The sequence below is a fragment of the Anastrepha ludens genome, chromosome 2 (assembly GCF_028408465.1).
Source record: "Anastrepha ludens isolate Willacy chromosome 2, idAnaLude1.1, whole genome shotgun sequence".
NCBI classification, from domain to species: Eukaryota; Metazoa; Arthropoda; class Insecta; order Diptera; family Tephritidae; genus Anastrepha; species Anastrepha ludens.
In genome coordinates, this window is record NC_071498.1 from 180,548,747 (window position 1) to 180,620,350 (window position 71,604).

At 38.4% G+C, this 71,604-nt stretch overlaps 6 protein-coding genes across 6 annotated transcripts; 3 read left to right on the top strand and 3 right to left on the bottom strand.

Annotated features, from left to right (window-relative positions):
* Positions 1-377: 377 nt before the first annotated feature.
* LOC128855980 (electron transfer flavoprotein subunit beta) lies at positions 378-1,563 on the top strand. Its single transcript, XM_054091290.1, has 2 exons — positions 378-547; positions 718-1,563. Exons 1-2 carry the CDS (start codon positions 497-499, stop codon positions 1,426-1,428), a joined length of 762 nt encoding a protein of 253 aa, XP_053947265.1. The 5' UTR covers positions 378-496; the 3' UTR covers positions 1,429-1,563.
* A 512-nt stretch (positions 1,564-2,075) lies between these two features.
* Positions 2,076-3,852, bottom strand: LOC128855979 (caspase). Its single transcript, XM_054091289.1, has one exon. The coding sequence runs from the start codon at positions 3,568-3,570 to the stop codon at positions 2,593-2,595; it is 978 nt and encodes a 325-aa protein (XP_053947264.1). The 5' UTR covers positions 3,571-3,852; the 3' UTR covers positions 2,076-2,592.
* A 6,066-nt stretch (positions 3,853-9,918) lies between these two features.
* LOC128860755 (luciferin sulfotransferase) lies at positions 9,919-11,235 on the bottom strand. The gene is made up of 3 exons (XM_054098483.1): positions 10,826-11,235; positions 10,637-10,751; positions 9,919-10,564 (listed from the first exon to the last, which is right to left on the bottom strand). Exons 1-3 carry the CDS (start codon positions 11,158-11,160, stop codon positions 10,019-10,021), a joined length of 996 nt encoding a protein of 331 aa, XP_053954458.1. The 5' UTR covers positions 11,161-11,235; the 3' UTR covers positions 9,919-10,018.
* A 10,638-nt stretch (positions 11,236-21,873) lies between these two features.
* On the top strand, positions 21,874-31,898 carry LOC128855981 (uncharacterized). Its single transcript, XM_054091292.1, has 5 exons — positions 21,874-23,467; positions 23,542-23,690; positions 28,095-28,374; positions 31,102-31,356; positions 31,584-31,898. The coding sequence occupies exons 1-5, from the start codon at positions 22,616-22,618 to the stop codon at positions 31,662-31,664; spliced, it is 1,617 nt and encodes a 538-aa protein (XP_053947267.1). The 5' UTR covers positions 21,874-22,615; the 3' UTR covers positions 31,665-31,898.
* Positions 31,899-34,740: 2,842 nt separating this feature from the next.
* Positions 34,741-40,164, bottom strand: LOC128855983 (ADP-ribosylation factor-like protein 3). Its single transcript, XM_054091294.1, has 5 exons — positions 40,074-40,164; positions 35,770-35,898; positions 35,540-35,671; positions 35,205-35,441; positions 34,741-35,098 (listed from the first exon to the last, which is right to left on the bottom strand). Exons 1-5 carry the CDS (start codon positions 40,074-40,076, stop codon positions 35,060-35,062), a joined length of 540 nt encoding a protein of 179 aa, XP_053947269.1. The 5' UTR covers positions 40,077-40,164; the 3' UTR covers positions 34,741-35,059.
* Positions 40,165-40,196: 32 nt separating this feature from the next.
* LOC128855982 (RCC1 domain-containing protein 1) lies at positions 40,197-44,762 on the top strand. Its single transcript, XM_054091293.1, has 5 exons — positions 40,197-40,416; positions 40,484-40,642; positions 40,715-41,249; positions 41,312-41,387; positions 41,445-44,762. The coding sequence occupies exons 2-5, from the start codon at positions 40,561-40,563 to the stop codon at positions 41,916-41,918; spliced, it is 1,167 nt and encodes a 388-aa protein (XP_053947268.1). The 5' UTR covers positions 40,197-40,416; positions 40,484-40,560; the 3' UTR covers positions 41,919-44,762.
* The last annotated feature ends 26,842 nt before the right edge of the window (positions 44,763-71,604 follow it).

The following is a 71,604-nucleotide window of genomic DNA, read 5'->3' on the forward strand; positions in this document are numbered from 1 at the left end:
AAAACCAATCCGCTTTCAAACGTGGCGCAAACGTTCAGAAAATCGTCCACTTCGGTATCACTGCTTCGGTATTGGGCGCTTAGTTCTTGCTGTTGTCACTTTTTGAGTAATCGACTATTTTGAGCACAAAACATCGGATAGTAACAAAAACTCAATTATCGAGTTTTCAAAATATGAAATCAACGATATAAACATAATGTAGGAATGGTTGCTGAAGTCGTTTATCTGATTCGACTATCACTAACCACTTGGAATTTTTATAAAGGTCTTATAAGATTACTACTAAAAATGTGATTTAGAAAATTAAACAAATTATAACAATCGATAGACTTTGCTAGAAATAGCATTTGTTTCGCTGGCAATACCATTGAGCGCTCAACCTTTGGACCTGTCACTTTTTGTTATCTTGTTTTTGTAGACTAGATCGTGAAAAGTTTATTGAATAAATTAATTCTCTCAAGTGCCTATTTTGAGTTTTATAATCAACGATTAAAATATGGCTCGAGTCCTGGTTGGTGTTAAGCGTGTTATCGACTATGCCGTGAAGGTACATAAACCAAAATAAATCAATTTCTTCCTCAATGAGATCTGTTTTCTTAGCCCTTATCATCTGATTTGTTGCGTTTTGCGTAATCAGCAGCGCAGCAACTGGGCTAAGATGTATTCTGTTCACTTCGAATTTTGATGGCCATTATTTTCATAAAATGTTTTTTTTAGGTTCGTGTAAAGCCCGACAAGTCTGGTGTGGTCACCGAGGGAGTTAAACATTCAATGAATCCTTTCGACGAAATCGCCGTAGAAGAGGCTATCAAAATGAAGGAAAAGAAAATCGCCACTGAAGTCATAGCAGTTTCAGTGGGACCTACACAATCTCAGGAAGTAATACGTACAGCCTTGGCAATGGGTGCCGATCGTGGCGTGCATGTTGAAGTGTCGGGCAAAGATTACGACTTATTGCAACCAATTCACGTCTCCAAAATTCTAGCGAAATTAGCCTTAGATGAAAAAGCCGATTTGGTAATCTTAGGCAAGCAAGCCATCGACGATGATAGCAATCAGACAGCGCAAATGACCGCCGCCATCTTAGATTGGCCGCAAGGAACATTTTGTAATAAAGTCGAAAAAAGTGATGCTGGATTGACTATCACGCGGGAAATCGACGGTGGTCTAGAGACAATAAAGACTAAGGTGCCAGCAGTGCTGAGCGCTGATTTGCGCTTGAATACACCACGTTACGCCACGTTGCCAAATATCATGAAAGCAAAGAAAAAGCCATTGAAGAAAACTACACCCAAAGACTTGGGAATCGATACAACACCACGCATCGAAATCGTCTCCGTTGAGGAACCACCTGTACGCCAGGCAGGCGCTGTGGTGCCTGATGTAGATGCGCTTGTCGGCAAGTTGAAGGAAGGCGGTCACGTCTAAACACGAATTAAATTAATCCAATGAAAGTCAAAAAGTGCATTTACAAAAGATATTCTGAATTTTTTTAACCAAACTTTATTTTTTATTCCTAAAATTTATGGAAAATTAAAAAACAAAAAACGTCCAAACCTCTAATTTGCTATATGTGCTTGTGTTGCTGAATTTGTGTATAATCAATTGGCAGTAGATAATAAATACATATACATATATATTTAGATAGAAAATGGAACAGCTAATTAAATCTTTTAATTGACTTTGCGATTCGTGACTTTACTGGTATATGTAAGTTTAAGCATTGACTAATACTATTCTAACTTGTTCCCACGACAGTCGGTTCTCCGTAACCGGAACGACCCGTATTTATATCCGGCCAATGACTGTCACTTCAGCAGCATTCCCCGTATATGTAAGGGGAATGTTTATGCTGCTACAACAAAAACTATTCTAACTCATGAAATTAGTGTATGTACAAAACTGTTTGATTTTGCACAAATTTGGTATTGGTGACTTATTTAATTCAATATCATTGTCATCCAATTACGTTAGAAACGACAGAATACTGCATCTTCCCCATAAAAGGCATTATTTCGAGGTCAGGGTCTTTAAGCAAAGCATTTAAGGAATTTTCTATGTAAAAAAACCGAGTGTTGATGTTAAAAAATGCGTTTATTTGTAATGGGACTTACAAATATAGTACATGGCAGACTTTCTCATATGTATGTAGATACGCATATGGGGATAAAACTTGACTACAAAAGTAGAAATGCAAAATTTGGACATTATACGTCATACAAGTATAAAAATATCTAAACTACTTCTATCAGCACTTAAAAGGTGCTTACTATATGCAATACTTAGTTCCGTTTGAAACGACACCCAAATTATTGATTTAGGGGACGGAGAATACAAGGAGAAATTGACATGAGCATATAGTAGCACTTAAATGCATGTTCGTTTATAATCTTCATGAAGGTTAATTATACTAAAAGAATAAATTGATGAAAAATACCAAATGCCCAATAGCAATTAAATATAAAATTTGAATATCACTTAAGACTAAAATCTGAAGTGACGTCGAAATTACTTATAAGTTCTCGTTCGCTGGATTTGTTCGTTGACATAATATATATGTATATAAATAGATTTATAGAAGAACTATTGCATTTAACGCAATGCTGTTTTATCACTGAAACGCAAAATTCGCGTTAACATTGTGGTAATGCATGGAATTTGCTTTTGCTGATGCATTTCTGGATTGTCTGGAGTGCAAGACTCGAAGTCAACTGCAACACGTTGGCACACGAACGTTAATAATGTTAGTATATCTAGGCGTTTACCATTGGCTGCCAACTCGGCACATAGTGACTGCATAAACCAGGAGCCGCGAGTCGTATTGCGCCACGAGTAGAATCCTGGTATAGTTGAGTAAGCAATCAAGAAATCAGCATGCAACGGGATTTTATAGCTCATGGACGACTCCCCGTCGGTTTCGGTACGGCTTGCCCGCTTCATAGTCACACCTGGATCGAGTCGATCACCTTGGCAGGCCTGTATGAAGAAGAGTTTGGGTTTGCCTCCCAAGCTAGGGCAGTGCTGCGGTGTAAAGTAAGCCCATATTTGATCCAATTTGTATTGCACATCCTTTGCGTAAATATAGCCAAGTTCACCATGTGAGAGTATAGCAACCAAAATGCAATCGTTGTCCCTATGATCTTGTTGTGCAGCCCATTCTATATGTTGCTTCAACTGTTTTAAGCTGCAGTCTTTGAATACTTTCACATCGAAGTCCAGCTGCTTGAGCACGCGCGACAAATTGTCACAGTCGACATTGGTGCCTGCGCGAGACTTCAACGTGGGTACCTCGAAATTTTCGTGATTGAAAACAAGTGCCATTCCACGATTCTTATGACGCATATTATATTCCGCTGCGTGTCGATCAGTGACCATGCGGGCGGTGTAGCTGTGGTAACTGCTGCCATAACCATTTGCAAGCTGTCCTATAGCGCCACTGCCCGAAGCACCACTACCGCCACTAGCGCCAGCATAATAGCCGCTGCTACTCGAAGGTGAAGGCGCACCAAGCGAACCGAAAGCGTCAGTTATATCGTTTGTTGTACCCACTTGATCCTCAGATATGTTCATTGTTGCGAAATGATTTGCTGCACCGTGTCTAATGATACAATAAAGGACTTGGTGTTGAGTATGCCGAAATACGCGCTGTTTTGAGGATCTCACAGAAGATGAGTCACTTTATACTGATGTACTTGGTTTGCACTTTGTTTAACTAAAAAAAACACCGAGTTTTTACGTCCAATCGTTTGTGATGTCCGTTGTGTTTTGATGCTTTTTGCTTGCGCGTTGATCCATTCAAACGCTTGCATTTTCCTTTTGTTTGCCACCTTTCAAGCCGTGCGACGCAGGGTTGCATGCATGATGCAGAAACGTTAAGGCGAACGCTACGAGTTCAATAAATATGCCGATGTTTGGATTGACGAAAAAAAATTCGATGTTGAAGGATCTCGCTGGGCTGTCCATATAACCTACATTTTTGTGCTGTTTGGTTTAATGGCCACAAATGGAACAGGAGAAATCAAAAAGTTCGTCTGACAAAATTCGTCATAAATAGAATTATTTTTAATTTTGCGTTTGCCACAGGTCAACAATGTCACCTGTCAGTGGATGTGTAAGTAAATCTTCTTCAGTCCGACGAATTTCACTCCGTTCCCACGTTAGTGGTTCTATCAGACTTTCACTCCAGCAGCATTCCCTAAGTATTTATAAGGAGCATATATCATATATGTTGCACCAACAACAATAATAATAATACAGCAATGAAATTCGCTCAGTGATTTGGTTCGCTTTGTACTTTAAGAGCTTTGAAAACTTAAAACATAACCTGGTATATTTGGGTTATATGAAGTAATGTAGCGAAATGTAATTTTGATGAAAAGGTGCCAGTAGAAATGTTACGCTATAAGTGCAGTGTGTATCAATAGTAAGGATGATAGATTTACCAGGTTTAGCCAATAACTATGGGAAAAACAAAATTGTGAGAGGAACTTCGTTTGTCACGTCACAGGGTATTCGCTAGCCGAATTATGTAGACCATAGATGACTAGATGTGAAACTCTTTTTCTCGTGAGAGCGCTGAAAAATGCTTATTTATGTACATATTTCATACGGATTGTGCTTATTTTTAGTATATGTTGGGGGTTACGAGTGATATAAGGCTATTGGGCAACCGCACACTAAATACTAACCTCAATGGTGGTATGGAAACTAAAAATTCCAGACCTTTGGTTCAAAAATACCCAATTCATGTTTCTACCGGTGTGGCAATATTGGAAAATGTTATAAAAAATTCACATTTTTCAGCGCTCTCACGAGAAAAAGAGTTTCACATCTAGTCATCTATGATCTATGGTTCAGACGGCAACGAAGCGAGGTTGTGTTGATTTTTTTCGTATATCACCCACCAGCACAATCGTAGTTTTTTCGTAAACAAACCGCTTCGTGACCCCAGTTACGCCAGCTCCTCAGCTGATTCTGTAAATTCGGTAAAAGCCGGATAACGGTCTGTTATTGGCCACATCTCCTCAATTCTTTGCACCATGTATAAGTAGTGTGTGAATCACGATGTAAAGAAAGAGGAAAACATATCCGTAATCTACAACCAAAATTGAGTTTACGTATCTCGATTTACAATGGGTCAATTTAGTGCCCTAATTGTTATCAAACTTTACGTGAATGAGCCATGAGTGAGGAATGAATAGGGTATGTTTTAATAAAATATTATAAAGTGCATATCGAACTGAATTTTAACAATCAAAAACCGGCTAAGTCGAAAATCATACTTTCCAGAAAAAAAACTTCAAGTAGCAAAAAATATAATTTTTTTTTTAAATCAATATATTTTTATCAATAACTTAAAAACAAATTATATGCGAAGGAGGTAGGATTTCCAACTAAATCTAGAGCCTTGTTGGTAAAAAGGTAGCACGTAAAACTGAGACCTTTCATAAATCATCTTAATCGGTTATTAAATGTGACCACTGAGATAACTTGGTAGAGTACTTAAGGGGGCCCCCAAACAGTTTAATAAAGTGGTTCTGTACAATTAAGTGGTTGTGTACAGTTAGGTGGCTTTGATCACTTCGAGACATACAAACATTGAACAGACTTTAAGATTAGGTTATGGCTGTGTGCTTCTAAATTTTAGTACCTAAACTGGCATTCCCCTGGAGGTTTACAGCTTCAAGTTAGGTAAAAAGCAGCTAAACGTGTGACAACCTAAATGTTTTCTTTTTAAATTTGAATTTGTTTGCTTTTATTGAATGTGCATATAAATATGAAAGCAAAACGGTGAATAATATTATAGTGGCTTTGGTAATTTTTTGCAATATACTAAATTTTGTGTCATTGCTCTTCGATTATTATAAAAACTGCTAAAAAATCATTCCACACGTAACGCCCGCTGCATAGCCATTTCCCAGTGGTTTCGGAGTTTTCTCTATTTGGGTAATAATTTAACGAACTCGTTCACAGCTATAATTTTTCTTAGCTCTACCCAAGGCTCACTAAATAGGTAACAACAGTAGAGCAATGCATTTTGTGCTTGTTTTAGGTCTCTAGAATGTCAAAACCTATAATCAAAAATTGACAGTTCAGAGTACTTGTCCAATTTATTCAGGAATGACCTGACAACGCAAATATTCAAATAAAGTTAAGGGTATTTTAGAAAAACTGCGTACTAAGCACATCACAGGCTCGAGTATTTATATGAGCAAACTAAACCAAATGTATTCGGTATAAAGCTTTTTACATAGGTGGGCACACTGCATTATAAATTTACTGCATTACAAATAGCAGTAAGCAGTAAAATTTTACTGATTACTGAAAAAAATTTGCATTACCAGTACACTTTTACTGATTACTGAAAAAAATTGCAGTAAAAATATTTTTTTACTGATTACTGAAAAAAAATTGCAGTAAAAATATTTTTTTACTGATTACTGAAAAAAATTACAGTAAAAATATTTTTTTACTGATTACTGAAAAAAATTACAGTAAAAATATTTTTTTACTGATTACTGAAAAAAATTGCAGTAAAAATATTTTTTTACTGATTACTGAAAAAAATTGCAGTAAAAATATTTTTTTACTGATTACTGAAAAAATTGCAGTAAAATTACTGATAATATAATTTGATTTGCATTATCAGTATAATATTTACTGTTTATGGGAAGTCAAAATGTAATACACTCTCATCACGAAATTCAATCATTTATGTAAAATATATATATCAGATACACGTATTTATTCCCAGTCAATATATTGAATTAATGATTTACAATGATTTAGGATCTATAAATGAACATGACAGTGATGAGGAAACTTACACTGACTCCGATTCAGATGACTCGACAATTGTTTCAGGTCCTCAATTTCGATCTGTAACTCCACGTCTGTCGAAACATTTTCCTTGTGCGAGCCACACTCTAAATCTTTTGGCTTCAACCGATTTCAACAAAATTATGAATTCTTCAAGTCAGGATATAAAAGATATTCACAAAAGATCTTTCCAAAGGCAAAACATCCTTCAATTTAATTGAAATTTTTTATATTTACATATTTTCTTACTGCACAGATGCACACAACTTTGGAATAAATGCAATAGACCGAAATCTGCAGAAATAGTTAATGGAGTGATGAATGCGAATTTAATAACTCCATGCATAACAAGGTGGAACTCGCTTTATGATTCCGTAAATAAGTTATTGGAGCACAAAACCAATTTAGCGGAATTGTGTTTCCGTTTAAAAATTCCTACCATTCTCAGTGGTGAGCTTGAGTACTTAGAGGAATACGTAAAGCTTATGAGACCTATTGCAGAAGCAATCGACTTCCTTCAGGGTGAAAAGACCATGTATTTTGGTTATTTCATACCCACTATAGTGTCCTTAAGAATAAAAATGCGTCGTTTGGAGCCTAAAAGTTTTAAGTATTTAACCGAAAGTAGCAAAAAAATGCATGAAGCTTTGCTTAAAAGATTTGAAAAGTACTTCCTGATTCAGCCTGACGCTTGGGATGCTGTTATTGCCGCTATTTCTGTCCCTGATATTAAGTTGCGATTTGTGAAAGCTCTTTTAGAAACAGCTAAAACGCAAACAGAAGAGGAAGTTAAAAAAATGTTCAACATGTATGTGGTCAAGTATGGAAAAGTAGCCTGTGCCAAAACTCGTATTCTACCTCAACCCCCTCAAAAAACATTTTTTGACTTCGGGGATGAAAGTAATGGTAAACTTTTTACACTTGGTTTTCAATTAAATATTTGTTTTATGCATATATTTACTTAAATAGATATAAGCATACAATGTGGTTCCACTGACTCGGAAAATTATCTTCAAGAAACGCTCTTATACCTGGCCGAACGAGAAGAAACAACAAGTTGCCTAAATAAATATCAGGCTATTAAAAACGTATTTTTAAAATATAATACCCCGTTACCGTCATCTGCACCTGTAGAACGGTTGTTTTCATTCGCTGGAATTGTAAATCAGTCTAGAAGGCAAAAACTCAGCGATGCAAATTTTGAAATGCTTGTGTTAAGAAAGGCTAATAGCTAATAGCAAATCAACAGTATTTTTACTGCATTTTTTTCAGTAATCAGTAAAAAAATATTTTTACTGCAATTTTTTTCAGTAATCAGTAAAAAAATATTTTTACTGAAATTTTTTTCAGTAATCAGTAAAAAAATATTTTTACTGCAATTTTTTTTCAGTAATCAGTAAAAAAATATTTTTACTGCAATTTTTTTCAGTAATCAGTAAAAGTGTACTGGTAATGCAAATTTTTTTCAGTAATCAGTAAAAGTTTACTGGTAATGAAAATTAAATTGCAATATCAGTAAAATATTATATTTACTGCATTCTTACTGTTACTGCAAAGTGCCCACCTATGGCTTTTTACGACTCAAGTCCTGCCGGTCAAGCTGTTTTGGGCCCCAAAGGAAAAAGTTGGTTGAAAGTAAATGGAAAAAACTTGCACAACCATCTTAAGTTCACGCGTTGAGCATTATAAAGTTTACAGGCTTCAAAATAACAGAATATGGCATTTCTTCGGTTTTATCGCTCGATTTCTCCGCAAGAGGAAGCGGCCGACCGCGGTAATAGCGCAGACATACCAAATTTAGCGAAGTCCTCAACCATCTGTGCGATCTTTCTGGCAGAAAAATGTGAAACACAGATGGCGCTCCAAAGCAGTAAGAAGCCGTTGTTACTAAGCAACGACAGGTGGGCATTCTCACTATTTAAGACTTGTAGCGGCATCTACCCTGTCAGAAATCAAAATAGATTAACGAGGCTGTATGCTCCCGAGAGGAGTGAACAAGGAACAAAAAATAACAATGAAAGCAGTGTCGATGAAAGCGATAACAAAAATACCGCATACCAATTTCAAAACACTCAAAAATATTGTAACGCTTTTCAAATAAAAAAAATTAATAAAAAAAAGTTAAACTTTTTTGGTTTTTAAATTTTATGGACTAATAAACGAAAAATCAGTTTCAAGGATAACGTCGGTTGCGTGTTGGGAAAGACTGGAGCTTTTTTTATTTAGAGGCTCATTTGACTTTGTACTTATGCAGAGTAACTGACGTTAAGGTCGTTGTTCCAATAATAGTTGGTTTTACGCTGCCGGAACGACCCGAATTTATAACCGGCCAACGACTGTTACTGTAGTAGCGTACCCTAAATATTTAAAGGGAATGTTTATGCTGTTCTAGACTAGAACGTATAAGAAACGAGGAGATAAGAACACGGACAGCGGTTACCGACGTTGTAAATTCATAAGAGCCAGACGAGGAACATGGAACGAACATGTGACACGAGCCCCTAGCAATCGGTTGATAAATATAGCTCGAGGTGGGATACCAGAAGGAAGAATACGACCAAGAAGACCACCAAAACGGTGGGCAGAAAGTTGGATATCTACCTCAGCAGAAAATCAATCACAACAATGATATGAGATTTATGCATTATATTGTACAGGAATGTAAGGAGGATAAGTTATCGAAGCTAATCACTTGGAGCCATTAACCAGCTCATAGCGATTTTTAAGAAATCTGCTGGTTTACTGACGTAATACGGGATATGGCAGCTCTTTGGTTACAACAGAGGCCACCGAAAAATGAGATTGTGTTGGTGATATACGAAGAAATCAGCGTAACCACTAAGCACGCTACTTCGTTGTCGTCAGAAGAACGACTGATTGAAAGAGAGTAGGATTAAATTACCACAGAAATTTAAATGAACGTCAATTTAAACTTTACAGTAAATATTTTTTTAATTTTTTCCGCCATTTGCAAATTTGACCAATGTCGCTAAAGTGAAGAGGATTGACATTAATTAGTTCACATTATCATGAGTTCACTGTAATTATATTACATATATATATTATATTTTATTTATATAATATTATATTATATTTTTCTCCTTGTAAATAGATGTACATACATATGTACGTACTAGAAGCAAATATATGTAAATTTATATAAGTATTAACGCATTTATTGCACACAATTCCACTTAAGTTACTGATACTCAAAAACCAGCTCACTCCCCTTGCAATTTCTCTCAATCCACTCATCGAACCGCTTTGTTGCATCCGTTGAAAAATAATTTCGCCAATCGCCGATTTCACCCTTCCGAATGAATTTACTTCTCTCGCCATTATTAACATTTTCGGTATTATTGTTTTGCCCATCGGCGACATTCTTCAACAAAGGCTCCAAATTCACTGCAGGATTCATCTGCATTTTATCAAATTTCAAATGTTCACAAATCCGTGTCAAATCCTCGTCGGTGAGTTGATAGTCGATATCGAGAAATTCAGCACAACGGCGCACAATTTTTGGCAAATCGCGTTTCATATCCTCGTACTTCAAAAATAAGATATTGGGCTCATTTCGGCGATGCCAGAAGGGTAAGACATGATTCCAATAGGAGCCCATGGGCGAACGTTCATCCAGAAAGAGGTCTAGGAAGTCGTCGAAGGGCCCTTTCAAACCATGCACCAACTTACAGTAGTAGTAGAAGGAGACGCACAGGTCCTTGGGATTGCGCGCGGTGTAAATGATCTGAAAGAGAGAAGAGTGTGTTTATCGTTAAAAGCGGGTTGATTATTCTAGTTTAAATTTCCCACCACTTACTTTCGGTTTGACAGTTTCAAATCCACGCGGCAGTAAATCCAATGTAAGATGCGAACGACCAAATCGTGGACGTGGCATATCGCGCACGACATTAACGGTATTACCAATTGAGTTGCTATAAAATTTGCAAAAATAAAAAAAAAATTATGTGCACTATAAATTCTTCTAGCGGCACGCGCTTCTACTTACGTGACCCATTCATGATGATCTTCGCTGAACAACGCTGACAGCTCAATCAATGGCGAACGTAACTGCTGCATCTGCTTTGCGCCCTCGAAATCCAATTTATTGCCGAGTAACCAAATCATTTCCTGTGCCCACGTTGAGCCAGTACGCGGATATGAGATCATCCACACATCGTCCTCATAGATGGGCAAATCGCGTATCGACTCCGAAATGTTCATGAATTTCCGTGGCACCACCACATGACCGGGCAGCACCTCAATGAAGCACTCCTTCTTCGGAAAGAGCGCATCGATGCGCATGGCAATGTCTTTATCCAACTCTTTGAATGTTAGTTGCATCGTGCGTATTTGTTTTTGCAAGCAGTGTAGGCTGTGTCACATCCGTTGGCGTTGAAGTCTCACGCGCAACTGTTGCAAATGCATTTCGAAACGGGAGAAATCGTAACGATTGCCGTGATGTTGCAGTTCATGGCAGGTAGGAGGTGACGATGCGGAACATTTGCAGGCACAAGTGTGTAATTATGTTTTGGAGGAAATCTGTGGAAATGGCAGTGAAAGCAAAAGCATTTTGCGAAAGACACTGGCTTTTCAATTAAATTGTTCGCAGTTACGCCGGGAGCTAGTGCCATTGGATTCACCATAAACCGGTTAAATTGCAGGTGATCGCAAGTAAATCTGCATGTGTTGGTATACTTTGAATGTACGCGTACGTATGTAGGGACATCCACAAATGAAAATTTGCTAAAAATCAGAAATCTTTGTCCACGAATGCGTTTTATACCTCGCACCAGTAGCTTTAAAAACTGGCCTCCTTCCTGCTCAAGTAAATGGCAGTCATTGATGAATTGAAGCAATTAAAGCGGTTCATAACCTGAGGTTAATAGGACAATTATTCCTTACCCTCCTGTAAAAGCGTTAGAGTATCCAAATTTAGAAAATAATTCAGCATTAACATTACGCGACTGTATTCAAACTAACTATTCCAATAGCGGGCATGGAGTGGCGCCAAGAATGATAGTTTACAAGATTGCGGATATTAAAATGGAAAAAAGAGCGTAAGCTTGCTGTGACGTAGGTATAGATGAAGCGAGTGAGAGAACTACATTGTAAAGATTTGAAACTAAAAAAAAGTAAGGTTAGACTAATGCCTTAGTTAATCGATGCATTCTTCTCTTATTAACCCACGTCGAAAATTGTGTAAAATATTGTAATTGGCACGAAAATATTCAGGTTTGAATTCCACTTTTTTGCCGAGATGACCGCCATTTGGAAGTGTCCGGAATCGAATATCTGGGCATGATACACCAAATGATATAGAAAGTTATTTCTAACAGCGGTCACCCATCGGCAGGCACTGACAAACCTCCGAGTGTATATCTGTCATGAAAAATTCTCCTCATAAAAAAACATCTGCCGATCGTTGGCAGCTTAAAACTGTAGGTCCCTCCATTTGTGGAACAGTATCAGGACGTATACCCGCACATAGGAGCAGGAACGCGGCCAAATATTCAATAAAGAATGCACGCTTTGGCGCCTGACAAAACTAGAAGTACCTAAGGCCAGATTGATGAAAAGTAATGAGCCTTATTTTTTTAAGCAGTTTTATTAAACCTTTTGGCTTATACAACTAATATTCTTCAAAATAGGACCCTTGGGCGTCAATACACCGCTGGTAGCGGTCCTTCCACTGCAGGAAACATTTTTTAAACTCATCCGAAGGAATCGCGTTCAATTCGGCTGTCACAGTTTTTTGGATTGCCTCGATGGAGTCGAAACGCCTCCCCTTCAGCTTTCTTTTCAGGCGCGGGAACAAGAAGAAGTCCAGAGGGGACAGGTCTGGGCTGTAGGGAGGGTGGGGAAGCACCGGACCCCCATCTTGGCCAATTCAGAGGTGCAGAGGAAGGCGGTGTGCGCCGGCGTATTGTCGTGATGCAGGGTCCAATTGTTGACGAGGTTGGTCCGAGCCCGGGCGACGCGCTTTTTCAGCGGAAGGAGCACTTCTTTGTAAAATGCCGCGTTTACAGTGTTTCCTGGAGGTACAAACTCCTTGTGGATGATGTCTCGACAGTCGAAAAAGATGATCAGCATGGTTTTGACCTTGGATTTCGACATGCGCGCCTTCTTGGGTCGTGGCGACTGGCTCGTGTGCCACTGAGCACTGGACAGAGATTGGTCCGCGTAAGCCTCCTTAAGTAGCCCAATGGTTTCGGTACTCATTTTGTTTAGCTTTACGCAAAATTTTATCGAGTAACGTTGTTCCAACGATCGCAGCATTTTCGCCACTGCAAAATCCTAACACACTTTTAAAACAGCTATCACGTGCGGAGTGATGTTGACTGCACCGCTGTTGCCAGCGAACTGGGACCAGTTTCTAGTGGAAGGGGAAGGTCCAACGATCATTTTCCCCCACCAGCCGATTCGGTTGATCGCTTGGCAGATGCTCCGCGCGGGAAGGCTCATTACTTTACAAACAAACCCTGTATTTATTTTAGCATTTTTACCTTGTTAGCGGTACCATCTATCGGCATAGAGACGACCTGCAGCACTAAACAATCGCTCACTAGCTCCTTGATCAAGGAGCAGATGGATATTTAAAAGGAATTTTTCTTTCCACATAAAACGTAGGCTACCAGTGTTCAAAAAATGTTACAAAAGCTAAAGCTTATACAATTTTTCAGCAATGCAAATTTAAGGAAATATATTGTCGAAGTTCTGCTTTTTTGTGACGAAGTAGAACCAAAATTGAGCTGAACTTTTTGGCGGAATATGGGTGAAATTGAAGTCGAGGTTCGTTCGTTCTCTAATAATAACTAAGCAAATAAAAGTCAAATATTCAGTTTTTTAAGAAAAATTTCGATTCTAATAAGAGCGTTTTTGCCTATCTTAAACAGCTATATACGCATTTGGCAGCACAAATAAGTATATTACGACACCAATGAAGGAAATGTATTTTTTTAAATTTCGGATGTTATACAAAAAAAAACGTATATGAGGCTGCTTCAGGCTTCGGTTTTGTTTCGATTGACGAAGTTGCGTTTATCTAAAATATACAGGGTGCGTCATCTTTTATGTCTGTATGAAAACATTGAATAACTTTGAAAAAAAAAAAAAACTAATTTGTATAAGTGAGATAGTTTTATTTGGTTTGGTTATTTACAATTTGTTAAAAATATTTTTTGAATACAATCTCAAACAAGTGGGCCCCTTTATTAGCAATCACAAAGAGCGATCTTTTGTCTGCGGTTGTCATCATTTGTCAAGCACTTCGGGTTTTATAGCGTCGATTTCGGCACAAATGTTTGCCTTAAGCTGATCAATAGTTTGCGGCTTGTTGGCGTAAACCTTACTTTTCATGGTTAAGTCAGGTGATCTGTGGGGCCAGTCGATGTCGCCTCTTTTTGACACTACACGTCCCGGGAGTTTTCGTTGCAGAAATTGAATTGATGCATTCGCAGTGTGACATGGTGCACCGTCTTGTGAAACCAGTAACCGTCTAAACCTTTCTCACGAATTTGCGGGCAGACATAATGAGCCAACATTCATCGATATCGGTTTCTATCGACCGTTTCGTTTTCTCGGTAAAATATGGTCCAATGATGGTTTTGGCGCAAATGCCGGCCCAAACAGGTACTTTCCGGTCATGCAATGGCGTTTCATGGATTTCGTGTGGATTCTCAGTTCCCCAAATGCGGTAATTTTGTTTATTCACGATGCCAGAAAGGTTGAAATTTTCCTCGTCAGTTATTAAAATTTGCTTCCAAAAATTGGGTTCAGTGTCAACCATTCGAGCGACTGTGAATGGTCTGTCGGCAATATTCTTTGTGTCAATTGCACTTTATACGGAAACAAATTTAAATCATCCTTTAAAGTGCGCCGCATTGTGGTTTCACTGACGTCAAAATGCTGAGCGTGACGACGATACGCCACAGTTGGCTCTTGACGATCTCCTACTGCCCCGTGTCGTGCGTATGGATGAAGAAGCTCCAGCAAAGAAGGTGTTCGAGGGCGAAGTTCAAGGGAGCCGACGCAGAGGAAGACCATTGCTCCCGTGGAAAGACCAGGTGGGCAGTATTGGTGTACAGAATTGGAGAAGGCGCGCGCGGAGCAGAGGCGCCTGGAGAGAGCTAGTGAGGTCGGCCGTAACTCGGTAACGGGTTGTTATGGCCACCTAGGTAATTAAGTAAACGACGAATAGTATTGTCAGACGGTGCCTGTTTGCCGCAATACTTTCTGCGATATGCGCGTTGAGTTAGAACAATAGAACGACAATTTTCGATGTAAAGCGTCACTATTCAGCGCGTTGTTCCGGTGTAAAGCGATCCGTGGGAGAAATTGTACTGACGTATCGAACACATGTAAGTTGAAGTCGATCGGTTGACAAAGTTATTCAGCGCTTACATACCGACATAAAAGATGGCGCACCCTGTATTATTAAAGAGAATAAGCCCGAAATGAGTGATTTTTGCGTTGAAGCGCGAGATCAAATAATAAAATTAAAAAAAGAGGGAAATGCTCTGAGTTCCATCGCTAAAACTGTTGCCCGTCCTAAGCCAATCTCTGTTGATACAAAGTCATCAGCAAGCAAACCTAGAATTGGTCGTCCGCTTACAATTTCTCAAATAGTTAAACGGTACATTAAAAGTATTGTGGACAACAACCCTAGAAATTCGGAATACATTGGAAATCGGCCACAATATTAATGTTCATGCCGAAGCAGTACAATGAAGTATTTTGAGAGAAAACGGATATAATAGCCAAGAGCCGAAAAAACCATTTCTGAGCGAAATTGACAAAAAGAGACTTCTCGAATTTGCATTACAGTGTGCTGACAAATCGACTGATTTTTGGACGAATGTGTTGTTTATTGATAGAGTAAATTCAATTTACTGCTGATGAAGAGGTGCTACCAAAAATCGCATCCCGACTGAGAAGCATGGCGGAGGATTGGTGATGGCACCAGGCTGTACCTTATGATCAGAAAGTACTGGAAATGTTTAAATAAAACAAAACAGAACTAAATTTCAGGCAAATTTATTTTATCCCCTTCAAAATACGACATGTCTGAAGTAACATACTTGTGTCAACGTTTAATCCAGGCCTCCGAGCACCCCTGGTAGGCCGGCGAAGGGATAGTCTTCAGCCGCGTCTTTGATCTCCTCTATCGACTGAAATCTCCTTCCACGAAGTGGTAACTTCACCTTGGGAAACAAAAAGAAGTCGCACGGGGTCATATTGGGTGAATACGGTGCTTGCACAATGGTATTTACTTGGTGTTTGGTCAAATATTCCAACACAATTTGGGCTCGGTGCGATGGCGCGTTGTCATCATGCAAAATCCAAGAACTCTTTGCCCACATTTCTGGCCGTTTGCGACGTACAGCATCTCTCAAACGCTTAAAAACGGATAAATAGTGACAGATGTGTGTCTTACAGTCCTACCAACATAAGAAAAAATATGTACCGGTTCCCACGTGCGCGGTTCGTTTAAATTAAACATTGCCGGTACTTTTTCATCATAGGGTATGTCAAGAAGCGAGTCGGTAAGTTGCAGTTTGTGGAAACAACTTTAAACCGATTTGTTTCTTTAAACATTTTCAAAAATAATTTGGCTCTGAGTGGCGGATAGTATTTCCAACAAGACAACGACCCGAAGTACAAATCCCATATATTCCATATGGTATATTTCAAAACAACTCCGCTCCCAGCCTCAACCCAATAAAATATTTATGAGACGAATTAGAATACCGGATTCGCAAAAAAGGGAGCTGATATGAAGTGCAAACAAACAAAAAAACAGTTTTTTTCATGTAAAATCGGTTAAGGCAGTAGCAGAGGCACATGGAAACCAAAAAAGCTAGATACTAAAACTAAACGATTTGCATTATTATAATTATATTTGAGTAATATTTTTATAGAGTACGTTTTGAATAACCTGAAAATACTTAATATTAAGTTTTCTGAAGCCAAATCAGAATTGAATAGAATATTTCATCTTAGAAAACTTGGAAAGAGGAATACCCACGGATAATAGATTACCTTCAGCACGCTGAAAGACGAAATAGAGCAAGTAACTTCAGCTGTTACGTCACCGGGTACGCGGCATCAGAATTCTGTCCGCTCATTTCACGTATTCACACACTCGCCCAATTGATATTGGCCACACCTTCTGAATTTTTTTCTCCATGCGGAATATCTTTACGAAATCTTTGCTATTCAGGTGATTCGGAAATTTGGTTTGCACGGTTGTCTCAAAAGTATGTAAGTGTGTGCTTGGCTACCTTTCACCAATTTTTGATTCTTTTCTCATTGCGTATGTTTGTGTGTTTACAAAAAGTAGGTGGACGATTTGCATAAATTCTATTTTCGCTCGTTTGATTACGCGGAGAATACCAAAATTACGTGTGAGACTAAATTCAAATTCAGCGCTCTCTGGTTTTACACAAGGGCTGCCACTTGAAACGCAAGCCATACTTACATACATATACATAGTGTGTGCATATGCTCCTGATCGTGTATGTGTTTATACGCACCAAGTACAGTAGGTTGCCAAATTACTACAAACATTTAATTTTTTTTTTTCATTTTTAAATTTTTATTTTTTTGTCTACATTTTGTCTACCTGGGCCGAGGCTGCCGTAGAAAAAAATGTACTACAATCGTTTCTCCATTACCAAAGCAAGATAGCAGAAATGTTGCTGGTGTTTCCAAATCAGTTGTTGTAGAATAAAACAATTTGCGTGCTCAAAACTAGCCCATTTCGCCTAGGGCACAAGATAATATTGGAAGAAAACGTATAAGAATAGCAGGTTCGGGCAGACAAATTCGGGTTACATTGCCTACAACACTAAAAAAAATAGTTTAAAAAAACTAAAAAAACACGCTTTTATTGCCAATCGAACTAAAAAGTATAAAATAAATTTTAATGACAAAGAGACCTATAATGAAGTAATAGCAAATCGAAGGATCAGTCATAGTCAACTACCTCAGAACAGAATTATAACAAAAATTAAAATACAAATAGAGTAATTCAAATTCGAGTTAAAAGCGTGGGATGCTTGATATAGTAAATATTACAATCATTCTATTGGCAACTACCTATGTACAGAAGGTTATGAAAGTGAAGCAAAATGCATCCCACGCTTTTAACTCTAATTTGAATTACTCTATTTGTATTTTAATTTTTGTTATAATTCTGTTCTGAGGTAGTTGACTATGACTGATCCTTCGATTTGCTATTACTTCATTATAGGTCTCTTTGTCACTAAAATTTATTTTATACTTTTTAGTTCGATTGGCAAAAAAGCGTGTTTTTTATATTAGTTTTTTCTTTTAACTATTTTTTATTATGAATGAAAATTATTGTTATCATTGCAGTCAGTGAATTAATGATTCGATATATTCGTGTTATATTTAATTCCTTTCTTATCGACTGTGAGTCTAAAGCTATGCAGTTATCGGCCGTGATAAAGAAGTAATCGGGATGAAGAACTTATTTCGTGGAGGGAGCCTGAGAAACGGCTACCCCACTCCATTGGCCAGTTTTTTCGATTTTCGTGGTGTGGTGCACTATGAATTCCTTCCACCTGGCCAAACTGTTAATAAGGAATATTATTTGAGCGTTATGCGTAAGCAATTCATCTAAAAAGACCAGGATTATGGGCCAACAACTCTTGGTTTTTGCATCACGACAATGCACCATCTCACACTGCACTCGTTCTTCGTGACCATTTCGCAAAAAATTCCACGCATATCGTTCCGCATACGGTGGTCGCCTGATTTGGCTCCGTGTGACTTCTGGCTATTCCCAAAACTCAAGAGACCACTCCGGGAAACGCGTTCCGAGTCGATTGAGGAGATAAACGAATCGAAGAAGGTGCTGATGGCTATACCGGAAATGGACTATTTGGCATGTTTCGGGGTTTGGAAAAATCGTTGGCATAAGCGTATTTCATCGAGAGGGGATTGTTTTGAAGGGGATGAAAAAGATTTTTCATTTTACAAAAAAATTCACCTTACTTTCTGCCACAGGTAAAAAAAGAAAATATTAATCCTGGCAATCCTAATAAGGATAATGGAAAACTTTTATCAAATTATTGCATTGTCATCGGTCCTTGATAGGTGTGCAAAATTCCAAGTCGATCAGATTTTTAGAAGCCAGTGAAAATTAAGCTCAAAGATTCCGTTACATACATACATACATACAACCCGACCTAATAAAAGTGTGTTAAAAAAGGGAAAGGTTTTTTTTCATACAAATTATAGTTGCTAGTATAATTTTCAAAAAATTTTATTGAAAAAAAATAAGTTAAAAAATAAGAAATATAATTTTAAAATTAAAACATTATATATTTACAAACTAAAAAAATTAACAATTAATAAAAAAATAGAAAATTAAAAAGTTAAAAATTAGTAAAAAAATTGATTGTAATTTCAAACTATTTTTTCCAATAATAAGAAAGAGAAAAAAAAAACAAATTTAAAATAATTCTTTACATAATAATAAAGGAAAAATTAATAAATTTAAAATATTTTTTTTTCTTTTCCTTTTTTATTATTAAAAAAATAAAATAAATTTAAAATAATTTTTTTTCTTTTCCCTTATTATTAAAAAAATTAGTTTGAAATTATAAACACAAAAACGTAAATAACTTTGATTTTTGTTTTTTTTTTAATTAAATTTAAATTTTTTTTAGTTTTAAATACATATATTGTTAATTTTAAAATTATATTTCTTTTATTTTAAAATTATTTGTGTTTGTAATACAAAAAAAAATAAAATAAATTTAAAATAATTATTTTTCTTTATTATTTTTTTATCCATAATATTAGAAAGTGTATGTATGTACTATATGTTTTCATAGCAGACATTTTTTCGGAAAGAGATTCCTCATCGTGCCATATTTAAAAAAAATCTCGTTTGTTTCTAAAGAGTTTAATTTTGTAAGAAATTGCAGAAAGTAGCAGCTGAATTTGATTATTTAAAATCACAATAAAAAAAAAATCTAACTTTAATACGTTTGAATTTCATAGGTTCCGTTGCCTGTAAGCCACGCATCAGCTAATTTAACAATTGACGACATTTAATTAACGAAAAGAAAAAGAGAATTTTGACCTTAGGTAGGTAGGTAGGTACCGTACCGTAGCACTAAGTTCGCGTTCCACGTGAAATGGCTGTTAAACTCTATACAAATTGCATAGCCGTGAAATATGCGTGAAATTTCGTATGTATTTCACGGCAAATTAGTACTCAGTTCACGCCGCGGAAACACCGCGCAACAGTTTTTCACACCTATTTAAATTGCACATGCCATTTAAAATTGAGCGAAAACTGACCGTTCGTTTGCGACTTAAGTGTCCGAGTTCCTATATTCCGAAGATAGGGATTCTCGAGTGAAACGTCTTTGCAAAGTTTAAAGTAAATGTAAAGTGTAAGTAAATTTTCTTTATATGTTTTTGTGTCAATATATATTCATCTGTTTTGATTTGCTTAAAAACATTTTTCTTATCGAAATTCGTCAATTGCTTCCGGGGCGATGTTCATAAATTTGTCGTTTTTCTTCATTTGACAATCAATGTTGTTGGTAAAATTTCACGGCTTTAATTACTCAAAAGTTTTGATTTGTTAATGTAGAGGGATTCGGTAAACAAAATAAAAATCTGGGAAACCTGTGTGACCTTTCAAAATTGTGTGAAAAAATAATAAAATACAAATAATTTCGACGCCATTACACAACTTAAATTTTAATTAACTCAATTTCGTAAAAGCCTATCATTCGACTACTGTGCGGCGGCCGTCTCTTTATTTACTTTGAATATCGCGGTGCCTACCACCTTCGCCAAAGAATTGGCCTGAAAAAACTGCTTCATGCGGAGTAAGTGTGAAAAAGTTCTACGTCAAATAGTTTCGCAAAAAAAAAAAAATATTGTCTAATTTTTATGCCGCCAGTGTAGTTTTACCCTTTAAACCAAGGCGAATCTATTAAAGGTGGTGTTGGTAAATCAGCTGAGTTGTTTTTTTTCTTTTGCCGTGCCCTTTTTTGTGTCATTATTTGTTTCGAGTTTCTCAATACTTTGCTTTGACAATCAAACGTACAGAAAAGTGTTCTCGGTCTAGTGTCACCATCTTTAAGGGGGGGGGGTAGGGTCACAAAATCGAAATTTTTTTTCTTCACTCATCTTATAGTAAATCATTTCAAGAATGTTGTGTCAAAATTTTAAGTAGATCGGAGCAGAACTCTCAAAGTTATAGCCTTTGTAGGCACTCTACCTCGAATGCGGAGCATCGATAATTTCTCAGAGTCATTTTTTCAAACGCGTTTTTCCCGAAACGACTTCTTAAAAGTCGGTGCCAATCACAACTCCGAAACTATTCAACCGATTCTTTTCAAATTTGGCACACGTTTTCTAAATCAAAAATACCTCCCCCCTACACTGTTTTTTTTTTATTTTTTTTTTTTAAGGTTGTTTTTCACTTACAAATATGGCGAAATTTTTCGCCAAAAATGCTCGTTTTACGTTTTTTTGCCACCAAAACTACAAAAATGAAAAAAAAAAAATTTTATTAATGTAGGGGGGAGCATTACGTCATACTTTAACTGAAAAATTCGACTTTTTTAGTTTCAGATGATTCTACGACGAATGCCGATTGGCACCGCAGAGCACCTCTCGAAAAACATATCTCCAAAAAAACTCTGTCATGGGCTTATTTGTCAATATTTTATTATTAATATTTTTTAAAAACTTATTGAAAAGATGTCCAATAACATGCAACTGATTTTATTAAAGTATCTTAAGCCATATTTCTGTAAAAAATTCAAAAAAAAAGGTAGCGCTAAACCCTACCCCCCCCCTTAATGAATGCACCTTGCTTTAAACTAATTCAAGACTAATTCTTCTCACATACATTTTTCGTGACTGTCCGCAATAATGTGGAAACCACTGTACATTCGCACTCTTTATAAGTTAAAGAGGCCCGCATTGCCAAGAAGAGACATTCTGAAAGAAAGTAGGCAAACCACAAATGAAGCAAACAACCGGAGCCACTTTAAGTGTTTGAGTTGAGTAGAATCGGTTTGAAAAAGCGCTTGCAACACAACTATACAACCGGACACCGGCACACAATTCCATTTTGCGTTAGCACCAAGTTGAAATGAAATTTTGTTCACAGCCACAGGGCCGAGCACTGACGTGTATCTTTGCTGTCGTCAACAGTTCATCGGCAATTAACCAACAATGAATTCTCAGCACCTGGCGTTCGCCAAAGTGCAATTCCACTCAAGTTCAGGCCAACTAACCAGCGCTGCTCGCAGATTGCTAACTGAGTTTTGAGTGTGCCTGAGTGTTTTTAGCGGCACAAGAAGTGTTTCGCATTTACCTGTTGAACAGTGGAAAGAAAGTCTCTATGAAACTATAACGTCTTTATGCGGTGCAAGCGCTTAGCAGTAGTTTGTCTTCTTGCCAACTAAACGGACGCTTTAGCGCATGCGCGGTGCTAACTCTTACATATCTTCTACATTCATACATAGCTGACTAAGTAGCTGTTATTACGTACTTGTTGTGTTTCTCCATTTGCGATTTTTGGTGCCACAAACGTAGCTCATAAGTCTACATAACCACATATCTACACACTCATACGGTTATTACATTTTTAGTTGTTGCGCGCAGTCGCGGTCGACCGACGAAAATCAGTAGCGTGTGGCAAGTTTAAAAAATACAATATAAAGCTTTTGCTTGTGCGTGCGAATTGTGAAAGTTAATACCAAAATAGTCGTGAATTTGTAGCTGCCACTTCACCATGTTGCTGCTACGGAAAGTGGTTTTTCTGCTCGCACTGCTTTGTGTGAACGTATCCTTCACCCGCTCGGCGAACCAACAGCAAGATGACTCGAATCCACTGCTCGATATGGCCTCCATGTTCATACAAGAAGCGTTGAACAGTCAAACGGGTAATGGTGGTGGGGGTGCGGGCGGTGCAGGAGCAGGCGGCGGCGCTGGTCTCGCAGGCGTCGCTTCGCTGATAGGCAGCTTCATGCAGGCCAATGGTGGCGGTGGCTCTGCCGGTCAAGGTAAGGCGACCGCGTCCGGTGCCATGCAAATCCTATCGGGCATAGGCAGCTTACTCGCGAATGCGGGGCAAAATGGTGCACGTTCTGGTGGCAGCGCTGGTGGTTTTGATCCCGCCATCATCGGCAACGTTCTCGAAATGTTCACAAACAGCGATTCAGATGCCGAAGATGCGGGCGCTAGTTCACGTAGTCATGGCGGTAATGATGCGGGCATTGGTTTGGATTCTATACTTCAAATTGCCTCGGTGTTCATGAATGCCAACAATGGTGGCGGCAGCCAGCAGCAACACCAGCATCATCAGCAGCGTCGCTCTGCGGACAATCGTGCAAATATGCGTCAGAACGAAGTCGATGTGGATTCGGAGGACAATGGCGGCTTCATGAGTCTCTTACCCTTGGTCATGCAGGCAGTTAGCTCGTTTGCGGGACCTGAGGGACAACAAACACAAGAAAAGCACAAAGGTCATGCGTGGGTGTTGCCGCCATTCTTGGAGCATTTGCATGTGGTGTGGGATCACTTCTCCAACTCGGAACTGGCCGATGCGCTCTACGAAAAGTCGGGCGTGAATAAGATATTGAAGGTAGGTTTGTGGCATAAATGATTCATGGTTTGAGTGGTTAACTGATATTAATTCTTTTGTTTTGTGATCTTCAGGGATTCAAGGGCCGCGATGGCAAATTGGACTATGATAAACTTTTCGATTCGCTGAACAATCAGTCGTTCCGTAGACGTTGGATCAAATCGGCGACACTCTATTTGGCCGATTGGGCCAGCTATTTGGCAAATCCAGAAGTCTATCTCAAGTAAGTGTTTCTCAATTAGATTTCTTTGCTTCAAATTTTGGGAACCTCGGTTGTCAATAACATCGAGTTGGCTTGCAAGTAGCCGTGACATAAAATTAAAAAAAAAAGTATTCTATGACTATTACTTTGCACGCTAATCAATCCAGGCTAAATTATTTCCTCACTGGGCTCTTCCGAATACAGGTGTTCTTGTGTCTTGAAGAAATTACAGTTAGCCCAGCTGATTAGCAAACTCGCAAACAACTCACATTTCGCCTGAGCACTTGAGTATTTGCTCAGCTTCAGTGGTGGCTTACAATTTACTCATTCTCTCAGGTCTAAATAGAAAATAGAGAGCGCCGATTCTTTCGCAATTGAGCACGCAGTCTCATTTCTTTTCATCGTTCTCGCATTGGTATTAACACATTTTCTCCTCACCGGTTTTGGATTCCTTCATACATTTCTTCTGTCTTTTTGACTTTGTTGCTTACTCATACAAGCAAACAATTTCGCTGTTACCAAAGTGTTGACCCACATTTCGACGTGCCTGTTAGATATGCTGCGTTAATGGCTTGGTCCGCCTCTCATGCATGACAGTGCAACTAAATCAGACGTGCGTCTCCAACGTCTTCAGCCTAGTGCCTTACTTTGTCACCGAAAGCTGGGCTTTGGCATTACTTTAAGGCGTTACCGTTATTCGCTTGGCGTCATACTTTTTATTACAATTAACCAAAACTGCAAATACGAAAAATAAATATTTTCCTTTTGTCACGATTTGCTCAGCGAGCCGCTCTGAATGAAAAGCAGTTAGACCCAATGAGTTCTAATGAAGTGTTATTGTTGTATGGAGGAGATTTTGTTATTATATATCGAGTTCTAGGTAGGGAAATAAATATTGTGCTATTTTTTTAACAATATACCAAAAGAAATTCGCACCTCTATTCCAGAAGAAACTCGCACCTAGAAACTATTTTTGTATATTTTGTGATAAATATTTTTCAGTAATCGTCTTTTGCTTCAGTACACACTTTTGTACGGTTTACCAAAATTAGGGAATATTGTTTAGAATGGCGGTAATAGCGGCTTAAATGGCCTCAAACGCTTATTATCGTTGTCTGTCAGCTTGTGTGACACAAATCTTATAGTGTTTTCTTTCGTTGAAAAAAAAAATGTTTTTTCAATAGATGCCGACGTTACGAAAATATTGCCACACGCCCGAACACGAAAATGTTGCGTATTTCGGATAAGAATACTAATATACAATAGTAAAAGTGTTGTCTCTTTTTACTGGGAGTCTTTAAAAAATTTCGGGCATACAGTTTTATAGACCATTGAATTGTAGTACAAATAGGTGAAGTACAAAATAATCAAGACTGAGCTAAAATAGAAACTACATGAGCTTTTTCTGATAACTTCGAATTTATTTATTCAAAATAGTCTCCTCTGGCCTCGATATATTGTTTCGCGCGATCTAAAAGCTTTTCGAAAAAGTGTTTCAGGTCGTTGATCGGAATGTGCTTCAGGATGTCGGTACAATCTTTTTGGATAGCCTCTACGGACGTAAAACGTTTTCCTTTTATGCTAAATGCAATTTTCCGAATAAGTAGAAGTCACAGGGAGCCATAAGAGGCGAATACGGTGAGTGATTGTTGGTAAAAATGCGATTTCTAGTCAAAAAATCAGTCAAAAGAGGGATCGATGAGATGGTGCATTATCATGCAATAAGTGCCTGCTTCCTCCTTCGCAGTATTCACTTCAAAATGCCAAATTAGAATATTGCATTGACGGTTTGGCCCGTTGGCACGAACTTCTTGTGGACAATTCCCTTGGAATCGTAAAAACAAATGAGCATCGACTTGATTTTTTCCTTCTTCAAACGCGATTGTTTAGGGGGTGGCTCTTCTGGGGCCTTCCATTCGGCACTTTGAGGCTTAGTTTCAGGTTCATGTTGGAAACACCACGTTTTATCGCCAGTTAAAATATTGTAAAGGAAGTTCGCGTTCTCGCCTCTTTAATGAGACCTTTCGAATGTTGAACTCTGAGCAAGCTTTCATCCTCAGTTAACTTGTGCGGAATGAAACGTGCACAGACCTTTCGTAAGTCCAAGTGATCAGTTAAAATGCGATAAATCGATGTTTTGGAGATATTCAACTCCGATTCCATGAATTTCAACGATGATTTCGGTTCATTTTTGATAAATTTACGAACAATTTCGATGGAGTTTTCGGTGATTACTGATTTTGGGCGGCCCGTATGTTCATTGACTTTTATGTCCTCACAACCATCTCTGAAACGAGTGAACCACTCTTGAACTCTAGCGCGAGATAAACAATCAGCGCCATAACCTTTTTTCATCAATTCAAGTGTTTCGGTAAACGTTTTACCGATTTTAAAACAAAATTCGATGTAAGCTCTTTGTTCGAAACTTAATAACTTCCCTTCCACTGAAACGAATGTTACCAAGCTTTCACTGGAAGTCAGCTAGGGATGTAACTTCCAACGCACTAACTCATTAAAAATATGGCCCCATCAAAACAGTTTTATGTCGCCAGTCTTATTTATTTTAGACTGCGCCTTTTATAAAGTGCAAGTTTCGATTGGTTCAAAAATTACGTTGATTTTTGTAAATTTTTTCTGCTGACGGTGTTGAGTGTTTTCTTGCATATTAAACAAATGTGGAGTAGGCATTGAAAGGAGAAAATCCACAAGACTTCGGCCACGATCTCAAAAGTTCTGATTTATAAATCCGTGTGATAAAACTGCATCCGGAATTTTTCTAAAAATTCTAAATAAAAAGTTTGAATATTTGCCCAATTTTTACAATTTTGCTAACTGGTGTAAAGAAAGTATTCACACGAATTGGATTATAAAGGGTGATCAATTTAGAGGTACATGATTTTAAATTGAAAAATAACACAACGAAAACTCCAATTTATTTTTTTAAAATAATCCCTTTCAAACGTTGGCCGCAACTGCGCCGTAATTCGGCCATCCGTAAACACCAATTTTAAGTGACTCGCTAGAGCAGTTCGATCAGTATCTCGTGAATAACATTAGTATAGTTGACTTCCAATGTCTCAGCCGAAGCTGGTTTATCCACAAAACATTTAACCTTTATATACCCCCGCAAATAAAAGTCCAAAGTCTTGGTGGTCATCCACTGATATGAGACGACAAATAAATTGCTCACCGAAACGTCGACGCAGTAAATCGATTGTTTCACGGTATGTATGGCAAATAGCATCGTCCGCTGTCTTGTTGGAACCAAATGTTGTGGAGCGTTCGCCATTCACTGTTACATTGGCGCCAACCTCGTCTTTCAAGAAATATGGGCTGGGGATTCATCCAGCTCATAGGTTGCACCAAACGGTTGTTTTCAGTGGATGTAATAGCAGTTCTTGGATGGCTTAGGGTAACTCTCCAGACCAAATACAACAATTTTGCTTATTGACGTAGGCATTAAGCCCAAAAAAGGCCTCATCGCTGAACTCCATAATTTGGCTTGGGCGAGCGAAGAAAACTTTTCACAGAGCGTCGACTTTCGTATTACAATTATACGATTTTTAGATCTTGTTGAGACGTAAGTCTTTCCATGATGAAATGTCAATGAATACTGAAAAAAATGATGTACATATTTACAATAGTTTGACTGTAGTCATGCGTGATCTGCCAAAACACCTCTATTAGAAAAAGTGCATACAATCTGATTACCCTTTATTACATATGTATATTTGTGAGGGGTTCGTTTATTGGCTATGCAATTATGGCTATTAAAGCAAAAACATCGCATACTTTTACTTTTTATTTTTGTTGCTTTTAGAAAATACCTAAGATTCTCTTTATTTATCGGTGAATCTACTCTTCTCAAGCAAGCACCAGAAAAGTTAAATGGAAACTATTTTCAAATTACTCTAAATATCGACACTATAAAAATTCCTATTGAAAATGAGCATTTCTAATTTTAATAGCCAATGTCTATGCAGTCAGTAATATTGCAGCATATACTAAAACAAAGTCAACAAAAACAAAAAAAAAAAATAACACAAAAAAAATTTAAGCAACGTTTCTTCCATGACAGAGCAAACCACAGTCACAAAGTCACAACCTTTTATTTCCCACTGGTTAATTTCACCATTAAATCAGAGAAACACTTTCTAGCAGCCAATAAATGAAAGGGAAAAAGCACAAAATAACTTTTTGGTAGAATGCGCGCAGTTTAAGTTAAAAAAAATGTAGTTATTTACGTACGTACTGGCTTTCACTTTGGCTGCGAGCAGGCCGCGTAACTTCCCTTTATTATTTACGCTCATTCACTTATGCATGTGTGTGTGTGTATGCAGTAGTATATGCTTGTGCATGTGTGTGTTCCCTTATTCACAGTTACCTTTAAAATATTCTTATCTCTTTTTCTGTCTTTCCACGCAGATATTTCCAGACTGCGCAACTGATGTTCAACGGTTTTCTAAAATCTCAAGGTTATCCGAAGACTACCTACTTCGATCCCAGTCGCGCCAGTGAGACCATCTCGAATTTATTCGATCATGTGGCCAAACATCACCTCAATGTGAAAATCGACTCACGTCAATATGTAAAACCGGCTGTGGGTTATGCCAAAGAATTGCTGAAATTGGGTCAAGCGCGAGGTCTGCTGCAGTTCAATGCTACCGAACTGAGTGACAAATTAACCGATACACTCAATTTGGAGGTGAGTAGAAGAGCGAGCGGGGATGTGATTGTGATTCTATGTGTCATGGAGAAATCTGCTCTGGAGGGTATTTGTGCATGAAGTGTAAATATTGAATAATGAATAATGACCTTAATACTTATGGGTAGAGCAAATAATTGTAGAGTGAAATAATAGAAAATAATAGTTAAATAAGTCGAAGAAAATTGGTAACCTTTATTGTATAATAACGATAACAGTGGCAATAACAATAATAATGTGGCGCATCTAAGCATAATTTGCACGGTATAATTTACAGTTACAAACGCGCTGACTGCCAGCTTGTAATATAAATTTAAAATTTTCCTGAGTACTAAACTTCATATTTTTTTTCGTTGCTATGATAGAACGAAAAATAATGTCAAAAAAGTGCAAAGGGACAAAAAACATAGAAAACTGGAAAATTAACCCGGCGTTCGACGATACTGGGTAAAAAATACCACAGAGGTAATAAAGGGTGGTTAGGTTTCAAGGGCCAGTGTTGATTTTGAATAAAATACAATTTATTTAGGAAATTATTGTCATTTCTCTTTATTATGATAATATTGGTATGTCTCAATTACGTATGAAACAAAATATCGACCAAATGGCTACCGCGGCCTCGGCGGCACACCTCTATCCGATGGTCCAAATTTCCGATGACGCTGAGGCATAATTGAGGTTCTATGCCGTTAATGTGCCGAGTTATCTCATCCTTTAACTCTTGAATTGTCGCTAGCTTATCGACGTACACCTTTTCTTTCAAATAATCCCAAAGAAAGAAGTCCAACGGTGTCAAATCACATGATCTTGGCGGCCAATTGACATCGCCGCGACGTGAGACTATTCGGCCATCAAATTTTTCGCGCAAAAGAGCCATTGTTTCGTTAGCTGTGTGACAAGTGGCACCGTCCTGTTGAAACCATATATCGTCCACATCCATATCTTCCAATTCGGGCCACAAAAAGTTCGTTATCATCTCACGTGAGCGAACACTATTCCCAGTAACTGCGTGACCGGCCTCATTTTGGAAAAAACGGCCCAATGATGCCGCCGGCCCATAAACCGCACCAAACAGTCACTCTTTGTGGGTGCATTGGTTTTTCGGCAATCACTCTGGGATTATCATTCGCCCAAATGCGGCAATTCTGCTTATTGACGAATCCACTGAGGTGAAAATGTGCCGCATCACAGAAGATGATTTTCTTCGAAGATTGGTCATTCACTGTTGCCATTTCCTGCCACCATTCTGATCATTGACGACGCTTGAAATGGTCAAGAGGCTTTAGTTCTTGAGTCAATTGCATCTTGTAAGCGTGTAAATGCAAGTCTTTATGCATAATGTTCATCAACGGCGAGCGTGAGAGGTGCAATTGTTGGGCACGACGACGAGTTGAAATGGACGGCTCTTCAACCACACTATCGCGAACAGCAGCAATATTTTCTGCAGTACGAGCTGTACGGGCATGCACTGGTGTTTTCACATCTCCTACACACCCGGTTTGCTCAAACTTTTGCACAATTTTTCCGATTGTACGCACATTTGGACGATTAAATTAACCGAACAAATCACGAAGTGCGCGATATGCATTTTGATTTCAGCGCTCGTTTTCATAATAAGCCAGAATAAGTTTAACGCATTGCTCGATTGTGTATCTTTCCATCGTTCAAATTGAGTTAGTCTGAAATTGAAAAATTTCAAATGAAATGCAGAAAAAGCTTAACGCTTAGGCGTGGTTCGGCCCTTGCAATTTAACCACCCTTTAAAACCACTTTCTGCATAGAAAAAAAAAACGCGCTCCCTACGTAAAATAAATATTTAATTAATTATACTCCTATATATTATGTGGTAATTTTTACCCGGTTGCGACCGTTTGTGTCTGTATTTGCCTAGCGATGAATGACGCTGTAAAATACCAACTGCGCAATAATTTTCCGGAATTGATTCAGGAAATTCAAAATATATGTAAGTTTATAAGTCAAAATTGATATTATTGCCTTCAAAGTACTCCCCATCAACTGCAATGCACTTATGTCAGCGTTTGATCCAGTTCTCGAAAGTGGATTTCTGGAACTTTAATTTCGAATTTCATTAGAGCCGTGCTGGATATTTCCATTACTTCCTTATGACGTTCCCCGTAGTGTTTTTTTGATTCGATCAAATAGAGTGGTGCCATATCAGGTGAATTCGATTGCTGTTGTATGATGGATGGTATTCGTTTCGTTCTTGGTCAAATTAACGGATGATAATGGCACCTTACATATTCATGGTGCAAAGTCCATCACGCTATTAGAAAAAACTTTTGCCATTATTTGGTGTTTTATAACCGGAAATTCGTCTCCGGGCACTTCCGAATGGTAGTCCAACACCAACACATTTGGCTACGACGCCCACGGCTTAGGGCCAGATAAACTAGCACTGAAAAGCTGATATTATTTCAAATTTTTTGCTTAGTTTTTAGATTCTGATATTTTGTTTTTAAACATTTTTACTTTTCGACAATTTCTAATTTTGATTTTTGATTCCGATTCCGATTTCGGTATTCAGTATTAGTAGTTTTTACCTTTCAATTTTCAACTTACTGCACTATACCACCTGACTAACTGACCTAGTTTGTCAATCTATTCCGTTTGTCTGTTAGTGTCTGGACTAGGCGATTTATCAGTCCAAAATCCAAAGAAATTATTATAAAATTTTGTATTATAAAACATGCTTCTTTTTACTTGTAGGTCATCGAACCCGTGCTGAAAGTTCATCGCGCCTACAGATTTATCTTGAAATCGCCGCAATGTGACCGTTACGTGCTATGTGAATTGAATTCGCCCGAACGGAATGCAGCTGGAAATGCGCATGGCCTTATTTCAGGCGTCAGTCCGAAAATCGTGAAAATTGGCAGCATGGGAGCGTCCATATTCATTAGCACCGAAACTGGCACACCGTTCTGGACATTGTTTGGAGTGATAAATGCGCCCGAGAACTGCGAGGTAAGTACACATGAACGTACATTATATATATTAATTAGCACTTAGCGGTGCCAGAAACGCTTCAATTTATACGCAGAATGTGACACAGTTCCACATTTTATTGAGTTGATTAAATAAGTTTGATAAAGATTACAGTTACTTTTCTACCTACCACATATTTGTACATACATATGTTTTAACTTGTGCTTGTGTGCGTGTGTTTTTCTCTCTTTATCCGTTCTTTGTAGGTCAAGTACCCAGTCGATTGTAGTGGCTTCCATGAGGGCGAGGCTAAAGTGACCACTGAGTACGTACACAATGAGTTGTGAGTATAAAATGGCAAGAAAAGAGGAAGCTGTGGATGTGATGTTGATCTACAAAGCTGCGATCGGAATGCAAAATGATTGTGGCTGCATAATTTTAGTTAATGTTAGTTAGGTTTCTAGTTATATTTAAAAACAAAATTTAGCCGATATTGAGAGTATAAAACTAATATATGTACGTGTAAATGTATTTAAAAAATAAAATTTGTTTGTCATGGTGCAATAATTGGATTTTCAACATAGACAATAACAATAATTTTAAATCGGTGAAGTATTATTCAAATTTAATATCAGGTCTTCAAATTTACAAAAGAAGTATTTCAAGAAGATAAAGTGATATCTTCGAACTATCTTTGTTTTTGGAGAAGATACAAGTCCACGCTGACAAAAGTTGAATACATTGGAAACAGTGTTTGAAGTAGTGTCGCAGAGCGCATTTACAAGCAGAAGATATCAAACCGCTTGCTTGCTGGAAGAACGACATCATTCTTAGGAATACTAGAGTCAGAACATTTGTTTGTCATGTTCAGGATTGCATTGGGAGAACTTAAATGATAATACAAAACAGAAATATTGGTGGAATGATTTTGTATTTTAAATATGATAATTGCATGGCATTTATTTTTTGTAAATGACATCCGCCATACGCCTGCCGCAGGTACGAGTTACATGGTTCATTCCATCAGTCCAATTTTTTGATTACCTTTTAGAATAGATTTTGCCGGCTGGTGTCAATGGTGGCTTGAATATTGCAATAAATCGATTGTTAACCTGGCTGTATGGCCAGTTGCGCCGTCTTGTTGGAACCAATGTTGTCGTTGAAGTTTAGCTGATTAAATTTTGAAAACAAAAAGTCAACCAGCATGGCTCGATAACGCTCGCCATTCACTGTAACGACAGCTCCTTCCTTCCGCCGATGGTGCTGCCAGTGCTCTGTGAACTTCGCAAATAAATTTATTCTTCATTCTTCTTTATTTCCACAATTTGGAAGCGTTGTTCTGGCCTTAAACGGTCGGTTCATGATGACTTGCCAAACCTTTTTGTTTTCCTTGTTCACTCCTCTCGCGAGCCTAGGACCTCGACAAGACTCTTCCATCGTACACAGTTCTGTGCTGTTGTTTTTGCACCGTCCCATGAGATGTCGGCATCTGCTAGTTCGCGCAGCATCGACCTTCTCCAAGTGTTTTTGGTCGATCGCAACCTCTGCTCCCTTGCGGGTTGGCAAATCTTACTGAAAAGAAATGTCAGCACAGTTTGCCATCCGCAGCTGTCAAACTATAGTTATCGATATCGGTAGTTCTCAAGCAGCTGAAAAGAACACCTGCTAATATAACTAATGATATCATTGAAACGCCGAAGAACCCCGTGAATCATTGCAAAAACTTCAAAGTTCGTTCGTTCTTCGTTTAATTTCAGTCTTATCCAACCGAGCTACTTTTTTTAGCCGTCAGTGAAAATGATTACAGGTGATTTCAGAAATTCTCACACAAATCTTCACCGATGAGACGGTGCATTATCGTCGTCTATGAGCATAAGCTTACGAAGACTTAAACTCGACCAAAATGTGACACGCGTGTGTGATTATTTCTCTCTATTTATAAAAAGTTCGTATTTCGTGAAAAGAGGGTACATCCTTAGACCTGCCATATGTACTGTAACAAATTAAATCCGTAATAGATATTAAATTATAATACTTTTTTTAATGAAGTTAGTTTTATTTAATCATGTAAATATTAAACAGAATGAAAATTTTCATTCGAAATGGTTGCCATTTGCTTTTAAGCCTTCAAACGATTAGGCCATTCAACCCTTGCGGTACGCACAGTCTCTATGGATATTGACGTCGCTGCTCGAACTAAAGATTGAGGCTATCCAAATTTCTGTAAGGTCTTCGACAGGCCATGCTCTCCAATTCTGATCACAAATCCAGAATCTGATCTGTAGTTCAATGGATTCAGATCGGGACTTCCAGACGGTAAATCTTTTGCAGCTATGAACCCAGGAATATTGTTTTTTAGCCACTACTGGGTGGTTTTTGCCTTATGGGTGGGAGCGGAATCTCTCTGAAAGATCCAACGCTCTCCATTGAAGAGAGTAGTGCTCAACTGCTTCGCCACGCCTTTTAAGACATCCTGCTGTTACACTTTTGCCCCGGTATTAACCCCTTTTTCGCAGAAATGAAGAGATGTAGCGCCTTTACAAGACATTCCTCACCAAACCACTCCAGAGGTTGGATGGTGGCCACGCTGAACCCTTGGAACAACATTTTTTGCGTCTTTAGAAGTTTTAGTGTAGATTTTGTCTGTTTGCTTATTAAAAACTTCTCATCTGGGAAAATAATATTTTCATGGCCGTTGACCGTGTGCCCCCGAAGAAGCTCCTTGCATCTGTCGAGTCTAATTTTCTTTAGGCCCGTTGTCAAAAGATGACCAGTTGAGCGACGGATGGATTTCATGTGTAGACCAATTCTAATTAGTAGTGACGTGGATCTGGTCGATACATTCTTTTCCTTGGTCATGATTTTCTACTTTCTACGGGGATTTCTGCGAATTCTTTCTCGAATGGCTTTTATGGCTGCACTGGTTCGAACCACGAGAGGACGACCTCTTCTTTTTATGTCTGTCTCTCACTTCAGACGTTTGGTGAAAACGATTGATCGTGCGGTAAACAAACATTCTGGGAATACAAAGTTTTTTCAGCTATTCGTAAATCTCACTTGCCCTTTTGCTACTTTTTATATCTTGCAATCACTGCAATGCGATTTTCCTTAGCTCTCCACTTCATTGTTAACTGGCGAACTTTGCCACGAAACTGAGTATAATTTATGAGTAGATTCCGAAAAAAAAAATAAACAGAACTTTGTTTTAGCCAATTTGTTCTCGTCGCATGCATTGTAAAATTTGTCACAGAACTTATGGCAATACTAAGTGTATTTTGAACTGAATGCCACAATCGACTACGTTCGATGCTCGGCATGATTTCAATTATTAGTACAATAAACAAAACTTTACTACCACAATTTAAGCTTCAACTCTTCAATTGAAATATTTTATTTATTAGCATTATTATTTTATTTTATTAGCACGATTTACAGGCTTTTGTTTAGAGTTTTCTTTTGTTTTTGGTATTGAGTTTGATATATTTTATTTTTCTATCACTGATGACTCACTTCAAAAGTTAAATGATTATAAATAAAATATATTCTAAGAACTAAAATTATCAGTTAAATGGACACTTTCTTAAATACATACACACAAACACATTTTTCTGAGTACTTAAGAGCTGAGTTATCTGCTATTTCCTACACAAAAGTGAGTTCATAGCCTAAATACTACCTGTACATGCGTATGCAGGGCATACACACACACATACCCACACATAAATAGATTTAATAGAGTAGTTCACTTCTTCATATTATTGCAGACCCAATCCATGCCATCCTGCAATGTTAAAAACAGAGTAATGTTTCCATTTATAATATGTATGTATGTGTGCTGACAAGTAGGTAAATAAGTCATTTCTTATTCATTCTTGCTTGCTACTCACTTTGATGCCTGTGCCAGCGACCGCTGAGCAGCCTATTATCTGCCAGGTGCGCTCCTCTAAACGCACTAATTGCACCGCTTCGGCTACCTCAGACGCGGTAAGTGCGTTTGGCAGATCCTGTTTGTTGGCGAACACCAACAATGGCACCTGCTTGAGACGATTGTCCATGAGCAGTTCGAAGAGCTCGTTTCCAGTTTCGGGCAACCGTTCACGGTCTGTGCAATCAATTACGTAAATCTGTGCAGAAAGCAAGAAAGAGGAAAATAAATGTTTTATTTCTTTGCCATTGCCATTTATAATGTTGTTGTTGTTGTTCTTTATGCTGCAACTTTTACCAATACATCCGTGTTCGCAAAGTAGTTCTTCCAGTACGGCCGTATTTTCCATTGACCGCCAATGTCCCAGACATTGAGTTTAAAACCATCGGCCGCCACGGATTTGATATTGAAACCAGCTGTTGGCGTCACCTGTGGCAAATAAGCAAACATACAGACTATGTACGGACATGCATACACACATAGAAATCGAAGAGTTACAATCGCTATGTGGCTTATAAAAAAATTACCGTAGAAATTTCTTCGGATGCCAATTGCTTCAGAATTGTCGTCTTGCCCGCATTATCTAGGCCAAGTAACAGTATTCTGGCTTCTTTATCGGGGCTGGGGCGTAGTTTTCGTAACAATGATAACAAGCCCTGAAAGGGGGAAAAATAGAATGTAAAATAATGAATAATAGAAAAAGTTGAGAATAAAACTATAAGGATTAAAAATAAATTTAAAAAATTAGGGAACAATTTTATCGAAATCGCCCAAGTAAACTAAACCGAAAGTGCAAAAGCTCACCTAACACCTATGCTTACTTTCATTATATTATGGTTATATTGGTTATATTTAAATCATTTGATTTTCTAAGAGGTTCATAATTGGTGGGGGAACAGGGTAATAAAACGTTTTAGCGGTACTGGGTGATTTGATGCGAAAACAATTTCCATGTTTTTTCCTAATATTTCCTCCCGCTGTTGGGTGGCGCTGTGTTTATTATTCGTACTACTATTATTGCGTTTTTAACCGTATGTTTGAAATCATAATCTCAGCTCGTGGTCAATAAGCAGTGGGAGGATCTTGGATCGATCCCGATGGTTCACAGACGGTTCGGAAACAAATACTGGAGTCAGTGCGAGAATCTATGGTCCCAACACGAAAATCTCCAAATCAAATTGCCCAGCGTCTTTCAGGTTGAAATTCAACATTCAAACAAAGGTACATATAGCACTGGAATAAAAGGATATGAAATTGTTGATGAACTTGCTAAGGTGTGGTCGGTAGCAGATTTTCACGATCCAGAACCACACTGTGGTATCAACTGGGCAAATGCTCAACTGGTCGTCTTTTGTCAACGCGTTTGAAGAAAATTAGAGTCGACAGATGCAAGCAGCCTCTTCGGTGGCACGCAGTTAACGGTCATGAAAGTATTCTTTTCACAGATGAGAAGTTTTTAACAAGCAAAACGAGAAAATCTACACTAAATCTTGTAAAGACGCAAAAAATGTTGTTCCAAGGGTTCGGCGTGGCCACAATACAGCCTCCGCAATCTTTTGGTGAGGAGTGCCTTGTAAAGGCGTTACATCTCTTCATTTCTGGGAAAAAGTAGTTAAGACCGTGGCGAAAGTATACCAGAAGGATGTCTTAAAAGTGCTCGATCAGTACTCTCTTCAATGGAGAGCGTTGGATCTTCAGGCGAGATTCCGTTCCAGCCCATAATGCAAAAACCACCCAGCAGTGGTTAAAAAACAATATTCCTGGGTTCATAGCCGCAGCAGGTTGGCCGTCTGGAAATGCAGATCTTAATCTATTGGACTACAGTTCGTGATAAGAATTAGAGAACATCGCCTCACAGAAATTTGAAGGGCCTCAAACAATCTTTAGTTTGAGCAGCGACGTCAATATCCATGAAAACAATGCGTACTGCAATAATTGATTGTCCTAATCGTGTGAAGGCCTGTGTAAAAGCAAATGATGACTTCTTCTTCTTCTTAATTGGCGCGATAACCGCTTACGCGATTTTGGCCGAGATTAACAAAGCGCGCCAGTCGTTTCTCTCTCGTGCTAACCGGCGCCAATTGGACACACCAAGTGAAGCCAAGTCCTTCTCCACCTGATCTTTCCAACGCAGAGGAGGCCGCCCCCTTCCTCTGCTACCACCAGCTGGTACCGCATCGAATACTTTCAAAGCCGGAGCGTTTGTATCCATTCGGACGACATGACCCAGCCAACGAAGCCGCTGGATCTTTATTCGCTGCGCTATGTCTATGTCGTCGTAAAGCTCATACAGCTCATCGTTCCATCGTCTACGATATTCGCCGTTGCCAACGTGCAAAGGTCCAAAAATCTTACGCAGAATCTTTCTCTCGAACACTCCAAGCGTCGCTTCATCGGATGTTGTCATCGTCCAAGCTTCTGCGCCATACGTTAGGACGGGCATGATGAGAGTCTTGTAGAGTGTTAGTTTTGTTCGTCGAGAGAGGACTTTACTGCTCAATTGCCTACTTAGTCCAAAGTAGCACTTGTTGGCAAGAGAGATTCTACGTTGGATTTCAAGGCTGACATTGTTATCGGTGTTAATGCTGGTTCCTAAATACACGAAGTCTTTTACAACCTCAAAATTATAACTGTCAACAGTGACGTGGGTGCCGATACGCGAGTGCGCCGACTGTTTGTTTGAAGACAGGAGGTACTTCGTTTTGTTCTCGTTCACCACCAAACCCATTCGCTTTGCCTCTTTATCCAGTTTGGAGAAGGCAGAACTAACAGCGCGGTTGTTAAGGCCGATGATGTCAATATCATCGGCATACGCCAGCAATTGTACGCTCTTATAAAAAATTGTGCCTGAACGATTAAGTTCTGCGGCTCGTACGATGCTCTCCAACATCAGGTTAAAGAAGTCACACGACAGCGAGTCACCCTGTCTGAAACCTCGTTTGGTATCAAACGGCTCGGAGAGGTCCTTCCCACCATGAAAAAAAAAATAAATTCCCTATTCTCAGAAGATCTAGAACATGGATTAACAATGTTCGAATATTGGATATTGCCTGTGCCATATCGTCCACAGACAAATTAATTGTCTTAGTTGGGTCGTCCAACTTTCTAATCTGCCCTTTAGAAAGTATTTGACTGACGTGGGGTTTGAATTTATCCAGTTTCACAAGTCGTTCCTTAGGGTTTGAGTATATGATCTAAATCAAAATTTGCTCTGTTTACGTAGAAGCATCAACCAATATCCTATGTTGTCTCGGCCTCATTCTAGCAATGCAAAATTTCGCTTCCGGAACCGACAGCGCATCACTGGACAACTTCGTTCTTTTCCGATCTGACCCGGTCTCAAAATCCAAATGTAAGGCACTCAAACTTTTCGCCTGGGTTCAATGAAGTGCCCCTCGATTTTACCCAATCTTTTCTTCAATTCGTCTTTTGCGACATTAACAAACTTAACGCCCTCTCTTGCCCACGTTTTGTGGCAAAAACATCATGGATTTATTAAATAGCTCCCGATAGCTGTCACGTGGGGAAAATTCAACTTCTTAAATCACCTTTAATTATTGCTTCATGGTTAACATTATAATTTTCCAGTTTTTTCTAATCTGTTTGAATAAAGCAAGTCACTGAAATTGCCCACAACAAATATAACTTTTTAATGTGCTTTGTTTCACATTAAAGATCCGTTTTTAAGAGACTATTCAAGAAATTTAAGGCCGGCGGGCCAATTAGATGTCCTAAATTCAGTAGTTTTCGCGAAGCGTTGTAGGATGAGAAAAAAAAACAATTAACCAAATGAAGTTTTGGGGATAGTTTAATATATATTTGAACAAAAAAAAAAAAAATGTGTACAATCTCCAACAATATATTGTAAGCCGAGTTATCAATAGATTCCCAGAGCGCCTGTATCCAACTTTTGTACAAGATACAACTTGCAATTTTCATCTGAAAACAAAAAAAAAAAAAGATTATTAATTTTGATGTAATTATCTTCGATGTGAACTAAAACAAACATCCAAAAACTTTTTTTAAGCGACTTTTTTACCCAGTTGAAGAGTTTTTTTTCCTTGAAAAACCACTTTTTTTTCTACTTTCCCCAAAAATTCGAATTTTACGTGTTTCTCCCAATTTTCTTAGTTCACATCGAAGATAATTACATCAAAATTAATAATCTTTTTTTTTTTTTGTTTTCAGATGAAAATTGCAAGTTGTATCTTGTACAAAAGTTGGATACAGGCGCTCTGGGAATCTATTGATAACTCGGCTTACAATATATTGTTGGACATTGTACACATTTTTTTTTTTTAGTTCAAATATATATTAAACTATCCCCAAAACTTCATTTGGCTAATTGTTTTTTTTCTCATCCTACAACGCCTCGCGAAAACTACTGAATTTAGGACATCTAATTGGCCCGCCGGCCTTAACGATCAATTCTAGAACAGATTCATTAATTACTGAATTGAAACAGATAACGAGGCAATGACGTTTGATGTTGCTAACGACATTTATTTTCACTTCCGCCAATTCTAAATGTTTTCACCACACAGCGTTATGGCTTCCACAAATACAGTCCACACCACTGTGGGCAAATGTGGGCCATGAATATTTTGACAGCGGCAAACAGCTGTTATATTTATATAAATATCGTTGTTTTGCGGTGTGTTAACTTTCCCATCCGTTGCAGGAAGTTTTTTCGTTTCCGTGACAACGTGCACGAAATAAACAAACTAAAGTTAAAAATTTCACAATTTCCAATGTCGCAGTTTATTGATAAATCCGCTATGTGGTATGTTTCGTAATAATCACATCAATTTACACATTCACAATTACTTGCCATTTCTTGAACAGATGCTGGAGTAGATTAAAAGCGGGGAAAAACTTGCCGCACGTTGAATCAAAATAGTTCCTGTAGAAAATAATTTCTGTACGAGCGCGGATTATTCCACAGAAAATATAACCGTTTCTATTGGCAAATGAATGTAGACTAACTGAGAGGGCAAACCACGGGCCCATCATACCATTCATTATCTGCGACATACGTATGTACATACATATGTATGCATGTATGTGCATGCAGCGGAAGTTTAGCTTACAAGTGGGAAGGGAGCAAAGTAATAGCGAGGAGGCTTGAAATTTGACAGAGGTCGGAGGCGCAGCAGTAACTTTAGCGGTCGAAGGTACAATGGTGCTCTATTTACTTTGTTTGAACTGCGTATCTTGACAACCGCGTACTTTGTTTTGTAGTTGTTACTCACTAATCTCCGCATGAGTGCGCGTCAACAACTACTTTGGAGAGACGAACTTATTTAGTTTGCAACATAATGTCAATGTTTGCTTTTAGTGGCTTCAATGGATTTGGCCAGTTCGGCGGCGATCGTCAACGAAGCGAAAATACTTTTATAGGTGCGAACGAGATTTTTTGTGTGTAATGCTTTTTTCTGTGTTTTATAACAATATTTTTTGATTTTTTTTTAGATATATCTTCCGAAAAGTTAACGAACTTTCAGAACGGTAATTTGCTAGTTGCTGTCAGTTGGAGTTACACTGCCTACGCCAGAGAAAATCAGCTCGTATTACGTGGCTTTTTATCTGGTAAACCAAAATCTACAACTTGCATACGAAGTGCCGATATCATTACACAATTGACCGCTTGTGATAAGTTCTGTCTTGCGCTATGCCAAAATGGCAAATTGCTTAAAGTTCGCCCCGAAATCGACGGGAAACTAGAGGAGGTGAAGATTGATGCCGAAGTGCAAACGTTGCCGCAGAAACGCTCTATTTTTGGCGAACCGCGTTCAACACCGCAACGAGCAGAATGTTTGCATATTACGCACATCGCGTGTGGTTCCAACATCACCGTTGCTGTTAGTGCAACAAATGCAGTCTACAGCGTGCCTAGTAAAATCCATCAATTCCCAAAGCATTTTCGTGTGCGTCAAATACAATGTGGGTTCGAACATGCGCTGCTGCTTAGCGCCAATGGCGATATCTACAGTTGGGGCAACGGCTTGTAAGTGAATACATTTGTTTCTACCCGTCTGAGTAACTTTATAAATGCAATTGTATTTACAGTCGAGGACAATTGGGTCAGGATGTACTGCGTGTAGAGGAGACACCGGTGCTGATAGAAGCGCTCGCGGGCGTGAAAGTAGCTACCATTTGTATATTAAAACACGAAACGCAAACTAAATTCGCTTCTTCACAGATAAATTTTATAGCGGCTGGAGGGTGGCATAACGCGGCTATTTCCGTTTTTGGCGATCTATATACCTGGGGTTTCAATTCCAACGGACAATTAGGTTTACGCATATTTAAATCCACGATTTCGGGAAAACTTAAAGAGCCAGCAGTGTTTGTGTTACCACAAATTGTTGAAATACCAGCGTGCAAGTGCCTGCACACCAAAAATGTTGAGGAAATTGATAGCGTAGCGCAGGGAGAGGTCGTAGCAGCGGAATGTGTGCCTGTGAAAGTATTTGCAGGCGCACGACATACGATTCTACAGATGAATTGTGGTGCATTGTTTGCTGCTGGCTGGAATGCACATGGCCAGTTGGGTGTGGGACGTCAGACCGAATATTGTGATGAGTTTGAGCATATAACCTCTATTGAGGGCATAGTTGAAGAATTGGGGGTTTTTTGTGGCGCTTGGAGTACTGTAATTGCTAGAAAAAGTTGATAATTAATTAGTTTCAGATTTAGAGTATTCAAGTGTATATAAAATGAGGCTAATACATGCTTTGTGAATAATAGTCCCTTTATATGAGTAATGCATAGTTAATTGCTATCTCTAGTTTTACAATAATTAAAGCCTGAAATGTGATAATGAAATAGCTGAGATGAATGAGTAATATAATTGAAATTTAATATGTATGTATGTATGTATGTATTTAATACTATATTTGATTTCTGTGAAATTTAATCGTAGCTGAGTAGAAAAGTTATAAATATGACAAAAAAATGTTTGTATGTACGTTTCTGTGTACGCTTGATAAAACAAATTAAGTTCACTCAGCACGTTTACTCTGTCAGCCAATAAATGGTTTGATTCTCCCGAAATTTCACGACAATCGGTTTCCACGACAGTCGGTTCTACGTTACCGAAACAACCCGGGTTTATATCCGACCAAGGACTGTCACCCCAGCAGCATTTCCCGTATGTGAGTATGGGGAATGTTTATGCTGCTATAACAACACCAACAACAACATTCTCCCGAAATATTTCGGCAACCAGTCATTTATAGCCACAGCTTGAGTACCATATTAATAAAATTTCAATGAAATACTAAAGTTTGCTATGATAAATCAAATCCGAGTTTATAGACTTTAAAGCAAAACATATTAAAAACACACACGTTGTTGAGTCAAAAGTGACAGTAACATACAGGACAGACTGCGTTATTTTACATAAAACTTTGGCAAGGGGCCTGGTTTATTAATTGAACAGAATGGCTGGCAGAAGAGTTTAGAATGCGATTACTACCGTTAAAAATAAATGAATAAGAACATTTTTTTTAGAGTTGAGAATAACTAAAATTAATGTTCTATATTATCTTAGCCGAGGATTAGAAGGACAAACATTTTTTTTTTCTTAATATTAATTAAATAAGACCTACCAATGTCCTGCAGCAGGTCCATAGTTTGACTAGCAGTATGCGCTCCATCTTGTTAAAACCACAAATTAGGATACTGCTCCGCCATTGGCCGCAAAAGGTTTTCAATCAATGTTCTGTAAGAAGCTCCTGAAATCGATTCCGGGGTTTCATCCTCATTTACGAAGAAATATGGACCGATAACTCTAGTGGCCATAACACCGCACCAAACAGTACATTTAGATGGGTGCAACTGATGTTGGTGTGTTGGATTTTCAGAGCCCCACAATCTACAGTTTTGTTTGTTGACATAACCATTTAAATGGAAATGCGCTTCATCCGACATAAAAACTTTATTTAAAAGATCAATTTGTGTGGCTAATTGTGTAAGAATAGAAAAATTCGATAATTTTAACGCGTTGTGTTGTACTGTAGGGTTCCATAATAAATTTCCAACAATTCAATTATAACCTATAAAAAGAGAAAAATAAATATGTCAAAAAATAAAAAAAGTTATTTGTGCTTATCATTAGTAGGTCTTATTTGGCCCACCCTGTAGTAAGAAACTCAGCCAAAAGATCTTCTCTAAGAATGAAGATCTTAGTACAATTAACACAGAGCCCTTCTGGCCACAGCAACATTCTGGATTAAAACGAAAGGTCAGACTACGAATTTCCATGCGTTAAAAATGACAAAAAGCTTAGCGTCATTATAGAGTAAAATGGATGGCAGAAAGGTCTACAATCCACATACTATTCATAGAATTTCTTTACACATTAATCCACAATGACGGAAGGAATAGGAGGTAACTGTCTTTTAGCCGCAGTTTGATCTCCAAAAGTCTTTCAGGCTTCCTAATCGCTGTAGTATATTTCAAGCTGGAATCTGTGCCGCAACAAAAGCAGAGGAATTAGAGTTGGAATTCACCCCTGTCGACACTCGCACAAGCAATATCTTCATCGATAGTCAACTGCTATTAAAACAATAATGGTTGCAGTGACTACTTCGCAATGCGTGCAACACTGTAGACCCAGAATGGATGACCTCTGCGAGAATAGATAGGTCATAATTTACTGGGTCCCAGCGCACAACGGAATAGCGCGAAATGAGAGAGGTGACGAGCTTGCTTAGGCAGGCGCCTGCTTTCCTAGGATGAGTACGTCGAACATATATCCCTCGTTCTCAGTTTTGTAGACTGAACTAGACGAAGAACTAACTCTGGGAGCACAGTCTATATGGGAAACCTCGATTTTCCATAGGATTGCCAAAATAATGCTACGAACTTGCAACACAAAAACAACTCACTTTATTCTCAAACTACCAAGGAAGGAATGTTAAACATTGGCTGAAGTACTGCCTGATCATTGTCTCCTCCATATCACGTAGCTTAAATGGGATTAGTCCAGAACGACGCGTGTAAATGAGGCGAAGAAGAAAAGGGTACGTTAGAACACCTCCTTTGCCATTGCCCTGCTCTAAGCAGAATTCGTTACAACTGTCTGGGATCGGCACACTTTTCATCTCTGAAGGGTCTTACTGGCAAAAGTGTAAACTGTTTATTAAAACTCGCCAAGACACAAACTATGTTTAACACGACTCTAACAACACTGAGCTCTGTTCAGTGAGATCTATTCAGATCAGCCAGACACAGCTAACTAACTCAACCTACTTGTAGATATGCAAGATGTGTAAAATTATGTGCTTTGTAAAAATAATTACATTATTAAAGCGTTTAAATACAGAAGTGCAATTTAACGGGGCAAAAAATTAATGTGGTTTTTGCGAGTAAAGATAATCAGCCTCATATAAAATTTTATGAGCTAAACAATCAAATAGAAGGTTTGGCAATTAGGTGGTGTTTTTCATATAAAATAATTTCGTGCTTGAAATAATACTCCCTTAATTTTAGAGTAATTTGTGCGTTCTTTTTCGAAACTATAAATATTAGTTTATTTAATTTTCACAAGACCTCCAAATCGAGCTTTCGCTCTGAAATTCTAGCAGTTTTTTGAGCTTCATTAAATACACTTTTGAGTCTTATGCCTTATGTTTGCAAGTGCACCGTCTCGCCGAGCATATAAATATCGCTTTTGAATGAAATAATTTTGCACAGCAGCTTTTCTCGACTCGACATCTCTCAAGCCTTCAACAGAATATGGCACAATGGCCTGCTATACAAAGTAAAAAAATCTCTCCCAATAAATTTCCATTGATTTATAAACCCATTTCTTGCCGATAGACACTTTTTTGCCAAACAAGGCGATGAAGTAACGAATATCTACAAAATAAATGCTGATGTATGTGCTTCAAGGCCCCGTCCTAGATTCCATATTCGACCTGTTATTCACGCATGATCTGCCTGCCCCTTCAAGTGCCCTAATCGGAACATTTACCGATAGTACATACAGCTGCCCTAACTGCAGATAAAGTCGCGAATAAAGCATACCTAAGATTGCAAACATGTCTCGATGATATTACCCAATGACTACAAAATTGCTGAACTAAAGCGAGTGAAACTAAATCAGTTCAAGTAACATTTACAAGCCGACGTGAGCACTGCCCACCAGTAAAGCTCAATGGCATCAATATGGGATATCCATCCAAAGAAACTAAGTATTTAGGCAATCATTTGGATTCAAAACTCAATTGGAAAACTCACATCCTCACCAGAAGAAGAGCTTTGGGGTTAACGCTTACTTCTCTTTACTGGCTACTAAACCAAAAACAAAAGTTTTTATTAGTATAAGACCGGTCTAAAATCCATTTGGTAATATGGTACCCAGCTATCGGATACTGCAGACAACTCATATATTTATGAAGTATATTACAGTTTGTGAAGAATATCTTTGCATAGTGAAGAAAAATTTAAAATTTTAGCTTTGATCGAGAATAAATTAAAAAGTGTCAAAAAATCTTTGCGTAACTGATGAAAACAACAAAAAATGCAGTCTTTTGGGGTTAATATTTTGTATGTCCTCCTTGGGCATCAATTACCGCTTGAAGACGACTTCGCATTGATTTAATTAGTTTCGGAATATCATATTCCAATGGTATTTTTTCCCACTCTTCTCTGATGAATCCTATTAATTCAGTTTTATTAGTTGGCGATCTTTTTCAAACTTATCTTTTTAAATGAACCCACAAATTTTCGATTGGGCTAATGTCGGGACTTTGGGCGGGAGTATCAATGGCTTTGGTGCAGTTGTAGAATAACCAGGACCTGCATAAATAAGATTTATGTTTGGGATCATTATCTTGATGGTATTTGTATTTAAATTTGTTCGAATTTTCCGGGTCAACAAAGGCGAATTTTCTAATACTGGAAGTCAATTCGTTTTTTAAAATATCAAGATATACTTCCTTGGTCATTATTTCGTCCAAAACTTTGATTTCACCCCCTCCCATTGTTGATATACAACCCTAAACCATTACTGACAGTTTTCCAAACTTTACGGTAGGGATAATATTTTTGTTTTGTAGTGCCGTGAGAGGCTTACTCCAAACTCTCTGGGGTCCATCATGGTAGTAGAGCATCATTTTCGTCTCATCTGAGAAAATAACGTCATCGCAGTACTCTGTGGGAAGTGATATGTGCTCGGTGGCAAATCGCAATCTTTTATCAACGTTTTGTGCTGATATCAGCTTGAAGAATATTTGTGTTTTTGCAACAGTTTGCGAAGAGTTTCATGAGAAACTCTAAACCCGTAGTCTTTTTCCACTTGAAGAGCTAAACCTCTTGTACTGCTTTGCTTTAAATAGGGGTATATTCAATAACGCATTATAATGCGCAAAGTACTTTCGCAGTGTTGGCAATGCGTTCAGAAATGCAAATATGGCAGTACTGCAAATGCATCGCGTTCCAAAACGCCATTTTTGTATCAAACGTCGCGCATTATTTGCAGGAAAAATTTTAATACTGCCAATCTATCAATTGCAACACTTGTCACATTGGCAGTGCTGCCAGCGCTGCAATTACTGCGCATTTATAATGCGTTTCTGAATATACCCTAGTTTTAATAATTTTACGTTCAATTCGCTGCGTCACTTTTTTTGGCCTGCCTCTAGATCCTTTCAACTCGAGTCTTACTTCATTTTCAGCACGGTTTATGATTATACGAGTATACAGTTCTAATTTTGAGGGAGAACATATCGCCGATTTCTCTGTCTGATTTGCCTTTGTAGTGATTGAAATACACTAATTGATAATATTTTTTGAAATTCGTTTTCCTGGCATATTTTTTATTCAAATTTGAGATCACTTGTAGCACTGAAGACAATCACTTTATAACTAAATAATTTCTTACCCCTTTCACATTCCATACCATTTGCAAAAAAACCCAAATGAATGAAATTCGCAGAAAATAACTACATTTTTTGTTGTTTTCATCAGTTATGCAAAGATTTTTTGACGCTTTTTAAATAAAGTAAAAATCTTTTTGTTGTTGTTTTTGTAATGTGTGTATTTATTTAATAATTGTTGGCGCCTAATAGTCGTAGACAAGTACAGTAATGGAATGTGTGTATACATTTTTTGTGTGCGTTTTTATTTGTTGTTGGAATTCTCGATCAAAGCTAGAATTTAAAATTTTTCTTCACTATGCAAAGATATTCTTGACAAACTGTATGTATATGTTAAGATTGAATTAATATTATTTTAGTCCAACTACTGGCCAACGGACACAAAAAAAAAAAAATAACAACCGAATTTAATTGACTTCTGCATCATTGAATATATATCGTATGGAAGTCGGACAATAAAATCATGTTTAGAGTTATCTTCAGACCATTCACCACTAATCATGACCTTACTTGGGCCTATTGAAGTAAAACAATCTCTGAGCCTATATAATTCTAAAACGCCTTGGAGTAATGCTTTTAAAAAAATGGAACAAAAACTCAAAGAAATATATCACTGAAAACTCAAGATGGAATTGATTCCGCTAATTTATATTTCAATGACAGTGTAATACAAGCAGTTGCTTCCTCTACAGCAAAGACTACCATAAGTGAAATTAAAAATCAAATAAGAAAGCTAAACGATAAAAAAGCTCCAGAGTTACCTGAAATAGCATTGCAATTCATAAGAAATATATTTGCATGCTAGAGCATACATACTTCTCACGACTATGGGAAATTGCTCAAATTACCGCCATACCCAAACCAGGAAAAGATGCCATTAAAACTGCCTCATATCGGCTCATCTGCTTATTCCCAATACTTTCAAAAGTGTTTGGAAAAATACTGTTCGACCGACTAGAACCAATTTTGACAGCAAAAAAGTAATACCAAGCCATCAATTCGGATTTAGACGGCAACACTCAACAGTCCAACAAATCCACAGTGTTGTCAATAAAATATTTAACGATATGAATGGCAAAAAATATTGTGTAGATTGCGAAGGCCTTTGATAAAGTTTGGCTTAAAGGACTTAAACATAAGCTCAAACGAATCTTGCCACAAAACTACTATGAACTTTTGAAGAGCAACATAACTGATCGAAAATTTTATATAAGATATGAAGACGAATATTCCTATATCCTACCAATGACAGCTGGAGTACCGCAAAGCAGTGTACTATGACTTCTTTTATATCTAATATACATATGTACACCGCAGATGTACCAACTCCGACAATGCATGAATGATAGCAACGTTCGCAGATGATACTGTATTAATGGCACCCAACAATGACGAAAAACTGTCGACCTTCACAGTTCAAAAATTAATAAACATTCCTGTAAATTAATAAACATACTGGTTTAACGAATGGGGTACGGAAGTTAATAAAGACAAAACTATACAAGTTATATATGTATACAAACAAAAAGACATCAAAATATAATATAATCTTACAAAATAAAAATCTGCCCAGCAGCAAAATATCTTGGAATAACTATTGACGAAAAATTAACTTGGAAACAGCATATCATTTACAAAAGAAATGAAATTAAGAATAAGTACCGGCAATTTAATTGGCTATCACTTTATAATAAGGTGATTATACATATACAAAACAATTATTACTCCTATTTGGAAATACGAGATAGAAATATAGGGAACGGCTAAAAACACATTCATATCTTCAGCTTATACAGCGAACACAATCCAAAATATTACGAAATATAACAAATGTTGGTTGCTTTATTTCCAATGAAGCCATACATCGTGACTTAAACGTAGACACAATCCAAGAAACAATCACAAAATGTAGCACTAAACATATACAGGGTTGCCCATATTCGACGGACCCATCTGGCAACCCTGTATCTTTTAACAAAGACGTCAGATCGCTTAATGACATACCGCGTCGGAAGCGTCAATCCAAGCAGATTTTTACCATGGAACAGTATACGCCACGCGAGCGCTCCCAAATTGTTGAAATTTACATTCAACAAAAGAAGTCAATTGTGAAAACTCAACGTTCGTATATGGCTGAAGATGACGAGCAATTTTGGAACAAAATCATCATGTCCGATGAGGCTCATTTCTTATTGAATGGGACGGTAAACAAGCAAAATTGCCGTATTTACGCCACTGAAAATCGTCACGAAATTCAAGAGATACCTCTTTACGACGAAAAAGTCACTGTTTGGTGCGGCGTTAGTGCGAAAACGATTATTGGGCCGTTTTTCTTCGAAAATAAAGATGGTTAACCTGTTACCGTCAATCAGGAGCATTATCGCGATATGATAACCACTTTTGTGATGCCAATTATTCGTCGAAAGCGTATGAGGCAGTTCTGGTTTCAACAAGACGGCGCTCCACCACACACAGCTCGCACCACAATCGATTTTTTGAAGAAACTGTTTCCTCGTCGTTTGATGTCGAAAAATAGCGATTTTAACTGGCCACCGCGTTCGCTACCTGACTTCTTCTTGTGGGGACATTTAAATCAAAGGTTTATATTAATAAGCCAAATACCACAGAAGAGCTCAATAACAACATCTGTGAGGAAATAGCCGCTATTCCAGCCGAAATATTAGCTTCAAACTATGGAAAATGCTGCAAAACGGGCACAATACGCCGTACAGGCTCAAGGCGGCCATTTGAGAGATATACTAAAAAAGTGATGTCAACAAATCTACTTGAACCAAATAAAATGATTATTATCGTCAACATCAAAAAATTGTGTTTGATTTAAAAGAAAAAACCCATGGGTCCGTCGAATATTGGCAACCCGGTACAGCGACTATCAGTCCACCAAAATGAACAAATGTGGAAAATACATAGTACTGACAGAAAATATCAAACGAAGATAAAAGCGACTCACAGACTGATCTAACTATAAGATTTACAGTGTAATTACAAAAAAAAAAAAAAAAAAAAACAGATTCTTCTTATATTGGTAAAAGAACATAATAGACCCTAATTGTACAAAAATTACATATTGTTAATATATTATATAACAGAGATTGTAATAAGTTTTCAAATATTGCAAATGTTAATTAACAGAAGCAGTAAATAATGAAGCCAATAAAACTGTTTTCACATTTATGCAGATGTTTTGGCTTTGAGAAATATTTACCTCTAATGGCTTATAAGTTATAATAGCCAAGCCACAATTGCGGGTTCGTTTAAAACATCAACTTTGAGTTAGTTAAAACATATCCTATAACAGAAACAACAGTAAAAGTATTTCAAATTTAATGGTACACCGAAACTAATCTTTGGTTTAGTACCCAAATTAAACATCCCAACTTTTCCTATACGATCATTTGTACGAGTACCTCTGTTTTGTTTAGTTATTTGATGTTAAACAACAACATGGTCGAAAATATGTACATAGCACTAGTTCATTTGCTTTGTGATAACTGAAAATAAGCACACAAACGTGGCTTAGTCTTGACATGTATGCGTACATGTGCCTCCTCTGCTTACTGAATTTGCTGGTTAGAATATTCTGCTTACGAGGGCCACTATATGCATTTTGAGTAGCTGACACTTTTACAGAAGAGTTTTGGTATTTTTGGGGAATATTAGTGAAGCGACAAACCTTGGCAGGATATGTACTTGTGTATATCCGGGTCATTCCGATAATGTAAATGCGACTGTCGTGGGAACTACAACGCGAGTGTGCTATTTACTAAGAGGTTAGGGTAGCCACAATTTAAAAAAAATTGCAGTTTTTTTTGCATATTCTTAAAGTATAATATCTTAAAAATACTGTGTGAAAACTTGAAGTGAATCCGACAACAATTAACAAAGAGCGCTCCGACTCGATAGCAAAACTTTAAATGCGTTTTTCTCAAAACTATGTTTTTTCAACTGGTGATCATGCTATGTTTTTATTTTTGTAAAATAAAGCAATTGACAAGCAAAAAAAAAAATAATTGAAAATTATAATTTTTTGAGCCCTCTGACTACCCCTAACCCCTTAAGAAAAGAGTAAGTGAAGATCGTTTAATTCAGTTGTTGGGACAGAAAACATTGATGATGTGCAAAAACCGATGAAACATTTGAAATTGAGACAATCAGCCATTAGTTTCACATACTACATAGTTTCGCCGAAATGTTGACTCGCTTGTTGGTTTTTCGACTACGTGGAAAATTTTGCGTTAGGATCTTGGCTTAAGCGCCCATTAAATGGCCTATAAATTACATCTCGCGCAAGAATTAAAGCCAATTGACCATCGCTGGCGTCGTTGTGGTTTATTATCCAGATTTATTTAAACAAAAAATTAGCCTGATCGAATGGACCATGTAACTCGTGGCGCGACGGACATATGCCAAAATTATTTATCAGACTATAATAAAAATAAATTCAATCCAAAAATATTTCTGTTTTTTATTATTATTTTAAGTTCTAAGGCTCTATAAAAATACCCTTTACCCTGTGTTGCTTGTTTGGCCGAGCTCCTCCTCCTATTTGTGCGGAGGAGTTTTTTCAACCCATGCAGAAAATCCAAAAGTTATTGTTTAAAAGTCTCTCTATCCTCAACGTGTGACTGTTTGGTGCGGTTTATGGTCTGGTGGAGTCATTGGACCTTACTTTTTTGAAAATGAAGCAGGGGCAACAGTTACGGTGAATGGATTGCGCTATCGAGATATGATTAACGATTTTTTATAGCCAGAATTGGATGGTATTGATCTGGACAACGATTATTTTCAACAAGACGGCGCTACGTGCCACAGAAGTAACGAAACCATTGATCTTTTACGGGAATACTACCTCTTATTGAAAAACCCTTACTTATATAAGTACTTATATAATGGCCGGTTAAAATACCATCAAGTAGCCTAAAATCTCGTGTTTAGGAAATAGATAAATGCTGAAGACGTTTTGCTACCTAATCTTATGCTGGGTAAAGGCCTACTTGTGGATATGCTACTTCACTGACGTTTCAGCAAACCAAGATTGTTCTCTGTATTAGCCACCTTTCAGATCCCCACCTGGCAAGTTCATCAGCAGCATTGTTTCCTATGCGCTTCAATGCCCAGGTGCTCAATAAACAAGGGCACTTTTATGGTTTCTCCACCTACATATTTTCGGCAAATGCTGCTTAAATGGCAGTCCTTGGCGGATAATAAAGCTGGGTTGTTAGAGTAGCGTAGAACTTATGCACTGTCGTGGGAACGTATTCTATAGAGTCTCTAATCGAAGGCAGTAGTGCGCACTCTAGATAATATAAAAGTTTGATGTAACCCTGCTCATGGAGTATCTCTTATCCAGATCCAAGTCTAATTCAGACTCATTCGTAAAATTCTACACTATCTTGAACCTAGTTCCGATAGTAAAAACCGTTAGTTATGGTCGGATATTACGACAATAATCCTTCTAGCTCCTTAACGCCCGATACACAAGGAGGCAAATCTCGAACCTTTATGCGAGACAAAATGCATCTATGTAGAACTGAAGTTTCATACCATACAAAAGGCACAAATCTAGAGTTGGTAAATTGGTTAAAGTACTGACTGCCTCTCTTGGGCCTTGCAGAGTACACATCCATGTCAGAAGGTAGATAAACTGCTGCATCTTAGTAAATGAGCTAATTAGGCAACCGATAATTGTTCCGATCATTGCAGTGTAAGTCCATGGCACTTTCTTAGGTGATATACCACATATTTTACAGAAAGCTACACAACATATCCAGAGAAGAAAGTTCGTGAGTAGGATTCAATGCGACATGTTTTTCCCACAAAAGTTTGGAGTCCAAGAGTCAAAATACGTATATACGAACGGGTAACGAATATGGAAATATTCGTATGAGCTTGAAGCTGAATACCACAGCCAAATATAGATAATTCTACTTTTGCGCGTCAGTCGCTTTTTCTCGTGCCAAGCGGTGCCAGTTGGAAACACCAAGTGAAGCCAAGTCCTCCTTCTCCCAATATTTTCAACGCAGAGCAGACCTTCCTCTTCTACTGATACCACCAGCTGGTACCACATCGAATACTTTCAGAGCCAGACCATTCGTATCCATTCAAATGACATGACTCAGGCAACGAAGCCGTTGAATCATTATTCTCTGCGCTATGCCTATGTCGCGTAAAGCCCATACCTGTACAGCTCATTGTACCATCGCCTGCGATACTCGCCTTCGCCAACATGCAAAACTCCAAAAATCTTCCACAGAATATCTTTCTCAAACACTCCAAGGAACGCCTCATCGGATATTGCCATCGTCCAAGCTTTTGCGCCATACGATAGAGATAGAGAGAGATTCTCCATTGGATGTCAAGGCATAATATCTAGAACATCGAATTAATGGTTCACTCACCGTAAAGATCTGATGCTGCCCCCCTGCGACTTCTTTCTATTTAAAGGCAAATACAGAAAAATGGCATAAAATAATTGTTTGAAGGCTTGATAACAGCATGAAACATAAAGGAAATAGCAAAAACAAATTTATTTATTATTGGGCTCACAATATAAATGGCGACCCTCGTACGATTCATATACGAAATGATGCTGTGGTTTTCGCAAATTTTGCAAACAGTTTAAAACTTTTTGGTAACTGCAACTACAACAAGTGAACACTCGGCTCTCGGGTGCATTGCTCAGTGAAATGCTTAGTGTCCTTGTTGTTGTGCTTGCATTGTTGTTGCTTTTGCCATAGAAGGGTAAAGTTTGTGAAATTATCAAATTTTCCATGCGTTTTGCTTGCTGCGACAAACCGAAATACATAGAAATTTTGCCACAAAACTGTTGTTCCAACACTAATAGCTGTGAAATGGCTTACAGCTGTTTCGGGTATTTATTTGTTTGTACAAAGTTCGGATGAAATTCTCCATTCTCCTGGCTCCACTTTGTGAAGATGAATCAGAATCAGGGGAAAATGGGATGCCGATATTTGGAGAACAGCTGCTAACGTCACTTCTACTATATCCTAAGTAATTTTAATTTATCAATTTGAAATTCAAATTCCATCCATTTGTTAATCAGTAAGAAACTGGGATTAATATTTATAATTTTGAGAAACAATTTTTTGGGGGTGCTTAATTTTTATTGCGAGATTTCTTAATCCAAAACAAAAACCGAAAGGAGGGAAGAAAGAAGAAGGGGAATGATGACCAAACGGTGACTTTTTACGTTAACTGAATCAATCTGGTAATGAAATTCACCAGGTGTGTAAATTTTAAACCTGCTACATCCGCAGGTGTACCGAAAAAGTGAGAGCCCAGATATCTGAATCTTAGCCCGCCGAGAACAGAACAGCTGAAGAGAAAGTGCTGAGATATTGCCACCCCGTCCACAACTTCTATAGAGAGGACTTGCGACAGTACCAAGTCTCACCGCACGCCCGACTAACGGACAATGCCCGGTAAGGACACTCTCGAACTTGAGAGTTGCGGCTTGTTAGCTTCAGAAGTTCCCTCCAGCGCCCCAGATCTACCCGTGGCAAGAAAGATATCGCGACTTTGCACGGCTGCGCACTAACCCAGCGCTCGCTGAGTTGCCATATTTCCAGGAGCAAACCACAGGTTCTCAAGGGAATCCCAATCCTACCATTTTGCAGTAAAACTGTGCCGACGGTTCTCTGTGTGGCCAGGTCATAAGCCCAGCAGTTTCCTGCTAAGCCTAATATCGAGGTATTGGATGAAGTCGAGGGGAATTTCCCGACTAATTTCGAATGCAGTTTTAAAGTCAAATATTTTCGGTTCTTTTTAATATTGTTATGATTTATATTTTTAAATTTTTTGCGAACAAATATTATATATTAATTTTTTTTTCTATTCTTCGTTTTTTTTCAAAAAAGACGAAAAAAATGTTTTTTAAAGTGTTTTTTAAGTATATATCATAAAAAAAATTGAAAAAAAAAATTTAAATAAAAAAAATTGTAAAAATGTTTAAAAGAAATATAAATAATAAATAAATTTCAAAATTACTGAATTTTCGTCAGAATTTTTCAGTTTACGTCTTATTATGCAATTCTTATATGTTAGTATTTAAGCCTATAAAAATAAAATTTTTAGCAGAATTGACGAATACTCAAAATATTTGGATCATATCACATGGAATTGCTTCATGACGACTCGACAACGTTGAAAACGCAAATCTGCAAGTGGCACAGAGCGTGGAAAGTTGTGCTACTGTGTCCAACGGCTTGCTCCGGTCCGGTCGACTAGTCACGCCGTTACCAGTAAAAAAGCTAAAAACCTAAACCTCAGAAAACAAGTATATCCAAATTCACTGTGTTTCAAGCGCTTCCTTTGATTGCCATGTTATGATCTGCTCTAAACTCCCTTCGCCAAGTTAATGAATGAATGATTGAAAGTGAGGTATGCATTTCGACCCCACGGTCTTTTGTGCGCTCTACTCATCACAGTACCTTATACAAGCCCAGCTCTCTCAATAAACCTAAGATAATACTGAGTGCATGTGCTTTTTTTTCAGTTGCCTCCGACCGAAGCATCTACTCCTCTTCTCCCATTCGCGTAGAAGGTGTGCTTGGAGTCTGCGGGGACTGATCGCATAAATGACAAATGTCAGTGGACCATACCTCAAGCCTATGAAGATGGTTGCGCAATCTGCAGTGAGCTGTGAGAATGCCCGTCAACATTCTTAGCTTGCTCTTAAGGAGGGTGATGAGTTGCCTGAACCTGGCGCAGCCCTTTACGCCTTAGTTCGCTTCAAAGCTTCTCGTTGATGGTGTGTTGTCCCATGGAAAGGAAGGGCTCGTGTCCAATTAATATCGAGGGTGCAGTCTCAGCAATGTAACTGCTACTTCGTTCCTATATCCTGGAACTCATATGAGCCGGATGCGATTGTGTATTCTTAGTGAATTCAGTTATTCAATTCACTCAAAGACTAATGAAAACTTAACCCAAGGCACATTCATTAAAGGCGGTGGCACTAGACCAACAACAATGTTCTGAGCGTTTGATTGTCAAAGCAAAGTATTGGGAAACTAGAAAACACATAATGAATTCGCCTTGTTTCATTCCGAGCTGACAGCCACATGGACACGGCGAAAAAAAAAACAAATCAGCTGATTTACCAACACCAGCTTTAATAGATTCGCCTTGACTTAACCCCAAAGAATGACAATACCTTGAGTGTCGCCCGATTGCCGCTCAGAATGGCAATTCGCCTATTCTGGAGGTTTCTGTCTAAGTTGATCTCTGCACATGGACATATGGCACACATTTCCGCAAATATATAAATCAAAATGCTCCCATATAAGTCAAAATTCTCTGATCCGATTTGCAGAAATGGGGCATCGTTAAAGGGCTATATGGCAGATAGTATTTCAGTTTGAATATATTAATAATTTTTTCTACGAAGTAATTTTTTCAAAAGCTCTGCTTTACAATTTTCAAAATCTCATTTCGAAAAGATTTTGACTATATTATAATCATGAAGCAGATTGAAAAGTTACTTAATACTTGAAAATACTTAAACAGCCGCTCAGATTCAATGTGTTCACAAGGTTGAGATGGCAACATTGCGATCAATCACAGGACATACTCGCAGAGATCTCAAGAGAAACGAAGATATTAGAGGGATAGGCGACACGCAAGACATTTTTAGGTTGAGCCGAAGGCGAAGAAGGGAATGTAAAAATCAACTACGTGATAATAGGTTGGCTAAATCAGTAATGACGGGCAAGCTGAGGACTACGAGACCATTCGAACGCCCTCCCAATGCTGGAACGAGTATTGGACATCCAGCTCTATCGATAACTATTATTTCTTTATACAAACATTTTCGAAGAACAGGATTTCGTCCTATAATAAAGAACCGGCCTTGGTAGTCAAGCGTAAGTGCACTAGCCTGCCATTTCAGAGGTTGTGGGTTCGAATTCGACGTGAAGCACGGTCCGCACTTTTTCAAATTTACCTGCTTTCCCTCTTTCTAATAATTTTCCATTCCAAAAACATTTTTAAAACCCTTTCTCAAACCCAAACTTATCCTTTTCATCCTCACTCCCGCACAATAGTCAGCGCATTTATTGAATTGTGGCTGCTAAAACAAGCAAAAACAAAGAAAAACACAGTTACACATTGCATCAGTGGCGCCAACAAGAAGAAGCGGTCAATAGCGGTAATAGCGCAGACACAGCAAAATTTAGCAAAGTCCTCAACCATCTGTCCGATCCTTTCGGCAGAAAAATGTGACGCACAGATGGCGCTTCAAGCGGTAAGAAGGCGTTGTTCCTAAGCAACGACAGGTGCGCATTCCCATTACTTAGGACTAGTAGCGACAGGCTAATCAACTACCCTGTCAGAAATCAAAATATATTAACGAAACCAACGCAAGACTGAGTTTTGTCGAGGCTCTATGCTCCCGAGAGGAGTGAACAAGAAAAAAAGAAGAAGGAGTTCCTACCAAATAATGAAATAAAAATAATTGCCCAAGAAAATTAATCAGTTTCTAAATTTAATATGAGGGCTTGGAACGAATTTATTTGAAGGAATTTATTTAAAAGTGAAAATCCATTAGCTAATCTTGTAATAATTCAAATACTACTACTACATTATTTTATTTGCACCTTAAGCATTTGTTGCCTTTGACCTTGAATTAAAATTCCCTTTCCTTTCCACGTATCAGATTGAACTTTGCAGCCGCATGCAACACACTTGTAATTGAACCGCTTGTTCGTGCAACACTTTCGCTTTCATTCAAGCTACATTTGCCCAGCCCACTACAAAGTATGCCAATAAACACACGAACGTTCATACACATAAATACACACATATACATACATATGTACATAGGTATATGTGAATATATATGAAAATATCTCTAACTTCTATGCAGTGCAGAGTCCAGACAACCTGGCGTTCGCCGATGCCGAATTACAGATGCACGACAACATGCAATTGCTGCCGCAGCAATAGCATAATCAACAAAAACAACAAGGCACACCACGCCACGACCATGCCACATGTGCGATACCGGCAATATGCAATGTGCAACGTGCAACAGGCAACATTTACCTGCTCGCACTGGCATCGCTAGATCATCAGCGGCTGAGTGCAGCCACCATTCGGTCAACTAGTCGCTTGCAGGCGCTGTTGCCCCAGCAGCAGCAGCAGCTCCTGCTGGTTCCACCCACACACACATGCGCGTGACTGCATGAATTGCAGCTGTACGAATGAATTAGATGGAGCTTAGTGCTAATGCTGGCGGCGCTTTGCTTATAGATTTGTACAGCCAAATGCATGCGCGCCACACACCACACACACACACACACTCATGCATTCGTGCCAACTTAGAATTGCGCATTCATTTTATCTACATATATGTATGTATGTATGTATATGTGTACGGTTGCGTGTGTCTGTGCCTGGCATTTGTAAATTTCATTTGTGGTTTGTTGTTGTGGCTGCGCGCAAATTCATTCATTCACAAAATTCACAACAATGGTGCAGATGGCGACGCGCATCCAAGCCTAAACCGAAAAATTCCAATTGACTTTGGAATTCAGTTCATGGTCATTGTGATGCTAAAGTTATGTATTTGGCTGGTTGGCCGTCTGGCCCAATGGCTGGATGGCCGAACGAGTGGCTGGTTGGCGGTTGGTGGTTGGCGGTGGTTTGTTGTGTTTATTTTTAGTTGATGCAATTTTCGAGCATTTGTGCGTGTGTATGTGTGCACTCATGTGCTTGTTTGTGTTCTAAGCTGATTTGATATGCGTGTTGTTGCTTTTTATCTGGCATCTCTTAATGCTTTTGTGCATGTAAATATATGTTTGTATGTATGTGTGTGTGTGCAATTAGGAGTAAATTGTACGCAGCGGATGCCAGTACCACAAAATATGTAAATGGAGTTTTTCATCAGCACTTAATTAATCTTTGCTTTGTGTATGTATTAGTTAACCAAATTCTGGTACATAACTGTTTAGGTAATCAACATGAATTACGCACACGAATGCTAATAATTCGTGTACACTTAACGAAATAATGACAGGGCCAAAGATAAACGCGGGAAACTTATAACTGGTCCTTAAGGGCAACTCAAACGAGGGCATGATTTTTTTGTTTGGCTTGGCGGGACAGACTAGCAAGTACAGCACTCAGACACAATTAAGTCCATTGCACTGCACTCGGGTTCCCTTTTTAATTTTCTTTAAATCTACTCGACCTCCGAAGAAAGCTGAGTAGATCTTGTGGTACCAAGAAGCCAAGGTGGTCGCTTCTTAATACATCAGTGCCAAAGACCTCAAGCCTGATTCGAGCGAAGGCTGAGCAGACGAACAGAAATTGGTCCGCGGTGTCATCTCCTCTCCACAAGTATTGGGCAGAGTGCACAGTCGGAGATGCCCACCTTTTCCATGTGCTTCGCCTATCGAAAGTGGCCGTCCGTCATCAGTCGAACCAATTGCCTACAGTCCGCTCTATTTAGTGACAGGAGGAACTTCGACATTCGGTTGGACATGACATGTAACACCAGTTTTGTTCACCTACAACCTCTCTCAGCCTGCCAAGCTCGCATGTGGGTTAGAGTACTTCGAAGAAGTCTTTATTAGAACCGCAACTGCAGAGTCCTTGCCTGAAGCGGTAATTCTACCCCGTCGCACTCAAAAAGTATTTCATGTTAGCTCTGTTCACCCTTAAATAGCCGAAATAGTGCGCGCTATAAGGGGCATGAAATCAGGAAAGACAAGCGGATTGGGCAATATTTCGCCCGAAATATTAAAATCAGGTCCGAAAGTATCAGCACAAATTCTTTTCCCTCTATTCCAGACTATATGGGATGGGAAGAGTTTCCATCAGATTGGATGTACGGCATCTAAATTCTTTGTAAAATTATCCTCAACCATATCAGCGAAAAAATCGGCCATACAATGCGAAGACAGCAGGCTGTTTTAAGCCGCACAAAGCATGCGTAGATCACATAGCAGCTTTTAGAATCATCGCCGAGCAAGTAAACTGGCTGCAGGAACCTCTACATGGGAGTCGTTCTAGCGTAAATCAGTTCCAAATAAGGTAACTCATATGATACAAGCTCCGGGTCAAAAAAGTTGGCCTCAGAGCCAATCCTTACTAAAGAGCTCGTTACCTGCACTATCCACGGACCCCGGGACCCATGTTAGCGTCAGGATATTTTGTCTACCGACATAGTTCAGCCTGAATTTACAGGACTCAACTACCCTTGAAGTGGTTGGAAGGCTGTTGAAGTCCATGATCTGCCGCACAACCTGTTTTCACCAACAAACTTCATTACTTCTTGAAGAGCATACACCTCCGCTTGAAACACAGAGGCATGCATTCCCAGAGCAAAGTGTAGTTTTGTCTCGCTGGATTCCACGTAAACACCAGAGCCGGAACCGTGTTTGGCCCTCGATCCATCTGTGGAAATGCGAAAACAATGTTTGCCGGATTCATTTTCAAGTTTAACCACAATTGAGCCTCTGGCAGCACCGCACTGTATCTCTTTTCAAGTATGACTCCTGATAGCATGGTGTCGAGGGACATGGAGAGAATTTTTGAATTGAAGTCCAGTCTCTGTTGTTTAATGCTGTACAGAAGCCGTACCAATTTCCATTGTGTTGCAGCCTGCAGATGGCCTTTCAAGGCCAGGCCCAAAGGAGGTGGAAAAGCTCCGGTACAACAGATGGTCACAGTGCGTTGTAGTCTCGATAAGGTCCTCCTGACTCTCATGAGAGATAGTCTGTTCATCCAGACCCCTGATGCATAGGTCATCATAGCTGTGTAGATCCATAGGATCTTGCCAGGAGAACATTTTCCCAAAGACACCTTTGCACTGCCCGAAGGTTGTCAGTGCTTTGGATGGCTTTGTTTCAACGAGTGACTTCCAAAGCACTTTACTCTCGAGGACTACTCCAAAATATTTGATTTCTTTGAACAGCTGGATTGTAATACCTTTTAGCTTAGGTGGAACGAGTCCATCAAGCTTCTTACTTCTAGTAAAGGACAATGCCAGTTTTGGTAGGGTTTGCCGATAGCCCATTCGCACAGCCCTAAGAGTCAACCATATCCAGAGTTTTTTTCACTTTTCTACAAATGTTCATAAATGAGGGGCCTGTTACTAAACAAGCAACATCTTCCGTATATGCTTGTGCGTAGACTCCCGAATCGTTTTAGGTGGTGAGTAGAGGATCGATTACCATGCAGCAGAGCAATGGAGACAGCACACTGTTTAGGGGGTAACCTCTATTAACCCAGGATAACACCAGCAGATCTTCCTCTGCTCGCACCGTGACGATTCTTAGGGCCAGCATCGAACGAATCCAATTCACTAGCACCCGATTTATGCCATACCTACTAGAAGAGCTGTATCCATTGTTGAATTGTATCCCATTATTAGAATGGCCCGCTTGTAGTGCAGACTTCAAGCCGATAGAGAGTCTTTGGTTCATCACATCAAAACAAGTTAAATAATTCAAAGATGTAATCGGAGCTGAGCGGGGTCGAATGGACCAAAATAACATGAGAATACTGATTGATTTAAGGACTCATCCCCAAAATATTCAAATGCTGACGTTAATTTTAAACGGCTAATTTTTATAAAATTTTGGCTTATAAATATTAGGCCCTATAATTATTTCGTTCCGGGAAATTAATTAGTTATTTTTTATTGTTTAAGTCCACACTTTAAATGGGTTTTTGGTTACATCAAAAAACTAAGATAAGCTGATATTAAAAATAAAAATGTCATATATTTCTTTAGGAACTAAAAATTCAATTTTTAATTTACTTCATTTGGCCCTGCCATTATTTCGTTCAGTGTATGCAAATATTTTTAGATGACTGAGTGAAAGTGAAAATATTAGAAGCAAATGTAGATGCGTAGGCATGGAAGTATGTATCATAATAAATTAGTGCTGTATTCTTTGTATATACATAAATATATTTTGAAGTATATAATAATAATTTATACATTTTAGTTGCATACATTTTTGAAGTGATTTATATTTACACACATCTCTGTATACGCAGCAACTAACCTTGAACTTCTATTCTACATTTGGACTGCAACACGAGTACGCACATACAATTAGATATACAGGGTTACCTACAGGAAATTATTATATGGGTAATTTCTGATCAATTTGATTATTGCAAATCACTAACATAACCGCTCGACATAGTCGATTTAAAAATACTTATTTTTCAAATCCATTTATTAAATAAAGGTGATCAATTTAGAGGTTTCGGATTTTAAATTGAAATAAAACAACGGAAATTCAAATTGATTGGGCAATCATTATTGTTTTTCTGTAGAACCATTCATGACATTTATTTTTTAACACTAAACCTACCGATATTTTATGTATTCCTATTCCTACCAAAGTGGGTCAAATGACCCGTCTTAAAAATATTATATACATTATTAAGATCACATATATTTCTCGGTAAAACAATTAGCAAGAGAAGAGTAAATCTTGAAAAATACATTCGATGTATTTTTTAATAAAAGTCGTGAAGGCAAACGACGATTTAATAATGTTATTTCTAAGAACTTCTGACAAAAAGTTTAAAATGGGTCATTTGACCCGTCCATGGTAGGTTTAGTGTTATCGATAATCCTTTTCAAATGTTGGCCGCAATTGTGCTGTAATCCGGCCATCCGTAAACACCAATTTTGAATAAGTCGCTGGAGTACTTCGGTCGGTATCTCGTGATAACTTTAGTAGTGTTAGCTTTCAATGCCTCAATCAAAGCTGGTTTATCCACATAATATTTAGACCTTACATAGCCCCACAAACAAAAGTCCGAAGGTGTGATATCACATGGTTCTGACGGCCAATCCACTGGTTCGAGACGAGAAAAATGGCTCAACTAAACAACGGCGCAGTAATTGTTTCATCGCCTGTATGGCAAGTAGCGCCGTCTGATGTCTCGTTGGAACCAAATGTTGTGGATATCACGGGTTTCAATTTTCGGCATCAAAAAGTTGTTCACCATGGCGCGCTAGCTTTCGCCATTCACTGTTACATTGGCACCAGCCTCGTTTTCCAAGAAATATAGGCCGGGGATTCATCCAGCTCATAGGCTGCACCAAACGGGTGTTTTCAATGGATATAATGGCTGTTTTTGAATGGCCTCGGGTTGCTCTTCAGCACAAATATAGCAATTTTGCTTATTGACGTTAATGGCTATGTCAAAAATAGACCTCATCGCTGAATAAAATTCTGCACCATAAGTTGGCTTGGGTGCGCGATGCACACTTGTCGTGCGGGGTACCTTCACATGCCGGACATATGTTTGGTATGTTGGGGTCAATTCTGGACAAGTAAGAGTTTAACCTGCTACAGTATCCAGAACGTAATTGTGCCAGTGTTACACGTGTCTCACGGGGAAGCTGGAGCTCTTCATCTGCAATAGGTTGTGGTTGGTCTCCGATTGCGGCATTCACAGGACGGGAGTTTAAGAAGGTGGTGACGGTCTCTCGGTGAATGCCGTTTATTGACTGTCTAAATACTGTCCGGTCCAGTAGATTTCTGTCAGTTTTGTCCTGTTTTATCAGACCCGCGCTAGTTATTGTTAAGTCAGGCGAGCTGCTGCAATTGCCCACTACCCTGGTGGGGGCGTCGCCGTTCACAGAGCTGAATGTCGAATCGTCTATCTGCTCTGCCAATAGTTGTCCCCTACGATCATTTGGCAGGCTTCAATGCCAAAGATCGTGATGCGCATTGAAGGCACCCACAACCAATTGGTTTTCACCTCTGATGAGCGCACCTATATCAGGGAGATATCCTGCCGGGCAGCAGGTGACAGGGGGCATGCATACATTATAAATTTCGAGCTCGGCATCACCTGTCCAGTTCATAATAGATGACACCCTTCTGTTCCCTCCAGATGTACAGCATAACTTTTGAAGCATGACTTTTTTTTCGCTGTCGATGGACCTGGTTCACCTGGCAGGCCCCAACATTTTCGGAGCTTAGGGTTTTCAAAATAGATCCATTTTTCATCGCCAGTGATCATGCGATGCAGAAAACATTTTCTTTTCTGCCGTTCAAGAAGCATTTCACACGTCACCAAACGTCCCTCGATATCCCTCTCCTTCAATTGATGTGGCACCCAGTTACCTGCTTTCTGGACCATTTCCATCGCGTACAAACGTTTACCACCGTTGAAGGGTCAACATCCCAACCTTTAGACATATCATCAAGGGTCCGACATGCGTCTTTATCCAATAATTGTTGTAGTTGAGTATCTTTGAATTTTGTCGGTGCCCCTTCGCGATCTTTGTCACTCACGTGGAAATTGCCACTTTGGAAGCATCGAAACCACCCTTTACTAGTTGTATTTGATGGTGAATGAAAATTATTGATCAATATACGACACATTTCAGCTGCACTTTTCTTTAAAAGGTAATAATGAGGCATCACATCCCGCAAATGCTGTTTTTTCGGGACGCTTCAAACGAATGTCAACTACTGCGATACACCAGTATATTATAAGACCGAACAAAAAATAGTATCAGCAGTGACAACTCTTTTACGAGGGTGGAAACTTATTCCCATACCCAATATATTAGAGAAAAAACAGAGTTCGCGAGCCAAAGCGGATATTTTATTTTTTTAATAGTTATGAAATTTTATTTTCCTTTCCCCTTTATTTTATATTTAATATCTGCCCATTGACATTAAGTATGTTGTTTAACAATTTGGCTAGGATTTACATGCAGCATGGTTTGACAGCTGACATGCTGGTGGAAAACTGTGTTGACATTGTAAAACAAACAAAATAAAGATTGGAACCGACGCGCTTTCCGAATGGTAATCACGCTCCAACCCATTCGGCTACAGCGGCCGCCAAATTAAGTTAAGTTAAATTCAATTCGTCAATTCAAAGCCGTATTCCGGTGAAGAGAGATATTTGTCTAGTCTTATTCTTTCAATATTTTAGCGACTATACGTGAGAAGTTGTACTCTACCTTTTCTACCAATACAGTTCTTACGAAATAGTAATAAGTGGCTCTGGACTTGATAGTCATGTGACCCGAAGCTCGTTAGCATTCCTGTAAAGGACGTACACTTTTTTCTATAAATGATAAATTGATTAAATAGTATTTAGATAGAAGCAATCAATTTAGTACCTGATAGAAAAATGTGCCAAGTTGACTTAAGTTGTTTTGTTAAAAGTACACAGAAATCTAGATAATTTTGAAAGAAAGAAATACGTAACCAATTTTCCATATTCTATTTATGTATGTACTGGTATACAGATGGCTCGAGGGCCCTAGAAGACGTAAGCGCTGGAATATATCAATCGTTATGTGCCGATGAGGTGTTTTGCAAGCATTATCCAAGCGGAGATGAATCCCATCTGTCTATGTGCAGAGATAAACTTAGACAAAAATTTCAGGAATGAGCGATTTGCTCTTCTGAGCGACAGTTAGGCGGCACTCAAGGCTCAATCGCCCTGTGAGATTAAGTCTTCACTGGCCCTTGAGTGTATCGAGAAACTGAATCTACTATTAAGGCATAATCGCATTCGGCTAATTTGGGTCCGAGGACACAGGTATTCTCATAAGCTACTGCAGACTGCGTAGGATTGGGATATGGGTCACTGACTCTTGTCATTTCTGCGACCAATCCCAGAAGACTCCAATACACCTTCTACTTGAATGCAGAGAAGTTTGAGGCATCTTGGCCAAATGCAGCCAGAAGAAAGGTATTTATCAAGGCCAAGGCTAAATTTGTGTTTATCCAAGAATATTATAAAATTGAGTGGACTTCAAATAAGTACAGGAATTGTCTCACAGGAAATCACGCAGGAGATTAGCTGTAGGAATGAGGAGGAGTTGGAAAGAGTTCAACACCTTTTTTGCACATGCCCAGCTCCAGCCAGAAGCAGGAACCGGTGTTTAAGATCCTGCTTCTTAATGCATATGGATGATTTATACACTTTAGGTATCAACGACCTTTTACGCCTGGTCAAAAGCTGGAGATCATGCAATCTTGAAAGAGAAATGTAGCCCAACCCCTGCGGCTCACAGCGCAGCCATTTCGGGGTCTAAGTGGCATCGTTTTCTCTATGTGCGATGCGGCCGCCAAAGCTACCTACCCTACCTAAGGTTTATTCCATATTCTGCAGATTGTTCGGTAACATAAATATTGTAACGTTTTGCTACTTAATAAACTCTTATCCATCTAAAATTTGTTGACTTGTGAAATTATTGCTATTATAAAAATTGAATGTCTAATGAATGTGAAAAAGGAAGAAATTCAAGAGTCACTAACAAATTGCGTGTCTTAAAACAGTTCGAATTTACAAATATGCACACACATACTCACACCTGCTTAAGCTATTTTTGTGTGCACATAACTGCTTCGTCTCTGTCTCATTTCCCCGCAGCTTTCATGGTGAGTTGATGAAATTAAGTAATTTACGCATTCAAGTCATATTTTTAGTGTCAATAAAATTTAAGGTAATTTGCATTCCATACGCAAAACCCGCATATTTATGTGTGTAGGTGCGTTCATACACTTGTACATGTGTGTGTGTGTGTAAGTGGATGCGTGCTGGTGCTTAAAGGTGAGCCCGTTCTAAAATTACAACAATTTACGCATTATTTATTTATTTATTTATAAAGAAAGCATCTATTTAAGTGTGCAAATGCATTTATATCCACACATGTATGGGTGTGTGTGCGCGTGAGTATGCGTGCATTGCGGATTGTGGCACAAAAGTGCGCGAGTGTGAGTGGTTGAGTTATACCAAAAACGCATTGACATAAAATTGCGCAAAAGGGTGTTCTTGTGGAAAATTTCCAACGTGGCGTTAAAAGAGCCTCGAAGGTGTATTTACACACACACACACACACTTACGTAGTTTATATTTGCAGAATTGTATGGGCAAACAATAAAATAAGCCCAATGAATAGAGTGCATTGCACTGCCCCACTCCAATGCATGCAAAATGTCTATATTACATAATGCATAGGTGTGTGTGTATGTATGTTGTATGTGTGCTTTTCCACGCGCAACGCGCTACGTGCCCCACTAAATATGCAACAAAAACGCAACTTCGCCACACAATAAACTCAACAACGAAATTAGTGCAATATTCCACACACACACACACACACAAACACAGAGACAGCATTTGCACGCTCTTCCAAGGCGAGCCTTTCAGTTTCCCTATGCCATGAATTTGTGGGTGGCGTGTGCGATGGTAGGGCGAATCGCCTGCTGCGTGGCATCGATGGGCTCGAAATGCGGCCAAACAAATCGAGTTGGTGCACTCCGACTGCTGGACGCGGGCATGAAAGGAGTGCCGTACTCGGCAAAGTGCGTAAGCAATGGAAACATGGAATGGGCTTAAATGACCGAACTTTTATTGGCATAGAATATAAAAGTGTGCACATAATGACTGCAGTAAAGCTATGTATGCATGTGTGTGTGCGTATACTAACTTCATCGCGGTTGGGTAATTATATTACGTGCAGCTTAAAATATAAATATACAATTTTCTACATTGCAACGGATATTCAGCGCTGACTTGGGGTATTTCAAATACATTTATGAATATATGGGAACACACGTGCGTGGGTACGTAAGTCCATGAGTATCCTAATTTCACGATAAAATATTTGATTGTTGTCTCATTACTCACTTTAGTTTTAGTAACTGAATTCTGAGTTATAAGACAGTTTAAAAAAGTTATACTAAATTACTGAATAGCATCTTAATGCTTTAAATGAGCAAGTCTTGAATATGCGGGTGTGTAGAAAATAAATTCAATTTTTCTATTTCAATAGCCAAAAATAGCACTCTTTATTTATTTTCGACTTCTCAAAGCGTATTACGCCCACCTTAGCTTGTTCAAGTCCCGACTTTTGTCTAAAGCTATAAAGTTAACTATTGGGTTGGCAACTAAGTAATTGCGGATTTCACTCATAGATGACTTCAGTTGAATTTTTAGGTTTGCAGACGTATTACAAATGTAAAACACATTTTGCTATTTGATAGTTGGCAATTCTGCTGTCAATCAGTAAGAAAAGGTTTTTGATCGGTTTCGTAGTTTTCGTTTGGCGTTCGTTGAAAAATGGAAAATCAAAAGAAACATTTTTGGCATAGTTTGCTTTTTTAATTCCGCAAAGGGAAAACCGCATCGCAAACTCATAAAAAGTTGTGTGCTGTTTATGGTGGTGAAGCCTTAAAAGAACGGCAGTGTCAAAATTGGTTTGCCAAATTTCGTTCTGGTGATTTTCCATTCAAAGATGAAAAACGCTCTGGTCGCCCAGTTGAAGTTGATGGCGCTCTAATCAAAGCAATAATCAATTCAGATCGTCACAGTACAACACGTGAGATTGCAGAGAAGCTTCATGTATCACATAAATGCATTGAAAATCACTTAAAACAACTTGGCTATGTTAAAAAACTCGATACATGGGCTCCTCACGAATTGAAAGAAAAGCATTTAACGCAATGGGTTGTTTACAACAATATCAAGTGGAAAAGATTGTGGAGCAGGTCAGGTGAACCAACCCAAACAACATCAAAAGCTGATATTCATCAAAGGAGGTTTTGTTATCAGTTTGGTGGGACTTTGCACTCTTAACACTCAACCGAACGATCAACTCTGATATCTACATTGAACAACTAACGAAATTATACAATGCAGTTGAAGAAAAGTGGCCCGAATTGACAAATCGAAAAAGTATTGACTTCCATCATGACATTGCAAGACCACACACATCTTTGGCCACCGGCAAAAATTATTGAACCTTGGTTTTGATGTTTTGCCACATCCACCATATAGTTCTGACCTTGCACCATCTGATTAATTTTTGTTTCGATCCTTACAAAACTCCTTAAATGGTTAAAATTTCAATAATACGATGATGTCAAATCGTACCTGATTCAGTTTTTTGCTAATAAAAACCAGAAGTTTCATGAACGTTGGGTTATGATGCTGCCTGAAAGATTGCGAACGGCCATTGATCAAAATGGGCAATACATTACAGAATAAAGTTATTTAGTTCCATGAAAAAACTGTGTTTGATTTTCTAAAAAAAATCGCAATTACTTAGTTGCCAGCCTAATATGTACAAGACTCTTATTCGACCAATCCGAATGTATGGTTGTGAGGCATGGACACTTAAGGTTGATGATTGCGCGCAGATTTCTAGCATGGAAAGAAAAATTTTAAGAAAGATCTTTGGCCTAATAAGAATGGATGATGATACCTACAAAATTCGATTGAACTCGGAACTAAACGATCTAACTCAGAACGAGACAGTTGTACGTTTTGTTAAAGCGTAGCGCATAAGATGGCTACGTCATGTGAACCATATGCCTATTGACTGTATCGTGAAGAAAGCTTTGACAGGAAAGCTAATGAGCGTGAAGGCCAAAGGTAGACCGAGGAAGAGTTAGATGGACGCTGTGGAACACGATCTTAAGAAGTTGGGAATACGTAACTTCGAAGCAACAGCTCAAGACAGACCGCTTTGGAGGGGCATTTTGAAAGAAGAAGAAAAAGAATAGAGATTCATATTTTTCATCGCATTTAAAGGGAATTAATAAACACAATTTCAAATTCTTTGGAAAAAAACGACTAAAGCATCAAAAACAAATAACTAATAATACTATTTCGACACTGTCAGTAAACTAGCAAAACTTTAATGCAGTCTGTTTTTATCAAATACAAATGAGAATAGGTAATTTTCGATTAATTTAATAGTTTCATTTTTATTATTATTATTATTTATTATTTCAGTTTTTAATGCTGCTGCATTCTGTGGGTGTCTTTTAGCGACTCTTTTCTTCAAGAAGGCCCACAAATTTTCAAACCCGTTTATGTCAGGACTCTGGACTGGTGTATTCATAACTTTACCGCAATTGTAGAGAAGCCACATTACGGAAATTTTTCAAAGTTTAGCCGTGGGAATTATATTTCGTTTTTGTAAAGCTGTCAAGGGATTGCGCCATGCTTTAGTCGGTTCATCGTAGTAATATAGCATTAAGTTTGTCTCGTTAGAAAATATATAATATAAAGGGTTTTCCAATAAGAGATGTTATTTTGATATTCAAAGAAAAATGCTGTTTTTTAATATAAATGATCGGATTTTTATTTCATTATAAAGAGGAAAGTATGCCGTTATTGGTGGAAAATAACATCAGGAGAATGACCATCCCGATCACGCTTACAGGGCAATATCCTTTTCATGAAATTTTCCATAACCGAATTGCAAAGTGGCTGCCCTATGTCCTCGATAGCCTCACGAATTCCATCTTTGAGGTCTTGAATCGACCCTGGGCTGTTGGTGTAGACCTTCTCTTTCACATGGCCTCAAAGAAAAAAGTCACAAGGTGTTAAATCACAAGATCTCGGTGGCCAATCACCTCTTCGAGAGATAACACATCTCTGGTCTGGAAACTTTTCCCGTAAGAGATCAATGGTTTCGTTGTTTGTGTGGCACGTAGTGCCGTTTTGTTAAAAATAAACGGTGCCCACATCAATACCATCCAATTCCGGCCATAAAAGATCGTTAATCATATCTCGATAGTGATATTTAACACCTGTTATTGGAATACCCTTTATAATGATAATAACAATGGCAGAGAGGAGATCCATACAGCTGAAATAATGATTGACGACCTCGCATAATTGAAGTAATCAGAACAATAAAAAAATTAAAAAACAATAAAACAGGTGGTGAAGATGGAATTCCGGGAGAGCTCATAAAATATGGAGGGCAAGCCTTGCACAAGCAAATACACTATCTTGTAAAAACCATTTGGGGAAATAATAGAATACCAAATGAATGGCTAACGAGGGTAATAGTGCCAATATGTGCCTGAATGATAAAACGAGCGCATCAAAGTGATCATTGCAAAGCAGAGATAACGGTAAATCGAAGTTAATCGCGCAACAGATTCTAAAGAAATTAAAATGTTGTTTGTAATAAAATAATCAGAGGCTAAATCATTTAACCTTTCGGCATAAGGGGGGGAAAAAACGTAAGAATAAAATAGGTTAGAGGATTAATTTCAACCTTTTATAAAAAAATTGTCGATGGATCGTACGTGTTCGGCCAATTCGTTGAGAAATTATGAAACTGCTGCACAGTGCATGTTTCATACCATACCGAACGACCGACCCATCGACATGGGATTAAGGTGCCAAATAGAGTTAAAAAAGGGATAATATGGGATAATACTAATAATAAATTAAATGTTTAAAGAACAGTATAAATAATATTTAACACTTTGTATGTTCTCCGTTATTTATTGTATCTGGTATTAGTCGTCGGGTCAGCGAAAATAAGAGTAACTGAGGGACCTGAGGCCGATTTTTGTCCATTCCTATTGAAGAGCGTTTTTACGGTGCAGTAGGTTAATAAACTGACGTTCGCCCGTAAAAACTTGCTTGCTAAGAACGCTCCAGAGGTTCTCCATTGGA

What these genes read in the sequence shown, in the direction of transcription:
- LOC128860755 (XM_054098483.1), bottom strand. Translation starts at nt 11,160, where the DNA reads ATGCAACTAACATTCAAAGAGTTGGATAAAGACATTGCCATGCGCATC. An exon ending in GATCATCATGAATGGGTCAC is followed by an intron (nt 10,752 to 10,825) that starts GTAAGTAGAAGC and finishes CAAATTTTATAG; the next exon opens with CAACTCAATTGGTAATACCG. An exon ending in TTGAAACTGTCAAACCGAAA is followed by an intron (nt 10,565 to 10,636) that starts GTAAGTGGTGGG and finishes TCTCTCTTTCAG; the next exon opens with ATCATTTACACCGCGCGCAA.
- LOC128855980 (XM_054091290.1), top strand. Translation starts at nt 497, where the DNA reads ATGGCTCGAGTCCTGGTTGGTGTTAAGCGTGTTATCGACTATGCCGTG. An exon ending in TTATCGACTATGCCGTGAAG is followed by an intron (nt 548 to 717) that starts GTACATAAACCA and finishes TGTTTTTTTTAG; the next exon opens with GTTCGTGTAAAGCCCGACAA.
- LOC128855983 (XM_054091294.1), bottom strand. An exon ending in CATCCGAAGAAATTTCTACG is followed by an intron (nt 35,672 to 35,769) that starts GTAATTTTTTTA and finishes TATTTGCCACAG; the next exon opens with GTGACGCCAACAGCTGGTTT. An exon ending in TTGCGAACACGGATGTATTG is followed by an intron (nt 35,442 to 35,539) that starts GTAAAAGTTGCA and finishes CTTTCTGCACAG; the next exon opens with ATTTACGTAATTGATTGCAC.
- LOC128855981 (XM_054091292.1), top strand. Translation starts at nt 22,616, where the DNA reads ATGTTGCTGCTACGGAAAGTGGTTTTTCTGCTCGCACTGCTTTGTGTG. An exon ending in CCGATACACTCAATTTGGAG is followed by an intron (nt 28,375 to 31,101) that starts GTGAGTAGAAGA and finishes TTTTACTTGTAG; the next exon opens with GTCATCGAACCCGTGCTGAA. An exon ending in ATGCGCCCGAGAACTGCGAG is followed by an intron (nt 31,357 to 31,583) that starts GTAAGTACACAT and finishes CGTTCTTTGTAG; the next exon opens with GTCAAGTACCCAGTCGATTG.
- LOC128855979 (XM_054091289.1), bottom strand. Translation starts at nt 3,570, where the DNA reads ATGAACATATCTGAGGATCAAGTGGGTACAACAAACGATATAACTGAC.
- LOC128855982 (XM_054091293.1), top strand. Translation starts at nt 40,561, where the DNA reads ATGTCAATGTTTGCTTTTAGTGGCTTCAATGGATTTGGCCAGTTCGGC. An exon ending in TACAGTTGGGGCAACGGCTT is followed by an intron (nt 41,250 to 41,311) that starts GTAAGTGAATAC and finishes TTGTATTTACAG; the next exon opens with TCGAGGACAATTGGGTCAGG. An exon ending in AAGCGCTCGCGGGCGTGAAA is followed by an intron (nt 41,388 to 41,444) that starts GTAGCTACCATT and finishes GCTTCTTCACAG; the next exon opens with ATAAATTTTATAGCGGCTGG.